This window comes from Vigna angularis, chromosome 7, assembly GCF_016808095.1.
Source record: "Vigna angularis cultivar LongXiaoDou No.4 chromosome 7, ASM1680809v1, whole genome shotgun sequence".
Classification (NCBI taxonomy): domain Eukaryota; kingdom Viridiplantae; phylum Streptophyta; class Magnoliopsida; order Fabales; family Fabaceae; genus Vigna; species Vigna angularis.
The window spans coordinates 32,834,305-32,906,393 of NC_068976.1; the positions used below are offsets into that span (position 1 = coordinate 32,834,305).

The 72,089-nt window shown below is 33.4% G+C and overlaps 6 protein-coding genes across 13 annotated transcripts in view; 3 read left to right on the forward strand and 3 right to left on the reverse strand.

Annotated features, from left to right (window-relative positions):
• Nucleotides 1–9,738: 9,738 nt before the first annotated feature.
• On the reverse strand, nt 9,739–13,254 carry LOC108336302 (hydroxyacylglutathione hydrolase cytoplasmic-like). The gene is made up of 7 exons (XM_017572710.2): nt 13,100–13,254; nt 12,900–13,022; nt 12,656–12,817; nt 11,736–11,814; nt 11,409–11,522; nt 10,293–10,469; nt 9,739–10,034 (listed from the first exon to the last, which is right to left on the reverse strand). Exons 1-7 carry the CDS (start codon nt 13,144–13,146, stop codon nt 9,960–9,962), a joined length of 777 nt encoding a protein of 258 aa, XP_017428199.1. The 5' UTR covers nt 13,147–13,254; the 3' UTR covers nt 9,739–9,959.
• A 14,685-nt stretch (nt 13,255–27,939) lies between these two features.
• On the forward strand, nt 27,940–29,740 carry LOC108336246 (60S ribosomal protein L10). The gene is made up of 4 exons (XM_017572629.2): nt 27,940–28,070; nt 28,625–29,126; nt 29,251–29,332; nt 29,503–29,740. The coding sequence occupies exons 1-4, from the start codon at nt 28,061–28,063 to the stop codon at nt 29,572–29,574; spliced, it is 666 nt and encodes a 221-aa protein (XP_017428118.1). The 5' UTR covers nt 27,940–28,060; the 3' UTR covers nt 29,575–29,740.
• Nucleotides 29,741–38,055: 8,315 nt separating this feature from the next.
• On the forward strand, nt 38,056–42,360 carry LOC108336335 (probable inactive receptor kinase At5g58300). 5 transcript variants are annotated; one of them, XM_052881021.1, is made up of 4 exons: nt 38,235–38,486; nt 39,074–39,183; nt 39,651–41,049; nt 41,516–42,360. In XM_052881021.1, the coding sequence occupies exons 3-4, from the start codon at nt 39,735–39,737 to the stop codon at nt 42,136–42,138; spliced, it is 1,938 nt and encodes a 645-aa protein (XP_052736981.1). In that variant the 5' UTR covers nt 38,235–38,486; nt 39,074–39,183; nt 39,651–39,734; the 3' UTR covers nt 42,139–42,360. The 5 variants fall into 5 exon arrangements, with proteins under 5 accessions (XP_017428240.1, XP_052736981.1, XP_017428239.1 ...); XM_017572751.2 differs by lacking the exons at nt 38,235–38,486; nt 39,074–39,183 and adding an exon at nt 38,056–38,189; XM_017572750.2 differs by lacking the exon at nt 39,074–39,183.
• Nucleotides 42,361–44,629: 2,269 nt separating this feature from the next.
• On the forward strand, nt 44,630–47,439 carry LOC108338435 (low affinity inorganic phosphate transporter 8). Its single transcript, XM_017575313.2, has one exon. The coding sequence runs from the start codon at nt 45,181–45,183 to the stop codon at nt 46,852–46,854; it is 1,674 nt and encodes a 557-aa protein (XP_017430802.1). The 5' UTR covers nt 44,630–45,180; the 3' UTR covers nt 46,855–47,439.
• Nucleotides 47,440–47,552: 113 nt separating this feature from the next.
• On the reverse strand, nt 47,553–51,346 carry LOC108338436 (serine/threonine-protein kinase AtPK2/AtPK19). 4 transcript variants are annotated; one of them, XM_017575316.2, is made up of 7 exons: nt 51,267–51,346; nt 49,759–50,716; nt 49,575–49,657; nt 49,380–49,500; nt 49,054–49,227; nt 48,218–48,325; nt 47,553–48,004 (listed from the first exon to the last, which is right to left on the reverse strand). In XM_017575316.2, exons 2-7 carry the CDS (start codon nt 50,434–50,436, stop codon nt 47,729–47,731), a joined length of 1,440 nt encoding a protein of 479 aa, XP_017430805.1. In that variant the 5' UTR covers nt 50,437–50,716; nt 51,267–51,346; the 3' UTR covers nt 47,553–47,728. The 4 variants fall into 4 exon arrangements, with proteins under 4 accessions (XP_017430805.1, XP_017430807.1, XP_017430806.1 ...); XM_017575318.2 differs by lacking the exon at nt 51,267–51,346 and adding an exon at nt 51,228–51,245; XM_017575317.2 differs by lacking the exon at nt 51,267–51,346 and adding an exon at nt 50,886–51,212.
• Nucleotides 51,347–70,303: 18,957 nt separating this feature from the next.
• LOC108336830 (methylesterase 17) overlaps nt 70,304–72,089 on the reverse strand; it is a 3,043-nt gene continuing 1,257 nt past the window's right edge. Inside the window, exons 3-4 of the mRNA XM_017573280.2 lie at nt 71,093–71,227; nt 70,304–70,692 (exon numbers count right to left, since the gene is read on the reverse strand). Coding sequence (XP_017428769.2) covers nt 70,393–70,692; nt 71,093–71,227 — 435 coding nt within the window. The 3' untranslated portion in view covers nt 70,304–70,392. The remainder of the gene's footprint in view (nt 70,693–71,092; nt 71,228–72,089) is intronic.

The window sequence follows — 72,089 nt, forward strand, 5'->3', positions numbered from 1 at the left end:
ATCAAGAGGAGGACCGCCACTTGCTTGAACAAGATAAGGTCTGCCCAAATTTGGGACTTTAGAGACAGAATTCTATCTCAAAGAAGATTGCAAAAGTGCAAATCAACTCAAATTCATTGAATCAAGGTAAGGTGTACAAAAAGGAGACCCCTAAGCCTTCTTATATAACCTTTGGAGTGAGCTAAGATGCAAGATCTAGGAGATGTGGGACTTTTGAGGGTGTAGTCCGTCCAGCAGCTGCTGCAGGTCTTCTAGGGACTTTTGAGTCCCACATTGCTCAATTCTCTCCACTCCAAAGGGTTTATAAGGCAACTAGTTCTCCTATAGTTCAAAATATGAAAACTAGCTATGCTACTAACTCCTACACGCCTAGAATGCTCACTTTCTCTTCTCTTCTTTTTAAGATCAAGCCATGGATAGTCCCACATTGCTTGCTCTTAAAGAGAAAGAAGAGTTTATAAGCAATTATTCACAAGAACTAAGAGAAAGAAATCAAAAGGCAAATACACGCCCAAAGGAAACCTATTCTACTCTTTCTTATGCTTTTTGTCACTTTGAAAGCTCTTCATTGTTGCCCCATGTATGATCATATCAAGGATGGTGGTTCCCGTCACACATAACAATGGCTGGACGATGGACAAGTACACTGCACGAGGGAGAATGTATGGTTGCGGTCACGGAAGGCGATGGTTGCATTCACGGTGGTTGCGGTCACGAAGAGGGATGGTTGCAGTGTAGGAAACGAGTAAGGGAAGAAAGAGGGTTCCAGAGGAGAAACTTAGGGCTCGACTGAGAGAGTGACGATGCTATGCTATGAGTCTTAGGCAAAGTAAGATATATGTTTATGTTAATTTTTTATTATTAATTAACTCTCAAACCGTATATAACATCTGTATCTAACTATTTTTTCCCATTACACACGAACCTACATACGGATATATCCCTCTAAAGCTTCTCGCCTAAACGCGCCAGAGTTACATACGGCTTTTACATGCGGACCGTCCGTATATAATTATTTTTCACAGTATATACGGAAATATCCGTATATAAAGCATTTTCCCTTATCCGCATCAAATTTCCGTATATAAAATCCCCTTTATATACGGATTAATATCCGTATATAATATTATGTATGTAAAATCCATTTTTCTTGTAGTGATAAATATAACAAAGTTAAATTTTGAAAAAGTTAAATCACGACGATATTCTTAGAAACTATCGTGGAAGTTTCAAAAATTATGACGGTTAGACATAGAACCGTCTCGGAACTAAAAAATAAAAATGGTTTGGTTACTTAACTATCATGATATAATTGATGAATGTTAAAAAAGTTTAATCTTTCACTTCCCCGTGCATGCACAATTCTTCTCTTAATTGGAACCCACTACACCACCACCTTGTATTGATTGCATATTGTTCTTGCTTTTTGTCATTTTGTTTCATCTCTCTCAATCTCTTCTTCATCCATCGTTCTTCCTCGTTATTTTGCCTTCATCACCTCATTTCGCCATTCATTTTGAACCAACAAAGTGGCAACCTCTCTCCCCATTCCTCTTCGAACCACCAAGGCATTGTCGATGTCTCCTCTATTCTCTTTGGTCCAACCTAGTGTCGTCCTAGTATCCTAGGGGCGTCATTCCCTTTTCTTTACTATCTTAGCTTTCCTCCTAGTGCTACTCTCCATTCTAAGTAAGTTGCCCTTTTTTATTTGATTAATATTTGTTATTTATAAATTATATATGATTTAGATTAGTTAAACATGTTGGTATTGAGTCTGGGGGTGTCCAACCCTGACAAATAAAATTTTATTTTCTTTATCTTGCATTGTTTCATCGGAAAATCCTAAGATATGGATTAATAGAAAACTAATTTTGATCACCTACCTACAAAACATAAATATAGATCAAAGTTGAATTAATTTACCATGTATAAGTGATGATTTCGAGATAGGGGTAGAAGAGTTTATACAATTCGCTCAATGTGATGTTGGTAGTGTAGAAAATAGAGTAAGGATGAGGTGTCATTGTGTGAATTGTTTGAATGAGAGAAGATTGGATATTGCTGAAATTAGAGAACATCTTTTGTGCGATGAGTTTTTGAAGAATTATACAACATGGACCTGACATGGTGAATTGTTAAACATTCCCAGTGTATTTGAAACACATGAATTTGTTGATTGGACAATGGATAATAGATTAGAGGACATGATCTGTGATGTTAGAGTATAGTCTTGGTGTATGAAAATATGTCTACTGATGTAGAGACACTATTATATGTTGGTTCAACTAACTTCACACGATTATCTTGGTTCAACATGCCGGACGTGTTTGTACTGTTGGATATGGTGTGAGGATTCGATCTTACTTTTAACCCTTATTGCAAAGCTAATATCATCCACTTATGCTCCTTTGGATGAATACAAGAAGAAAATAAAGTGTGACCTTGCTGAAGAGATACAAGAGGAAATGGGACAAGAAAGGGAGGAGTTGAGACCATAATAGAACGAATGAGACAAGAAAAATAAGAGATGATTGATGCATTTGACAAACGACTAGAAAACTTACTAGTTTCGCAAAGGCAGCTAGTTGTAGTACAGGGTGACATTTCTCCCATTCTTAAAGTTAGCACTAAAGGGGGTTGTTTTGCTACAACTGTAAAGGGAGTTGTTTAGCTACAACTGAAAAGGGAGGTGAGATTGGCTTCGATTGCTAATGTGAGTTGTACATAATAGTTGATTATGTATCTCCCTTCAATTGGTGGCCCACGGGAAGAGCTTTGAAAGTTCAATTGTATTACATGGTTAGTCTCTCCCCTCTCATTTGGTAAAGGTTATGGTGGAGACTATACATTATGGTGATGTTGTAATTCCTATATCGATATCAGAGGTTTGTATTGTATCGAAAGCCTTACAAACCTTCATCGTGTGACCCAAACATCTTGTGAGGATGACACCATGTTACACTTTGGTAAATATCTACACTAATATTGACCACATTGAGGGAGGTTGTTGCATCAATAGGTACAAACCAAGAGGAGATTCCTTGGGATGTCATTTTTTTGGCAAATAAAGCGAACTTCCATTATACATTTAATAATCTTATTTGTAGGAGATCTTAGTAAGAAATCAATAGTTAAACATATATGTTGTGAAATTATAGGGGATGTAAGTTTATTTCTAATAACTTTTATTTGTTTCCTTATACACATTATCAATGTGTAAAAGTTAGGTACTTGCATGATTTGTTCTTGAAAGCGAGGAAGGATGACAAATATGAGTTTACAAACCCTCAAGTCACTCAACCAATCATTAACTCACCTATAGAAAGACAAATGTACATCAACAAAGTCATACTGGATGGCAAGAAACAAATTTACATTGCTCTGTATATAGCTAAGTAAGTTCATCATTATTTAATAAGTTATATTTTTTAATATGTTTTAACTAATTTTCAATGCAACTATCAATTGACAGTTGTAAGTTATATCAATACCAAATCGTATCGCTTAATGGTTTTGCCTCTGTCATAAAAACAAAAATAATGCATTGAAAAATATATAATTTTATTTTAAGAAAAGCTCACTACTTCATTGACCTTGAACTTTCAATGTCATGTTTTCTAACATTAAATGCTATTATATTTAATGCTTTTAATGGTCAAAACATAATGAGTTGTAGATCAAGTGTTACAACTCAATAGGTCACGTGGAAGTTCCTCAAGGTATTTATAATACTATATCATTCATTTACTATGTTGTAGTGCAATAAATAAATTGGTAGCTTTGGGTGTGACTACTGTGTTATGCAATGGATGACAATTATTGTGGAAGTTGGCTATGAAAGCAGTTGTGATAAGGTAATATAATATATCACATTTATACATATGTCTTAGTTTATTTTCATATGTGATAGTTTTAACTTCAATTTACTTTTGCAAAATTTTGTTAACGAACAACCATAGGATTCCAAAGTACTATCCTATGTTCAGAAAACATGAGTAACATATTTTCTTTCTAGATATAAGAATTTATAAATTGATAGTTAAATTTAATTTAATATTTTAAATATTTAATAACTTTGTTCAAAGATTAAATAGTTATTATACCTGTTTGAATTGATTGCAATTTTTAAACTTTTGACAAATTTTGGGTAAAATAAAATAGTAAACAGAAAACAAAAATCTAACATCCATAATGGTAAAGGCAAAAACGTTGTCATTTATGCTACTTCCACAACGTTTATAATAAAGATTGTCGTGATATATACTCGTCAAACCAAAATTATTTGAATTTCAAATCGAAATATCGCGTCGATTAAGGAAAGGATAATAATAATAGTTGAATTCCAAATTTTAATTATTTTGGTATAATTTATCTCTATAACAATAGTAAATAACACTATCATAATTTATAACAATCACGACGGTAGCCTGTCTATCGTGATTTAAGTTAAATTATTCACGAGAGTATGATCAACAACAATGAAATTGCTATATTACATAAGTATTTTTTATCATTATGATACGTTAGTTTATATCTATAAAATGTGTTAACTATTCTTTTTCTATCAATCTAATAAAAATAAGATAATAATGTTTAAGTTAATTATATAATCTTGGATCCTATTAATAGTTAAGACTTTTAATAACGATTATAAAATATTTTAATAACATGTTTATTAGTCATTAATAAAAGTATTGTCATAAGTTATGTTGTTCAATGATGGTTACATTGGTCCAAATATTGGTGTAGCAAATGATGACCCTTAGAATAATAACTTCACTTCCAAATTCACAAGAGGCATTTGAGATTGAGACCAACATTAATTAATGAAGTTACAGTTACTAACTTCTCAACTAAACACAGAACAAAATTATCCACATACACATTACTGTACGAATTTTACTTTCTAATGTATCAAGGGATAAGTAACACCTCTATTGCTTTTAAAGAAAGCTAGTTAAGCTTTAATTTGATTCATTCCAAACATGCGCATGCCAATCTTTCGTCTTTGTTTAGGAAATAAAAAGTGAAGGAACAAAAAATAAAGAAAAATAGAGTAATGATTTCACTTGAATTAAGTGAAAAAAAAAGGAGAAACCCAATTTAAACGAAGAGACTCATATGACAAAACAATACATATCTTTATACTGATAAAATATTGTCTATTTTGAGTCAAACCTTCACGGATTTATTTTTGGTACCACTCCAAAAGACCTCTTATGAACAAAGGTATCTATGTGTATATAAACTCATGTTCAACTATTCTTTTATCTTATATGAAACTTTGTTTATACTCGAACATTTTTATTTTCAATTCCAGAATACACTATCATAAAACATTTCGTACAGTCCAAATAGAAAATAAAAAATATATTTTAAATTTTGAAAATACAAATTTTACATTGGTCCAATGGCAAGCGGTAGTGATACGATGCGGTGGAGGAAGGAACATTCATAAGCACGTTCTCATTCCTCTGTTTAACATTGCCTTAAAATGAAAATTCATAACTATGTTGCGAAAACAGGTTACTTGGATACCCCTTGTGGAGCTTTTGGTACAAGATAACTTTGGGCTAATTCAAAAACAAAACACTGACTGAAAAACAAAAACAAAAATATGAAGTATATTAATGTGTTCCAGATTGGCTAATCCCAAAATACATTCCCAAATTTAGAATTATATTTCAGATTAGTTAATCGAGAATGTATTTTAAATTACTCAATTTCGAATTAATTAATTTGAAATATATTTGCGAATATAAAAAGGCATTCTAGATGGAAATAATGTTTGAGTTTTGGATTGGTCAATTCAGAATAAATTTCTGAATCTGAATAACATTTCGAATTATTCAATCTAGAATTCAGGTAAACTTTTCTTGTTTTATTATTTATTTTACTATATATTTAAGAAGGGTAAAATGGAGATAATACATTTTATGGGAGTGCAGGAAGAAAATCTGGAAATGGAGAAAGAAATGGCCATCTAAGAAGTTATTTTCTTTATCTTCACAATTTTTCGAGAGATAAAACCAAATGTATCATGTAATCTAAGAGGTCTTTCAATTTTTTTTAAAAAGGATCAATTAGGTTTTTTTTTATTAAATTGATATTAACACAATGTCTATATATAATGTGTCTTCGTCTTAAATAATGAGAATCATTATTCAAACCAAGTATTGAAATTGCAATGTAGAGGAAGAAAAATAGAGAAACAAAAATAGTTTGTGTATTATCCCAAATCTGCATAATGCAGATACAGATATTTATACATTAAGATTATAACAAAATTAGTTATAATTCTATCTAATCTATCAGTTATATCAACAGAATAATACTAAACAGAAATAATAACAAACAAGATATTAAATCCTAACAAGATATTAAATCATAACAAATATTAAATCCTAACAAGATCATAACAAATATTAAATCCTAACAGCCCCCCTCAAGCTAGAGAATGAATGTCAATCATTACCATCTTGGAAACCAGAAATTTGAAAGTTGCGGGAGGAAGTCCTTTTGTGTAGATATCAGCTAACTAACATGCAGAAGGAATCGGCAATAGTTTAAGTAAGCCAGAAGAAAGCTTTTCCCTTACAATATGGCAATCTATTTCAACGTGCTTCATGCGTTCATGGAAAATCGGATTTACAGCAATATGAAGGGCATATTTGTTATTACAGAACAAGACTGCTGGTTGTTGAAAAGGTATGTGAAGATCCTGTAGAAGAAAAGTTAACCATTGAATTTCGCAAGTAGTTGTGGCAAGAGCTCTATATTATGCTTTTGAGGAACTTTTGGATACAGTGTCTTGTTTCTTCGATTTCCATGAAATAAGTGAGGAGCCAAGATAGATAGAGTAACCAGTGATACTTCGTCTAGTATCAATGCAGCCTGCCCAATCAGAATCGCTGAAGCCTTTCAACTGTATGATGTTATTGCTGGGAAAGAAAATCCCTTTTCCAGGAGCACCTTTAAGGTATCTAAGAATCCTGGAAGCTGCTTGTTGATGATCTGTGTTGGGATTTGAGAGAAATTGACTTAGTTGTTGTACTGCAAATGAAATATCTGGTCTAGTGTTGGTGAGATATAACAATCTACCAATCAATCGTCTATAAGAAGATGAAGCTGCATCATTTAGAGGTTGGCCAGAATTTGTGTTGAGCTTTGTATGATAGTCACAAGCAGTGGAAACAGGCTTAGAGTTTAAGTAACCTTCATCTTTGAGAATGTCCAGAGTATATTGTCTCTGAGAAATGGAAATACCTTCTTTGTTTCTAGCCACTTCAAGACCAAGAAAGAATTTAAGATTGCCAAGGTCTTTAATCTTAAATGTTGCGTCAAGAAGATGAGTAATATGAGTAATTTCTGTGAGATCATTTCTTGTGAGCACTATATCATCAACATAAACCACTAAAATAGTGACATTGGAATCAGAAAGTTTGGTGAACAAGGAATGATCAGATGCAGATTGGAGGAAGCCATTAGATAAGAGGAAATCAGATAAACGAGCATACCATTGTCTGCCTGCTTGTTTAAGACCATAAAGTGATTTTTGTAACTTGCATACTTGATTGGGTTTGATACAGTTGAGCCCTGGAGGAGGTATCATATAAACTTCTTCATTTAATGTACCATGAAGAAAAGCATTATTAACATCTAGTTGCTTAAGATGCCAATTTTGTGCTGCCGCAAGAGCTATAACCAGTCTAACCGTTGTGATTTTAACCACTGGAGAAAATGTATCTAGGTAGTCTTGACCTTCAATTTGAGTGTAACCCTTGGCTACCAATCTGGCTTTATATCTTTCAATGCTTCCATCAGCCTTGTGCTTGATTTTGAAAACCCATTTGCAGCCTACAGCAATTTTGTCAACAAGTAAATCTGTGATTTCCCAAGTGTTATTTTTGGCCAATGCATCAAGCTCATCATCCATGGCTCTAACCCAGTGAGGATATTTGGATGCCTCAGAATAAGATCTAGGCTCAATGTTAGCAGAGATATGCATAATAAATCGATAATAAGGTGCTGCAAGTTTCTTATATGAAATGACAAAAGCAAGAGGATGTTTGATACCTGCAAAATGAGAGGTAATAGTTGATGCATAAGAAGTTTCAAATTCAGATAGTCTTGAAGGTCTGTTTTTTTGTCGGGTGGATCTTCTAATGTTAGGAGCTGGTAGAGTGGAAGGTGAACTGGGTGAAGAAGGATGCGAAGGATCTGTATGAGGTGTAGGCATACATTGGTCAATATAAAGCAAAGGTGGGTGGGTGAGAAGGTGGGAATTAGAAGTGGTGTATGATTCATTGTGGTAAGGAAAACAACTTTCATGGAAGACAACATTTCTAGAAATCTCAATGGCCCTGGTTTTGAGGTTGAAGGTGATGAAGCTTTTTTTGTGTGGTTTATAGCCAAGAAAAATAGCGGGTAAGGCTCTTGGATCAAGTTTATGTCTACTGTTTGACAAGGTGTTGACAAAGCAAAGACAACCAAAAACTTTAAGGGTGGTGATATCAAAAGGAGAACTGTATAATTGTTGGTGTGGAGAATGATTATTTAGGAAAGGAGTGGGAAGGCAATTAATGAGGGTAAAGGCATGAATAAGAGCATAAGACCAAAAAATGTTTGGTAAGTGTGCTTGAAAAAGAAGAGCGGGTAACATTTAATAAGTGCTGGTGTTTTCTCTCAACTAAGCCATTTTGCTGGAGGGTTTCAACACAAGTTGTTTGGTGAACAATTCCAGTATTTTTATAAAATTCGGCCATAATAAACTCAGTTCCATTGTCAGATCCAATGGTTAGGACCTTGGTTTTAAATTGTCTTTCAGCATAGGTAATGAAAGATTGTAAATGTGACTGAGTTTCAGCTTTTGAGATTAAAGGAAACACCCATACATATCTAGAAAAATCATCAACAATGGTTAAAAAATATTTATGACCATGAATGGAAGTAGCCGCACAAGGACCCCAAATATCAACATGTAATAAGAAAAAAATAGAAGAAGCATGAGAAGTACTATGAGGAAAAGAAGATTTTCTTTATTTAACCATATGACAAGGAGTACATATAAAAGAGTGATCAAAATTAACCACAGGATATAACTGTTGCATTATATGTAACCTATCATGGGATGAATGGCCTAATCTGTAATGCCTAATATCAATGGCTTCCTTATTACAAATTGTGGTACCCTGTAACATGTTAATGTAATTGGCACAATAGTTATTTTTAATTTAATATCTTTATTTAAAATTGATTCAATTTAATTTCCTTCAATTTTAAAATATTTAAGACCAAATTAATAATTAAATTTAATTATTAATTTAATCTTAAATTAGAAAGGATAAAATTTAATTATTTTAAAAAATAAAAAATTAAATTGAATCAAAATTTTAAATTAAGAAATTAAAATGAAAATAACCACTATGATGTCCCAATAACACAATCACATGGCATGGTCACTTCCAGATTTCTGACCATGTCCTGATTCTCAACCGTTTATATTTTTTCAAATTTAGAAAATTTTAAAAAAATAAATTTCACCAATTGATATGTGATATATAAAGAGACAGTGTATAATCAACTTAACAAAAAACACCAAATTGAACTTTTCAAAAGATTGAAGACCTCTAAATTGAATCCAAAAATTATGAAAGAACCAAATAAACTAAACTAACAAATACTAAGTCACTAATTAAGCTTTATATAAAATAACAAGCCATTATTGCAAATAGAAAAGGAAAGGAGAAGAAAATTGAATTCAAGTTCACAAGTAACCAACATAATATGCATATAGGCGACATTGCTAATCAGAATCCGTGCCCCTAGCTTGACAAGCCTCTGACTCTCATTTCAGTTTCAGGTAAATCAAACGGTTACAGTATCTACATAAAGGCCTTATTCATATTATAAAACAGAACAGGAAATTGAAGTATGAACAAATGAGAATGCTAGTTTCATTAGCCTCTCCAGTTGTCTTTCCGCTTCCTTATCTCTCCTAATGCTTCAACAGGTGACTTACAGCCCACCCTCTCCTGAAAATTTTCAGTTTAAGAAAAGCTTCAGGTTCAACTTTTGTAAGTCACTATATTTTTTACCCAAGAAAAAAATAAATAAAAACTGCACAAATAACAGCTTCTTTTCTAACTATGTTAGAATTTCAGTTTGATTGTAGAAAGCACCAATAAACTCCTGAAACTTTTTCTGATTCTATATTTCATTCTACCCTCTAATCAACAGGAAATAATATATTTTGGTTCCCACTTTGAAAAGAGGGTGGAGAGGTGTCAAACCTGGATCTCAGGTAGATCAACCCTCATAAAGGGATTGGTCTCCAACTCATCCTCAATGGTTGAGGGAATTGTTGCTTGACCAGCTTGTCTCTGATTCTGAGCCCAGGTTAATTTCTGTTGTGTCCTCGAATTGTCTGGCTCAAGTGTCAGAGCAAATTGCAAGTTCTTCACTGAATACTGGAGATAAAAACTTCACACTCTTACTAGTGATTATAAGTGGAAACAGCATATAAGAAATAGGCCACTGAGAATTTAGGCTTTTATATGCCAAAAGTAAAGCAATCTAAAATTTCCCCCTCCTCACCTTATGCCTCAAAGTTGCATTTTTTATTTAATGCAAGTCATAGTTTTGCAAGATAAACAGTGCACGATCAATTCCAAACAAACGAGTTCTTATGAACAGTCACTACAGATTATCTAAAGCAATTCACTCATTCCAAATCATAACTTCACATCTGAGTAGCTGAATATATACATTTAAAAACCAATTATATTTTATTTTTTCAGAAAAGAACATAGAATTGTGTTCTAAAGAATGAAGGATGTATTGATTTACTTGCTCAAGGGTTACTGTGGCAGAATGCTAACTCCGAACCAAAATATGATTTATCAATCTAGACATTTCGATGGACTAACACAGACTCTAGCATAACAAAAGGTTAGGAAACAGTATTCATGAATACCTAAAGACCTAATTTTAGCACAAAATTTGTGACAATAATTGAGTATCAATTCGTTTGAACCTCGTACTCCATTATATTCATATCAGGTTGACTACTATATGCCGCAAAAATTGGTGTACATTTCCCATAATACAGTTTTTACATAATATTAACGTGTGTGAACTGGACCAAGAAGATTAGTCTGTATTATTTAATACTTTTAAATGTTTGCATCATCCCCCAACCCCCTTTCTCCATTAATCAAATTAGAAGTATTTAGCATTAAAAATCATGAGTGAACTGACTGTTTAAGAAGTCTTTTGGATCAATTCCATTCCTCATTTAAATTATAAGAAGATTGATCATTATTGACACTACCTATATAGATAAACAAAATTGACACTCCCCATAATAATTTTTTTTTAGTATAGATGGTGACTTCAGTATGATTTACCTCATGGCCACAGTATACTCGAGTTGTCTTTGGCAATGAACCTAGTGTTACATTGAGAGACTGATACATCTGTTCAGCAGTTCCCTCAAAAAATTTCCCACAACTAGCAATAAACTGTAAACCAGCAATAAGACAGCAAATGTAGAGATTTGAAAGAAGAGCCTCTTCAAAATTCATATCCATAAAAGTTTTAAAAGAGAGAACCAAATAAAAGTCACATACCTTGACTTCAAGCACTTGTGACGGCTTTAAGAACAAGTTTATTACATGTTTTCCAAAATAACTACATTTTTTTCTGATATGGAAAAGATTGATCAATCATCTTACCAATGTATCTCCAGTAAAAACAGCCGGATGCTCATCCTCTTTGCCAGTAACATAGTAACTTATGTGGCCTTTTGTGTGACTGAGCAAATTACAAATATAGCCTAGGTTAACAAGAGAGGTAAATATGAATAAAAAAAGAGAGAATCATCACTACAGCAAACATCAAGAAATACACCAAAAGAACTGATAACGCAGCAATAAAAAATTAACAATAAAATAAAAATAAGAAGGCCAATGAGGTATGGCAATGCCTTCATGGTATATTTTCTCCCAATTTGGCACATCATTTGTTTAATCATCAGATAAGCAGAATTATAGCCCTCTAACAGGGGATGGGAATAATTGGCAAAAGTTCAGCACGCATTACAAAACTGATTCTTTTATGCAGACTTTTCTGGCTAGAGAAATACATTACAAAAAGTTATAGCTGTGGGTGTCAAAGACTATAGTATTCATCCTGACCAGCTAACAATTCTTGGTATTCAAACACTATACTCGTACTAACAACTACTAAACAAATTTATGACTTGTTCAAACCTGTTTCGGTTCAAGTTAAAACGTTTTGGATACAAACTCTATGAGTGCTTTTGAGACCTTCTCCAAAAATAATCTTCAAATTTCCCGTATAAAAGTTCTCCAAAGCACTTCTAAGTTGTGTTCAACCATACTAATTTAATTTCACTTGAAAAGGTTAAAATTGGTATCTGGTTAAATGAAATAAGAGAATGCTTTCAAAAGTTAGATTATACATAAACTATTTTCAAGTTGTTAGAGAAGCTTAAATCATTTCACCTGTTTATTTTCATCCAAACATGACCCAACAGTTACAATTCCAACCCATACTCTATAGTGTAGTGCACAGATGGAAAAACTTGAAAAGTTGAGTTAGCAATAACATAACATAACACAGCATGGCATACCAAGGTGTATGAAGGGCCAATATAGTGACGTCAGCTCCAAGGGAGACCTTATCACCGTTTTCAACCTTGTCGGTGCAACCCTTCACGTTATCGATGGAACCACCATAGACCTTGATTCCAGGCACCAGTTGTTTTATCTTCTCGTTTCCACCAGCATGATCCCTGTCACACAATAATAAACGGTAAAACAAAACATCATAGGGAACATGTCAGAAAAAGATAAAAACAACTCAGTACATCATACCAGTGATGGTGGGTGGTGAGGACGAGTTTGAGAGTGACACCATACGAGTTGGCAGCTTCGAGAATCTTCTCCGGCTCGACTGGGTCCACCGCCGCGGCTTCCTTGGTGCTCTCATCGACGATCCTGCGCCACTCAGATTGGTTCAGCAAAATCAAAGAGAGAAGAGAAATGAATGGATGAATGTTAGATTAGATTCCCACAGATAAGAATAATTGTCTTCGAGACATGGTATGTGTTGGATTTTCATCTTTCCCTTTCCGATTCAAACACTCTTCCAAAATTCGACTCCTTTCGAGTATCTAGCGGCGACGGATTTATAAATGGACTAAAATTTTCATTTCCATAATGTTTATATATATACTTTATCATAAAATCAATGGAATTCAATTTTATTGATTAGGACTCTTGTTAGAACGATTGTGTTAAAGATATCACATGAACCTTATTGAATCCCTGGCTAAACGTATTTATTTATTTTCTTAAAATAAGATTTATGTTTAATATCAGTATCGATGAAAAATGTTTCCAAAAATGTTTTATAACAAAATTTAAAACTCTCAAAGGTTTAATACCTCTTTTGGTCCCTCGAAAGGGGGCCAAAATTCAATGTGGTCCTACCTTTTTTTAGAAGTTCAATGTGGTCCCACCTTTTGTAAAAAGTGTGCAATCAAGTTCTTTTTGGAAACGGCGTTGAGTTTTTAACGGAGCAGCTGACAGGGTGGACTGAAGTTAGCTACGTGGCTGTGTGTGGGTAATACGTGGTTGTGAGAGGTGGATACGTGGCTGTGAGAGGGTAAATGTGATAAATGTGATAATATTACTCCTTCTCTTTTCCTCTTCAGAATCCCACAAACCCTAAGGAGAGCTTCTGCAGGAGTGCGGTCGGCGGGTGGCGGCGTTGATGGTAAGGAAGAGAAGAGGTTTCACTCGACGGGAAGAGAGGAGGATAATGCAACTATGACCATTGGAAGTTGGGACTTGGAAGCGAGAAAATTTGAAAGTGTGTTATTCCAACCTCATTGCTTTCTTAAAATATCTCAGTGAAGTGCTGCACCTCTCGCTTCTTACTGCACCTCTCAAAAGATCTTTTTGTCCTTTGAATGAAAACGAAAAATAAAACACAAAAATATAAATAAAAAAAACATAATTAATAAATAATCCTTTCTTTTTTATCGTATTTATTTTATATTATTTCATTTAATTTATTTTGATTCGATAGATTTTATTTGGTTTGGTTTTTATTATATTTTTATTTTATTTTATTCCTTTTGAATTTATTTTGATTTGATTTGTTTTATGTGATTAGATTTTATTTTATGGATTTTATTTTTATTTTGTTTGAGTTGTTTTGATTTTATGTTATTCTAGGGTGTTTTATTTCATTTTATTTTATTTTGTATGATTTTATTTTATTTTGTTTGATTTTACTTATTATGTTTTATTTGATTTCATTATTTTGTTTTATTTGATTTTAGTTTTTTTACGGTTTCTTTCTGCATTTTGGGAAAGAAGTAATGATCTCTTACTGTTTATTCCACTGTTCTTCCACTTTTACTTGATACCATTTCCAGCCAAATTTTCTTTCGCAAGAAGGAATTGAAGCAATCAAAACAGAAAGAGCCTAAAAGAAATGAAAGGGCCTAGAAGAAAAACAAAAAGAGTCTGGAACAGAGGGGAGAATTAGAGAAGGCTTCAAAAGAGCAATCAACTTGGCAAAAGGAAAGAGTGATGGTACAAGATAGAACGCGAACCCTCTCGCCAGCCACCCAATCGCGACCTTATCTCCTTCTCAGAACTGCAGAGCCACCACGAAGGCTGTTTCGCGAGAACGTCGCACCTCCGTTCAACTCCACCATCGCGCCACCTTCGGCCATCTCCTCCACATCTGTCCCCTCCTCACTCCAATGTTCACTCACGTCGATTTCAGTCGCCGTAATTTCCGTCATAACCGTCGTCTCTGTCCATGCGGCGCCGCTCTTGCTTCGGTCACGAAGAATGAAGGAGAGGCTCTCCTTAGGGTTTGTGGGATTCTGAAGAGGAAAAGAGAAGGAGTAATATTATCACATTTATCACATTTATCCTCTCACAGGCACGTATCACTCTCTCACAGCCACGTATTACCCACACACAGCCACATAGCTAACTTCAGTCCACCCTGTCAGCTGCTCCGTTAAAAACTCAACGCCGTTTCCAAAAAGGACTTGATTGCACATTTTTTACAAAAGGTGGGACCACATTGAACTTCTAAAAAAAGGTAGGACCACATTGAACTTTGGCCCCCTTTCGAGGGACCAAAAGAGGTATTAAACCAACTCTCAAAATATACTAAAATAAAGTTTGAAAAATTAGTACCATTATCTATTTATTAGGGGAGACAAAATAGTATCATTTGTCCATAAAAAAAAAATATAAATCCAGCCAACTAGTTTGTTAAACAAAAACGTACCACCAATGATAATCAATTCCGCGTAGAATGGATTGTCGGGTCGGGATGGCCGGCATGTTACTTTCTTTATTTTAATATTTTAAATTAATTTTAATTTTATAAAAAATATTATTTTTTTAAAATATTTTATTTTTAAAATTTGTTTGTGTAACATCCTATGAGTAAAATAAAACTATCAAAATAAATTATTACATAATGATAACTTACCAGAAACTATAAACTACAATTGAAGATTTTATATTTGGAGAATAAAACTCTATCTATGTTGCTACTCTCTCAACCTCATGTTAAAATGACTGAAAAAAAGTTTTCTCTAAATTCACACCATTTTAAGGTGATGATTGCAAAAGAGAAAACACACATAAACAACAAAGACAAAAGTAAGGGTAAATTGGTGATACAAAACATTTTCATAATACATCAAAACATATTAAACATTTTAGGGTTAAATATGTTTTTAGTCCCTTAACTATCAAGCGATTATGTTTTTCGCCCCTCTTTCAAACTTTGGTACACTTTGATCCTTCTCCTTAAGGAAAACATAATTTTTCATCATCCACAACAAACGACGTTAAAAATCAAGTGAGGTGGCTAACGTGCAGTAAACTTAGAAACTCTCTCTCTTTGCAACGATTGCCACCTATGCTTCTTTTTATCCCACGTCAGACCAAGTTCTTTTCTCCCTCCCTTCACCATCAAACCTCCTCTCTCCTCCTCCCACCAGAAAAAATGTCGTCGACATCTCATAAAAAACAGATTTCCTTCGCCACCAAGATAGCTCTATTTCGTTCTTATAGCTTTTAGTTCTCTGTGAAATTCTCTATGCTAGAATCAGAGATTCACGATTTACCGCGTCGCAACAACAAGTAAGACTATCGCCCTTCTAACTTCACGATTTGTCGTGACCTTTGCTTTTTTCGATCAATTTGCGTTTCAATCAGGGTTTTGGGTGATTCAATTGAATACTCCACTCATGCACAACCTTTTATTCTTAAATTTGACTGACTTTACCATTTTTCTCTCGGATTGATTGGGATTAGGGATCTAGCATGATGCTGTAGAGTGACAGTACCAAGAACTCCCTTCAGGAAGATACCGTTAAAAGAAATCTCATTGTTTTTCCTTTAATTTTTTTTTTAAATGTTGGACAAAAGTTTGAGTCTTGAATGTTATCTACTTGCAGATTCGGTTTTATTGTCTACAAAACAGAGGAAGTGGCGCGTCACTCATGGCAAAGGCGGCTATGAATTCTCACACGTCGGTACTGTATTGTCTCGCGGTGATACAGTTCAATGGAAGCGGCAGGACGAAAAACGAGAAGGACCTTCGTGTCGGGGTGGCCTGTGCAACATTCAGTGAGTCGGACGGATGATCCGAACAGGTACAGGCAGAGGCGTCCGAACGGTTAGAAGCGGAAGCGGTGGGACAAGAGCCGATCAGTGAAACATTCTGACATGTGGAGGCAGAGGCGATCGAACGGTTAGCAGTGAGAGTGGTGGGCCATGAGCCAATCGGTGACACATATGAGTCGTTCGATGAAGCATTCTGACACTCTCACACCTCTGACTTTTCTAACTTTGTTCCATCGCTTGGTTTGGATTTGTTAAAATCTCTCAATCCTCACCGCCAGGTCACCAACACCACCTCCTCGTTAGAGCAGGAATTCGTGGCTCACTACCAGCACAGCTCAACCAGTTCCCCAGATCTCAGCGCTACTGGGATAGTAAAGTAGCCTCTCGCATCGGGGAGAAGTTAGGGTTCTGCCTCAGAGAAATTGGTGTTACCATTGTGCAAATCGTCCACCACACTACTGTGTCATGGTCTCTCCCTTGTTCCATTCCATAAAAAACGCTGGCATCCACGTTTCTGGCGCTCACTGATTAATTTACCCCAAATTGTGAGTTTCAATTTTGAGGGTTTTTCATTATTGAGCCAATTCTTCACAACACAACATAAAATTTTGACTCTAAGGCATTGTTTTGACTTTACATTCAAAAATATCAATGTAATATTATCCCTAATAATCATCCCTTTTGCGACGCTGGCATAGTGACACTTTTTCTGGTGGGAGGAAGAGAAAGGAGGTTTGGTGGCAGAGGGAGGCAGAAAAGAACTGATGGCGTCGTTGCTGACGGAGGATGAAAAGAAGCGGAGGTGGTGATGGTTGTGGAGAGAGGGAGAGTTTCAAAGATTACAGCGTGACACTCCACCGTTTGCTAGCTCACCTTCTATTTAACGTCGTTGGTTTTTTAGGACGAAAAGTTATGTTTTCCTAAAGGAGAAGGACCAAAAAGTACCTTACTTGAAAGAGGGACTAAAACCAAAATCGTGTGATAGTTTAGGGACTAAAAACATATTTAACCCAACATTTTACTTAAAGATACATATCTCACACCAAATCAACCAAACACTTTATGCATGACAACCCTTTTGACTTGACTATCCGGATTAGTATAAATATCGAGTTATGGCAGTTCGTGCACTTGTTGTGGTAAAATAGTTAGCATACGCCAAGGTACCATACAAGGTTAGTCAGTTATCACTCACCTTCGGCCAAGGTAAAGCCCCTATACTAGAATTTCCTATTATTCTCACGACATGCCTCCCATATTCATTTGAGAATGAGTGACCATTATAATTTCAGGATGAACTCCAAGATTGAGCTTCCCATATTCATACTTACAATACTTGAAACCACCATTGAGAAGTTCCTCCTTGGAACTCTTTTCCATACCTTTGAAACCATACTTATACCCATATACTTTCACATTGAATCACAACATATAACATTAATGATCATATAGTATCATAAATAACCATTCTGAAAATCAAAACATAACTTAAGGTTATTAGAAAACAAAGATAGAAAGAATAAAAACAGGATTTGGACTAGTCGCTCAGCGTACCAAGTTCGTTGTGCGAAGATAGAAAATAATGGGCTCTACTCCCTTACCTCTCGCCCAGCGAAAACTCTCGCTCAGCTAGAAGTGTTTTGCTCGCTTAGCTGACACATATTTGCTCAACAAGACTTCATAATTATGCAGCACCAAAACTGCAGAATTTGCACTCCTCAACTACTCATGACCTATTCTATATAAATTTCTCAACTTCTAACACTCCTAGATCATATTCTAGACTAAAAAAATACCTACACAAATGTATCTAAACCATCCTAAACACATTTTAAACTCATTAACCACAAGATTTATATCTAAAATTTATCAAAACCTCACTTTAGAGACCCAAATTGAATTCCACCAATTATGGCTTATTTTCAAACAACTCAATGACTCCAAAAAGTCCCAAATGACTTATTAACACCCTCCAAAATGAGCATTTAAACACAAAACCTAGAATTCAAATTCTCACTAGTCCAAACCCTAAAAAACTAATTCTAAATCAAGCTAAACTCTACCTATCAACCATCAAACACTCTTACATAAGATTTCCTACATTTCAATGCTTAAACAAGTCACAAAACATCTCATAACAGACCTCAAATGCCTCACACCAGTTTACAATCCTTCTCTCACAATTTCCCTACCTAAAACCTCATTTTTTCTTCAAAACACTTTCAAACTTCAACTATAAACTTCACTTTCACTATAGCTCAGATATCAACCCCAATATACACCCAACAAGTCTCAATCTACCTCATGACAATACCTAGACAATAGTTTACTCTCAATAGCCTCTATTTCTCAAACTCACTCTTGTAAACCTCTCCTTTTAAGACTTAAAACTAAAAAATGTAACCATTTCTCATCAAAACCACTTTGAACTCAGATTCTAATAACAACACAACTTCATCAAACACATGCATGATAGTATAACACATTAAGATCACATAATTACAGTTACTCTCAACATCATATCAACCAAGTTAACAATTAAACACACTTATAAAACACCTAGTCATAGTAACTTCTTCAAAATCAACAACAATTCCTAGAGATACCAAATTATTAATATAACCATAACTAAAACAAGAATCCTAGCTTCCCTTACCTCACAAGAAATAACCCCAACTCAAAGAACGCTTCGTCAATTACTTAAACCACAAGGAATACCTAGACGAACCTACAAAACACTAAATTGAAAACGGACAGAGTCCTTAGAACTCTAGATGAACTAAGAATGAGTAAGAGAGGTATGATTACACATGCAACAATACTAGATTCTTCTAAAATAGATTTGGAACATAAGGGAAAAGGAGTCAAAACTTACTTTCTCTATTGAAGAAACTTATCACGTAAAAACGTAGACCTCGTTGTCGTGATCGATTAGGTACCTCCTGATCGTCATGAAGATGACTTAGGAATTAGAACTCTTAGAGAGAAGGTAGAAAACTCTAGAAAAATGTTTTCTAGAGAGATGGTACATTTTAAAATAATGAAACTCGTTTATAACAAAACTATTTATAAATAAACCATTTAATATTAAAATAACCGAGTCTTACTATTTTTAGACTACCACCACTTCTAAAATATTATTTTCTTGGGTTTTATAGTTTATATAAATGAATATTAAAAACATATTTAATCATATAAATATTTTTTAAACTTTTAATTGATTAGTGAATTTTTTAATTAAATAAATTAAAATAATTATTACATTTATATATTATTGTATAACTAATAAGTGAAATTTAATTTGTAAATGTTAATGATTTAAATTACAATACTATTATATATTTAAACTTTAAAAAATATAATATAAAAAAATTATTTTTTTAAATTATTTTTTATTTTAATTTGTAAGTGTTAGATAAAGAGTTTTAAAGCTTGAAGATTTGATAAAGCTTGAAGATTGATAAAGATTGAAAACCAATGTGTAAATCTAACTTAGGATAGAAGTCTTATGCGTGTCTTGCAATTATTTAATTTGTTAAAGTGGTGTTTAATTGGTTAAATGACTTGTGTATATAGTTATGTGAATAACATTTAATTAGCTAAAATGACAATTAATCAACTATATAGTTATGTGAATAACATTTAATTAGCTAAAATAACAATTAATCAACTAGTTTCACTTGAGTAAGTGAAATCAATCAATCGATTATAATTACTTTCCATTGGTTCAATATGTCAATTTACATACTATATAGTCTTGTTTTAAATGAAAAGAGGTTTCCAAAAAACACAAAATCAATTCTGAAAATTGAAAAAAGTTATTCTCTTAAAGGAAGATTGTGTTGTTGTTGTTGTTCGTGATTAATCCTAGAGGTGTTGGAGTTATGATTGCTCCTAGTTGACAAGGTATATAAAGGTTCTTGATTAACTAGGGAGAGTTAACCTTGAGCTTTGATCCTTATAGTATATTTGCATGTGTTCATGTGTTGTTCTTGGTGTTAGTCCAAGTCTACTAAAAGGATTCTTATTGTGCATTTGTTATTTCATGTGTGATTCAAGGAACCTGTATTGTGTGTATTTTATTTTTCAAGAAATCAATTGTAAGGATATTGTAATTTCTTGAGTTATTGAAAGGTCAAGCTCAAGTTGTCTTGAATAACTAGATGTAGTTCTATTGAAGTGAACTAGTATAAAAATTTCATGTGCATTGACTTAGGTTTTTGCAATTTATTATTCTAAGTTGTTTTTATCAAGAAAACTAATTTGTTTTATCTTTACTAATAATCTTTGTATGATTGCATACTAGAATTATAAATCAGTGCATCTATTGCTATTGTGATTGATCTTAGTTATCAAATTAATCAAATTTTGAAATTTTTTTATTAAGTGGTATTTCTATAAAATCTAATTTTAGAATTTTACACTATTGATTTCACAATTTAATCCGTTGAAATGTTTGGTCCAGAAATGATACATTGTTAAATCTCACGGTCAATCTGATTTAAGAAAAATAATTTTACCAATTTCAAAATAAACATTTTTTTTAGAAATAGGGTCAATTCAAACCTCCCTATTTGCTTAAACCTTTTACTGTGATTACAACTTTTGTGTGCCTTCAAAATCCTTTTTAATTCAAAATTTATACGCAATGTTTCTTTGAGTAAGGGTATCATTTGTATCTGAGGTTTAGATAACACCATATAAAACGACCTGGAGGTGAAATTTCTAACAATATTCTTCCTATTAGGCTTTTCTTTAATGGTTAAATCATAAACCAATAGCTTATGCAACTAGTTCTATTGCTATGGGATTTGAATTGTCTGGTGCATTTTAAACAATTGATGAAATTAGGCTTTGGTCAGTGATTTACTTTGCTCACCATGTAGAATAATGAATTGATTATCAACTAAGAACTTTAAAGTCAACTTACTAAATTTGCAATGTATGGCCTTAGTGTTAATAATCAAGCAACCTCAAAACCAAGCCAACACCTGAGCTAAAAGCAAGTACACAAGTATTTTTGAATCTTTACTTTTAATTCTTTAACAAATCCTTCACCTCTTAAAGCATTTTCATTCCTAACCAACACTTGAAAATCATGAATGGGTTCCACTAGAAGCTTTCCGTTAGAAGTTTTCCACTTGAAAACTCACATTATCTAGCAACACTTGAATTTTCATGTCATTAACAGTCCCTTGCAATCTCGAAGTACTCAATCCAGATGAACCTTTTAATGCATTATAGGATAAATGATGTTCATGCAATGCAAATATTTTCATATTTTCAATTATATTTGGAGGATCAGATGTACAATTATCCATGTCATATTTTTCTATTTGTAAAAATAGATAATGCTTTATTGGGACATCTATGCATTAAAGAAAACTTTTCATCACACATAAAGAATAATATTTTTCTCTATGCAATTGCATTTTGACAAGGGATATTCTTTTAACATTTTGAATTCTATGGTACGTGGTTATATTGGAATTTATAGGATTTGAAAGTAATGGTAGTAAATTAAAAGATTTTAATGTATAGGTAAATGATAAGGTAGAGTTTGAGGTTTGTGATTTGGATTAGTAAAGTTCAACGAACGTTTAGGGATTAACCATATATTTCTCCTGACATAGAGTGAATAAAGGAATTTGGTGATCTAACAATAATGTCATGATTAATGTTCATTTTAAGCCTTTCCTCTGACCAATCTAATAGTGCTTCTATTGTTACCCATTTGCACTTCGTTAGCAAGTGTAATGAATTGAATGTAACACTATAGAAAAATAAAGTGGAAGTAACCAATGCTCTCTAGAAATTGTCACAATATTTCCAAATCTTAGGACACTATAGACTAAAATACTGGTTGTGCTTGAAATTTTATCGCACTTATATATCCTTGGCCATATTATGTTTGTAACTTGAAATGATCATTTATTTTTAATCACTTCAATTGAAAAAGGCTTCATATTATCTTTTTATTATGTTAGATCTTGATGTGAAACTAATTGTTTTGAATTAAATTCAATCTTGTCTTATTGAAAATTTTCTTATAACAAAATTATTGATATATGCATTTTTCCTTTTTTATATCTCATGGCTAAAATCTTGAATTTTGTAGGATATAATGACAAAGATGGAGACAAAGTTCAGACGTAGTCTCACTTTAGCCCTTAATTAGGTTGTATTTCCACATTGCAAAATGTTGTAAGTACATTGAATACAAGCTAAAGTTCTACTTAAAGCATGATGTAGTTGGAAGTGGTGTGTTATCTCCATCTCCAAATGATATAAAAGGATCAAGTGGAGAAAACATCATAGATTAAACATGTGTATTTTTTTTTTGGAAATTTAGATGTAAAATCAAAATTATCAAAACTTTGTACTTTTCTTGATATTTGCATTGTAATATACATAAACTTGGTGGTTTTACTTGTAAACAAAACCATTCATAATTGAGTAAAGGGTTCCAAAATTATAATTAACCAAAGGAATTGAGGAATTTCGATCTTACAACCAAACATTTGGTTGGAGAAATGCGTCAAGTCTATATAACCATGACTAATCAAAGTTTAGGGGTTGAACTCAATGATGAGGTTGAAGAAAGCCTCACGGAGTAGCCATTTATTATGACACTTGATGCATTCATATACTACTTACCCTTCACAATATATCCCATATAATGGTACCACTTCACAAAAGCAACAAAAAGGAAAACTCATATGATGAATGTTCTAGTGATCCAATTTGACAAACTTACATTACGCTTAGACAAAGTTGTAGATATAGTAAGTACTTGAAATATGTTGACAAAAATATTGTCGGGACTCAACTATGATGTGAAATGGCTAAAAGAGAGGTGTTGACAATTGAAAAACATAAATCATGAACAAATAAGTCTACATATTGATGGATAACTCAAATTCATAATATTGGAAATTTGACATATGTGACATGTTAGGATTGTGTTGACCTTATGTATGTTTATTTTCATTTTTTTTATTCATGTTAGTTTTTAAAATTAGGTTTAAACCCTCATTTGGTCATTGTATTTGTTTGAAAATCTTAATTCGGTCATCAGATTTTAAGTACTCTTAATTGAAACTTTTTCTTTTTAAATGTGTAACAAATAGACCCTTTCTGTTAATTTTATTGAAATGACATGAATACTTGATGAGCTATAATATTGAATGAATTACGTGTCATTTGGTTTCATAATTCAATGTAGTTAACATGTTTAATCAACCCCTTTTAAGGTATTGTATTTTTTCGCCTTAACATTTAAATGTGTAGGCTTTGTAAAACCCATTCACTACTGTTGTGAAAATGCAGTCTTGAGAATTGCTAGAACTCCTAAGAATAAGGAAAATCAATTCTGGGGTTGCTCTAAGTTCAAGGTAAGATCCATGGAACCAAAATTGACTATTTTTCGAAGTGAGTTTTTGTTGTTTTGTTGGACAAAGTGGGTGTGAAGAATTGATTGGCTGCATTTATTTCCAGTGGTGTAGTGAACAAGGAATTGAAGAAAGTCCTAAGAGTAAAGAAAAGGATAGAATTATGGTGAAGATGAAAGAAAGGGATGGTGAAGGAATGAAACTCGTGACACTGTAGTGAAAATTGAATATAACTACCAAGCTATTTGAGTTATTGACTTGTTCTCTAAATTCCTCCTTGGTCTTAATCTTTCAATCTAGAAAATCGAGCTTGTTTGCCACATGGTTTCTAAATTCTTTGCTCAACGAGCTTACCTCAAGCACTTCCCCTAACTATCCAAGCACTTCCTCGGATTGTCCAAACACTTCCCTAAGCTATGCAGACATTTCCCCACGCTATACATATTGGTCCATAAATTCAAATCTCATTGTCCTAAAAAATATGGAACTCCAACAATTGTACTTAATGATTACATCAAAATGAAGTTGCTAATACTTTCGATTTGCAAGCTTCTACTTTTAGTTTCTGAGCTTCTCGTACTAGGGTACTTACCAAAATAAATTTTTCCTTTCGAAATAACGAACCACACCCACCTCACACCAACATACCGAGCTCCTCGGGTTCCCCACCGAGCTATCAACATACTCTACCGAGCTATTTGAGTTGTTCATTTGCTCACTTAATTCCTCATTGACCTTCATATTCTAATATAGAAACCCGAGCATGTTTGCCACACCGTTTCCAAATTCTTTGCTCAACGAGCTTATCTCAGGTTTCACAAGCTCTTTACATTATTCTAAGAACTATCTACATGCTCTTTCAAGCTATGCAAGAAGTCTAAGCACCTCCTTGGCCTATCAAGTTATCAAGTTGACCTATCCATGTTGCTCATTTGTTCTACCGAGTTCACCGCATTAATTTGTTGTCTTGTCGAGTTCCCCATACTACTCAATTATTTTGACTTCACTCTACTTGGCTGTCTTGCCAAGTTCTTCATATGTTTCACCTCGTTGTCTGGTCTATTTGCATATCTTAGTAACCTTTCCAACCTATTCAGTTGTCTAGTTGATCTTTCTTTTCTACTTGACAAACTTGCTGAGTACTCCTTGCTACTCCATAATCTTGTCGAGTTTTCTTTTCTATTCGACAATCTTTCCAAGTTCTTGCTATTAGACGAACTTGCTAAGTTCTTACTATTCTACAAACTTTTTGACCTCCTCGGACTCCCTCTTGTCCTCGGCCATGTCAATTTTGTAGACCAGACTGTTATTTGTCTTCTTCCTGCTCACGACTTCTTCCATCAAGATCGCTTCCAATAACGAAAGTTAAATTTTACATCCTAAAAAAATCCACATCACCATGCCTACTTTGCATAGCATTAATAATTTGGACATATTTGTTACACATTTAAGCAAAACAGATCCAATTGGAATTTTTCAAAATCCGACGATTGAATTGAGATTTTCGAATAAATATAAACACTTGAAGGTTTAAACATTAAAATTAATGTGTACTATTTTTTTCATGTTAATTGCTCAACGCTTTAATGCACATTTTTAAAGACATTTTTATGTTACATATTTTATCATTACTGTGATTTGTATTTTTATTTTTCATCATTTATGTCTTTTTTTTTTCAAAAATAATAAGACACATAGATTTGAAAATGATAGAAAGGATATAATCTCACAATAATTGATGGAGTTCTGCCTCCTAAGCTACCACAATGTGAAGGAGGTTTTAGATAAAACTCAACAATTCAATAATCATGTTTAAATCACTAGTACAAAAATCGCGTACAATGTCGAATATTTTGGGTTGTTAACGGCGAATTCGCGAACGACGTCATATCAAGAGACGTTAAATTTAAGTCGAATTTTGTCAATTTACGACGTTAACTTAACGTCGAATTTAATATTTGACGTTAATCAAATTTTTTTGACCTGAAAAGCAAAAAAACAACAAATTTCAGTTTTTGGTATTTTATAAAGCATTACCTATGAACGCGTAGTGTAGTATTAACAGTAAACAATAATAACCAACAACAGACAAGTTCAATCAAACAACAACAACAAAGTTCAACCAAACAATAGCAACAACCAAGTTCAACAAAAAAAAAACAACAAACAAGTTTAACAAATAAGTTCTTCAAAATTAAAACGAAAACTAACCTTCAAAAGGTGGGTTCGTCGGAATAAAGTTTCATCACCAGCGATAGAGAAAGGAGAATGTGCCTATGAAGAACAAGAGCATGAAAATAATCGGTTAAAACAAACAAAAATCATACATAAAGTAGTTAATTAACATGCATTTGTATCAAATGAAAGAATGATTACATGTGATACTCGTCAAACTTCGTTCAAGAAAAGTTTGAGAAGAGAAGAGGGTATTGCGCGCTAAGATAAAATGAATGAATTTTCAATCTCCCGCTCAAATTTTTATTGAATTCACTAACCTTTTGATGTTGAATTTAAAAGGCATTCGACGTTTTATATCATTTTACGTCGAATTACAATTATAAACGACATTTAATAATTGCATTTATTTATAAAAATGTCACCGCTCATTTTTAACATTGACTATTCAGTGGTTGGATGTTGAACTCGTTATACGCTGTTTTTGTACTAGTGAATTATTATATATGTTTGAAAAAAAAATTCAATGCAATTTTTCCATTATTGAGTTTGCTAAACGATATCATTAGTATTTAGTAGCATATTATGGCTTGAACCACTTTATTTCTCAAAATTCTTTGTACTACGAAGATCTAATTAAGGTCTTTTACTTAAACTTGAAAGTATTTGTTACCGATCACTTGCATAGTGAGGTCAAAAAAGCAATTTTGAAATATGCCAGGTTTTGTTGTCACGACGAATATAATCTAGCAGTAGAAAAATTGGTTTAATGAAATACTATTTTGAAAACAATGTCATTAATGGTATATAACAACAAAGGAAGATTACCCATTATCATTAACAACATCTTAACAATGAAAATCTTTCAATTGGTTGGCCTAAGGGTTATGCTACTAATCTAACAACATAACAAATCAACCATGATCATCAACAACATTTTATAATGATTTTTGTTCATTTTAATTTTTGTTTAATTTCAACTTCAATTAAGGTTTTTAAAACTTAAAGTGTCGCATTACAAAATTACATTAAAGATATAAGATAATCTTCGAATACTTTACATGTGAATGTTTGACTTGTAACGAGAGAAACAATTTAACCCTATAAAGATAATGATACATACTAAAACATTTCTTAACATTGATTCTACTTACATTTTTAATATACTAACACTTTGATTTTTTTTTTAAATATATCAATATTAAATTTTCGTATCCTGTCGAATGAATTAAATCACGATAAACTTTTCATTATCTTTTCCTTAGTTCAACCAATTAAACTATTTTCATTTTATTTCTCTTCATTTCTTTTCTTATCCACTCCTTTATTTCCATTGCTTAATTCAAAAGTAAATTAAAAAAATAAAAAAAATACATGAATTTTCACTCTTTTAAAAGAAAAAAAAACACAATTATTACAAGTGATTCAAATTAACTAATCTCAACTTTTTGTTACTTAAGTTAAATTAAATCAATCTAAAAGAAACCAAAAAATTCCTAACCTCTTTAACACTCTTTTTTAGTTTTAGACTTCGTAAATCTGGAATGCTTCATCTTTTAAATTTAGTAAATAAAATAAAATGATTCATTAAAAAATAATGAAATGTTTTTGCGTTAAAAGAAAATAATTTATCAGTTTATAAACCCCGATAGTACAATTTGGGCCCAAAAGAAAGCCCAACTCATAAACAGGCAAAAGCCCTACGGAACTGCCTCTATATAAACAACTTTTTCTAGGGTTTGGGGTTGCGTAGATAGTCTCAGTTTTAACGCGTGTGGAGAAGAGAGAGACGCAGCCATGGGGAGAAGTAAGTTCTATCCTCCTTATCCTCTTCACTGAGTTTTGATTGCTTGGTTCAATTTCTTATCTTCTATGTTATAATTAACTATTGTTGTTAGATTCTTTTTTTTTGAATCTATGTGCTTCCGATTCTCGCGAACTATTTCCTCTTTCATTTAAATTTATATCGATTTCGGAAAATGAGTTTCTAGGTATGTTTTATTTTCGTGTTGATGTGATTACTGTTGATTTAAAGCTAGATGACTGTTTTAATGATTTTGCCTTATTCATTGTAAGAGTGTTTTTGTGTTGTGCTTGATGGTATACTCAAATTTATCTTTTTAGGTATTAATAGTCATCATGAATATATGTTGTTCTGTTAAAAATTACAATCTCATTATTGAATGAGCTCGTCCAAATTCTTCCATATTCTTGGTTGTCAGTTTTCTAGTATTAATATTGAATACGATTTATGCTTTACTGTTTGGAATTACAATTAAAATATATTATGTTTTGAAATGAACTGCTCCAGATTTTATGTGTGATTGAGGTGATTGTAATTACGAATGCTGTTTTATTTAGGACCTGCTAGGTGTTATAGGCAAATTAAAAACAAGCCATACCCCAAGTCCCGTTTTTGTCGTGGTGTTCCGGATCCCAAGATCAGAATTTATGATGTTGGCATGAAGAAGAAAGGTGTGGATGAGTTTCCTTTCTGTGTCCATCTGGTAAGTTGGGAGAAGGAAAATGTTTCGAGTGAAGCATTGGAAGCTGCCCGCATTGCTTGCAACAAGTACATGGCAAAGTTTGCTGGAAAGGATGCTTTCCACTTGAGGGTCCGAGTGCACCCATTCCATGTTCTTAGGATCAACAAGATGCTTTCATGTGCTGGAGCTGATAGGCTCCAAACTGGAATGAGAGGTGCTTTTGGAAAGCCACAGGGTACTTGTGCTAGAGTGGCTATCGGGCAGGTGCTCCTTTCTGTCCGCTGCAAGGACAGCAACAGCCACCATGCACAGGAGGCTCTTCGCCGTGCCAAGTTCAAATTCCCTGGTCGTCAAAAGATTATTGTTAGCAGGAAATGGTATATATTTGCACTTTTGGCAGATTAATAATTAATTTTCTGCATAAATTTTCTGTTTTATTACACAGCCATATTTTTCTTCCGTGTTTAATTTTGGTTATTATTGTTTGAAATGCGTGCTCAGGGGCTTCACCAAGTTTAGCCGTTCTGATTATATCAGGTTTAAGTCAGAGAACAGAATTGTGCCGGATGGTGTTAATGCAAAGGTAATGTGAACGAACTGGAATCTTGTTATATAGATTCTGTCATATACATGTGTACAACATCTAAGCGTGGGGTGCACAAAATCTCGTTTCTGAATGAAATATTTTCTCTGTGAAATACTTTAAATGTACTCATTTGGGCTCATATCAATTTCTCTTTTGTGGTCTTGTAGCTTCTTGGATGCCATGGACCATTGGCCAACCGCCAACCTGGAAGAGCTTTTCTGAACAGTGCTACTGCTTAAGTCTGTGTCTGTTACATTAAGTGTTAGAGATTGAATTATAGTAGTTTTGCAAGATTTAATCGGTTATTTTGTCAGTACACTCCCTTAAACTAAGTTGAGTTCATTTGTTTTTGCAGAACCTCTTGTATTGGTTATTTTAATTTTAATGCTATATTTTGTTATGATATTCTACGTCTCCTTTTTGTTTGTTAGTTTTCGATTTTTCGTCAGCTTCACCGATGGTACCTGGTATTATTTTATTAACGAGATTTTTTGATAGCACTGATAGTGTATCAAACTTTAACGTGAATGAGACCTACTTGGCCATAAATTTGATGGCTTTTTCTTGGGAGCTATGTGGTGTGTAAGCTGTGTATACATAACATACACGAAGTTTGAAGAACTGCGTAACCTTTCTGGTTTAGAAAATTAGAATCCACTGTTCCTTGCCATGAAAGTAACAGTGAAGTGCCGAAATATGTAGTGTTGATTCCTCTTTAAGCTACCTCTTGTTCATCAACTGATGAAAATTATCATCGTTTTATGGCAATTCCATGGATGGATCCTCTACTTCACTGATCATTGTCTGCCCATTCTGTGCTTTATGTAAACTATCATTGCCATCTGGGTGGATCATTAAGGTCAGTTTGATGTGAGGGAAGATTGGGCATTTGAAAACACAGAAAAGAGGGAGTTAAAAGCACGTGCCGTGTGAAAGGCAAAATGTGTTATCCAGGGAAAAGTGTAGAAGGAAACTTATAATATGATTATTGGTGGTTATTAAATATGTATCAAAGTATGTAATCATGTAATTAGTTAATCCTAACGGAATATGCATACAGAGATATTCTCAAAAACCAATTTTTATATCTTAAATCTTACAATTTTTTCACCTAATCCTTGAAATTACAAAGTATTTTTATCACCAATTTTTATTTTTTTTATCAATTAGAATTAGAGTCTCATGCATAAAAAACTTTATCAAGCGTGAATCCGCAGTCAATTGTGATGTCTTGGTTTTTGTTATCCATCTAAAGAAAAAACTCTAATTTCATTTACTGGATTTGCGTCAAGATTCTTTACTGGATTTTAGTCAAGATTTTTTATTGGATTTGAGTCAATATTTTCTACTGATTTTTTTTATTGTCTAATAATATATTTTAAGAACTCAGAAAAATACGATAAAAAACTCAGCAAACAATATAAGAACAAATTTGTTTTTCTCATTAACTACCGGTTTTTTTGTTTATTTCCAACTGAACACGTAATATTTTACCATTCATTCAATCTTTTTTTTACTTTTACTTAATTTTAATTCAACATCTTAACCTTTTACTCATTTCTCCTTATTTCTTCTTCCACCTCAGTTTCTTTCACTAAATGAGAGTTGTAGTCTATACTTACAATTCAACTAAAATAAAACATCATAACACTCCTACATAATTAGCTTTACCTACATTGAGTAGCATGAAATATAATGGACTAGAAAGTGCACCTTTTGTATTGCTTCCCATCCACTTTTATGCTTCTTCAATTCTTTTTATGACAACGTTTCTTGAATTTTACGGCTTAGAGTCACTAAGCCAAAACGTGAACGATTCAATAGTCATAGGTCTTGGTTAAATAATGGACACGAACCACTTTTCTTTATATCTCGAGAACAACAATTACCAACGACCCCTTTGTCATTTCTCTTGAAAATTGGTTCCACTATCTCATAGAACGTGCTGTAGTTTCTACAGCATTCACCAACACTCTTTAACTCATTTCGATTTTTCGCCAAACATAAAAAAAGTCATTTTATTGCCAATTCCTAACGTCTCATCCTCAATTAAATTTTCACAATCAACCATCATATTAAATAACCTAATAATAGCAACAATACAGCAAGCAATCATAACCAATGTCAATAAAATCGAAAGCAGAACGTTTCTTAGTCAGTTCCGTGTGGAAAAAAACACGCAGTGAGAATAAATGAGCAACATATGAGGTTTTAATGAACAAGGTCAAAATGGAAAAACACTGATGTCTGTTAGAATTTCATTAGTTGTTGCATTTAGGTCATACGAAAATTAAGAAGAAAAGGTAAAATGTACTATCATTCTTCCTTTCATGATCTTATTGTTCATATTGATGCATTATATAGCGCTTAGTAATATACTTTTTAGCTATTTTTTGCAATACTTTTTATCTATTGTTAATTAATGACTAATGGGTGTATCTGAATTAGATTAAAGAGTTAGAATAAGGAGTTCTTATGTTGAATATAAAGTTGAGTTAAAAAATAATTTCTTGACTGAGTTTTAATTTATATTGAATTATGTTAGTTCAAGACAAAATACTGAAAAAATACTAGTGCTCTGAGAAAAAAGATCAAGTCAATGAAACATAGTTTTCTTGTACGTAATTGGGCGATTTAGTTTGGAATTTATATTTTCTTATATATTTCCACGTGCAGAATTACTGAAATGGCGTTTAAGTATGCTTTTGTACTTAAAAGAATTTAGTAATATAAAAATTGTAAATAATTGTATTAGCTTTCAATTAAGAGGAGAATCAACTTGATATATTGTATCTCTATAAAAGTTGATAAATTTTATAATAGAATCTCTCTTTTGAATGCTCAAGCGAGATAAAAGCCATATCATTTTTCTCTCTCATTTAAGAATGTGGTTACTCGAATGCTAGTTTATATGTTGCAAGGGAGAGATTTATAGTTGATTTTCTCTCCATGAAAAGAAGATTGAAGTGAGGATGCTTTGCTCAAGTGATACATCTTTCGTTTCAAAAGCTTAAGTTTGGTTAAATACTTGTTTTTGTTTGGAAAATCTCACAATATACGCACTCTGATAGATATTTTCCTGAAATTGAGTCTTATTATTCATTATAACTGAAGGGCTTTAAATAACCATAACACTTACAATATTACGAACAATAAAAATAAAATATCAACTATCTTAAAAATAAAATCTCCTTAATCTATCATAAAATAATATTGTACCTAGATAAACTGAAAATCATACCTACTTATCCCTATTTTATCTCTATCAAATCAAACTAAATATTACTATACCCAAAAACTAATAAAATAATATTTAAACAAAATTATTAATAAAACCCTAAAATTTAAGTTTATCCCAACAAACTCCCCCATAAACTTAAATTCTTTCTTCCTTTGTTCGACTTTCCATGTGCATCATCCTACTCCGGGTTTGCTTCTTTCAATCAAATTTGAGTTCTTCTTTTTCCTTATTGCCCTCCTATCTTTTACCTTGGTTGACCTCTTTAATGCTTTGACTGACTTTGTTATGTTCGACTTCTTAATAACCTTAACCAACTCGTTCCTAACCTTAGGCGATTTCTCAACCATCTCTGTCGACTTCTTCATCGGGTTCTTCTCAACATCATCATCTTCCTCTTCCTTTTCAAGAGTCACCTTCTTCAGCTTCTCAAGCTCAACCCTATGTTTATTCATAATTTCATTAGCTTCCTCTAGAAGTCTCCCTATCCGCTGAATCTCTTCATCTTTTTGTTTGAGTTCTTTCTCAAGGTTTTCCTTCTCCACAATTGTTGCATCCTTTACTAACATCACTTCATCTATTGTTGGGATTGGGGGCTCTTCATTTCCATTGCATCCGAGCTCTTTGCCATCAACAGGATTCCACATTCTTCTTCAACATCTTCAGTAACGAGATTCGTCTCCCCCTTTATCTCGGTCTTGCAATACTTTGCAATATGACCAAACTTGCCACAGTTGTAGCACTTTGTTGACCTACACTTGTTTTCATAGTGGTCGTACTTGCCACACTTAAAACACTCCACTCTTGACTGATCTCCTCGACCTTTTTCTTGTCCTTGATCATGCCAATTCTGCTGACCGGTTTGATCTTCATTATCATTACCTTGGCCACATTCACCTCGTCCTTTGCCACCAGGACCTCGGCTCTGAGTAATCCGAGATTTATTCGAGTCAAATTGTACCTGTAGTAATTGATTGTTGGGTTCCCTCTTTTTCTTTTTCTTCCTCAATTCGTGGGCTTTTAATGACCCAGCTAACTCCTCCACAGTGAGAGTTGACAAATCATGTCTCTTCAATAGTGACCACGATACTTTCAAAATCATCCGTCAGATTTCTCAAGATCTTTTCCGCAACCCGATTAGGAGGAACCTCTTCTCCATTCATTCTGAGTTGGTTGACCATCTTCTGCACTCGAGCTATAAAATCAGCAACTCCCTCATTTTCATCCATCTCCATATGTTCAAACTCTCTTCTGAGAGCTTGTACTCGAACCTGCATCACGCGAGTATCTCCTTTGTATGCCACCTTCAGAATTTCCCATGCTTCTTTTGCTGACTTTGCATTAGCTATTTTCTCGAATCCAGATTCATCCACTGCATTATACAGAAAGTACAAAGCCTATCTGTTTTTCACTCGTGTCTTTTTCAATGCAGCAATCTGGTTCACTGTTTGATGCTCATCATCCGCGGGTTCAATGTACCCGTCCTCCACTATGTCCCATACGTCTTGGGATCCAAGAAGAACCTTCATCTACAAAGACCAATTGTCGTAATTGGTATTTTCTGACAATTGTGGCACACTCATCCCATTGAATACCTTTGTCATCTCTCTCACAAAAAAATCAAGCACTCACTTTTTCTCTCTTAATTTCTCTCTCTCGGTACTCAGAGCATAAAGCTCTGATACCACTGTTGGGAAAATCTCACAATATACGCACTCTGATATTTTCCTAAAATTGAGTCTTATTATTCATTATAATTGAAGGGCTTTAAATAACCACAACACTTACAATATTATGAGCAATAAAAATAAAATATCAACTATCTTAAAAATAAAATTTGCTTAATCTATCATAAAATAATATTGTACCTAGATAAACTGAAAAATCATAACTACTTATCCCTATTTTATCTCTATCAAATCAAACTAAATATTACTATACCCAAAAACTAATAAAATAATATTTAAACAAAATTATTAATAAAACCCTAAAATTTAAGTTTATCCCAACAGTTTTGAGGTAATACTGATATATTTATATTTATTTAAAATTTAGGATTTAGATTTTGTAGTATAAAATGTAAATATAATGATATGTGATGATTTACTTAGACTATAAATTGCGTTTATAATGATAGTTTTCTTTGGTTTGTGTTTTGCTAAGTTGGATATTAGAGTTCAAAAAATGAGATATTATGACTAAGTAGGAATGACAAAACATGTCAATTTGGTCTGTTTAAGTTCGACCCATTAGCTTGATCAAAATAATAGATTGGATCAGACTAACTCGCCAATTGAAAACGAGTTGAGATTTATAACTTGATCCGTCAAGCGACAGGATTTAGTGGATGAGTTGATTCAGACTCCCAGATTAAAAACGTTGTCCCAACCCACCTTTTTTGGTTGGACTGACAAGTTAGCCTATCAAACTTGATCTTTTTTGTCGTTCCTACTATTAAGATTTAAATAGTAAGAAATTGAAAGAGTTATTGCATTAAACTTTATTGAGGCATGAAATAAGTTACCTTAACTATATTAAATTACTAGATTGTTAGTGTGTGATTTGCATAGAGAATGAAATATTGTAGTAATTCAAATTTTTTGTTTGTTAGTTGTATGAAAAAAAATTGTTGAGTAATTCAATGTGTCTATTAGAATATTTGGTTAATTTTGGTGAAGTGATAATAAAATTTTTAGAAATTTCTTTTGGATATTGTCGTCTTGGATATTGTTGTGGGATTTCTTATTTACATAAATAAATAAATAAACAATTCAAATTTATTTCAATTGTAAGTTGAACTTACCAATGTACGTTGCATTAAGATTTGTTTAATTATTAGAAACATGATAAAAAAAAATACTTATATGTGAATTTGTTAATACGTGGATTAAATAATTAATATATTATTATTATTATTATTATTATTATTATTATTATTATTATTATTATTATGGCTGATAAGGTGCAAGTAGAGTTTGTGGGATGCAAGTAGAAAAAAATTGACATTTGAATTTGGTCCATTACGGGATAGTAAAATAATCCATATTAATAAAAATATGTGATGAATATTAAATAAATATTTTAAATGGATATTCGTGAATAATAGATATACTATTTAGTTACCTGCTTGCTAACGAGATAGGTATAATGATAATATCATCTGCATGTACTTTTTATCCGGTAATAATTATTAATAATTTTGTTTGAATATTTTTTTTTAAATTGAAGTGATCAAAATAATATTATTATTGAAATAAATATTAATTATGGAATAATTTTTTATATTTCTATTTTTGTATGAAACACATAAAAATAATAGAGAAAAAAAAGGTGATTTGAATAGTGTTTTAAAACTTTTCGTAAATAGTATTTAATATTATTTTATAGGGATTAGACGGTTTGGAATAGTAGTTAAACACTTAAGTATAAAAAAAAACATTGAATGAAAAATTTGTTTAAATACAAAGACAGAAAAGCACACTTTGATTTTATACTAGTTTATTTCAATTGAGCTACGTCCATTTCTTCTTTAAAATTATTTTAAAGGGTTCCACTAAAACGAGTTTAATTACTCTTAGTTTACAAATTAGCCAAAATGGTTAGACGAATTTCATCACACCTGCATCTGTCTAGAACGTTTAACTCTATTGAGTTAAACTTTACAAGTATTTGAATTCACTTTTGAATCTAAAACATTAAAGTGTTTTTGAAATCTTATAAGACAAAAGATTACTCTCGCAGAGAGGATATAAAACCAATACAAAGAACTTATGAAAACTTGTAAATGATCTTATTAAAGATGAGTCTTAAAAGAAATAACTTTGAGAGAATTAATGAGTGTTTGATAGTATTGATACCAAAAGTACTATTTCTTCTCTTCAGCAATCCTCTTTATATAGAATTTTTCGAGAAAGAACCGTTACTTAAAGCTTTTAACTTTCTTCTAGGTATATAGCCTTTATGATAGAGTCAAAAGTTATGTTGCGTCCTGATAGAGCAACTGTGCTTTGTACGAATGAGACAGACAAAAAGCATGTATGAAATATTCTTTGAATATCCTTATGTCTCTAAACGTTCTTCTAATTCTGAGTAGACTTTTGAATAAAATTGGTAATTTATACAAAAAAAGAGAGCACACCATAGCAGACAAAAGAGTACTTGAACATACTTGCATTAAAGCGTTAAACAATTTAAGATTTAGGCATGACACGAGTACTATCGTTTGTTTTGAGTAACTTTTTAAAGCATTTAAGATATCTAGTGTTTAGTGAGATTATATGATTCCTATACAACCTAACTCTTTATTAGATGCTTTCGCGATTAGATATTTTGTTATAAACTCTATAATGTTTAACACTTGTCAAACATACCTTAAACACTCTTCTTTCAATAGACGCTCTTGTATCCATTAAGCACATTAAAGTGCTTCTAAAAGATGTCCTAGATGATTAAATACTATTTTATGTTAGAGGTTATGTTAAACTTCAAAACAAAACAAGGTTTGCTTAAACTATATTGCCTTAATATTGCATTTAAAGATATAAAATTGAAATTATTTTATAAAGGATAATTTTTTAAAATTTATATTTTGATATAATTAGTTTAAGTTTACTTTTTAAAATAGCCAAATTTATTTACATTATTATTTTAATTAAGTAATTTGATTGTGAACATTATCCTTCTATCTGAATTTAAATTTTAAAGATTTGTTTTTAATTTTATTCAAAATTTATAAAAGTAAAATATAAAAATATCCACAATTAATCATAGGTATTGGTAAGTTTTTTTATATCCGTAGCTACTTTTTTCACATATACCTAACATGTAACGAGACAAATATATTTAGGAGGCATAACACAGAAAATACCCGCATTCCGTCCGACCGTTGTCATCCTACTTAATGAATTAGTTATAATAATTTAAATTAATATTCAATGTATTGTCAAAAAAAAAAAAACCCCACTGATAACAGAAACAACAATAAGACTAATATCATTTACTTTAAAAAATTACGAAAATTTGTTATTTATGTGACAGGCAGAAGGAAAGTTCCGGTAGTGTTTCTCTTCTGCTACAGCTAGTCATAGCTTTTATGCGTATTTCCTTCCCATCAATTTCCAATATGTGTACCCATTACCATTAATAATCTATTTCTAAATTTTTTAGAATACTACTCTATAATGATTCAAATTCTGTTTTATTTGTGTAGTAAATATTGAATAGTTTGAAATATTAAACACACACAGAGGTAGGATCTCTTGAAACAAACATTTTCAAAATTTGATTTGGCTTTTGATGCGGTTAGAAGTAAATTTGGTGTATGGGTTGAGTGGGTCCTGTGGTTTTAAGAACTGAAATTGCACTGTTCATATTGATGGTTTAAACAAGACGTATAGTTATTGTGTGAGTTGTTTAATTAGTGAATAATATAGGGTCCATTCCCAAAAGACATGCCAACTAATTTAATTTATGACTTGCTGCTTCATTTCAAACGTTAGAGTTGAAGTCATGCAAAGCCATGTTCTTTTTTCCTCTTACGTTGAGCTAATTTCAACTGCAAAAAGTGGACATTAATGTGATTGTTAGGGAGAAAAAGGAGTTTGTAATTTGGTGTAGGTTAGCTCCCTCATTATTGCTGCCAGAGTAGATTTGTAGTTAAGTAGGAAAATGATCACCAATTTCTAATTGCTTAGTTTCAATCTCTATTTATTTCATGCTTTCATGTCATATGTTGCGTGCACAAAAACTATACTTTTGCTCTGTTGGACGCCATTCATTAGATCTTCATTACAGATTTTGAATTTCATTGCTATTCTCCTCTTTTTGTTGAACTGGATTAAATATTTCCTTCTCATTTTTGTGAATTGGTAATGCTGCAATTCTTGGTATCTTCACACTTAATTTCATACACAGGTATTTTCCCTTGGTTCCTCTAAACTCCAAATGTGAACACTTGCTTGATTATGGATTGGAAAATAAGGCATTTCTGATGAACATGGTCCATTTGTCGGTGGTTGCCTCTGCTGCTCATCATAATTGTTTTTGGAACCTGATCCCTTGCTTTTAGCATCTTCTTCACAAATCTGCATAACATTTTTTTTTTTGTGTACAATGCTTGCAATGATCTATGTATCTCTGAAAATCTGGTCTTTAATTAAGTTGAATGGAGTCAAGTGATTCATGTATGTAGCCAATGAGAGTTATTCTAATATGATCTGCTGATTCTGTCACTTCCTTCTCTCCTAACTGTTTTGTTTGTTTAATATTTCTGGCATTGTCCGTAAGGTGAATGATGTTATGTTTGTATGACTTCACTGGAGGAATCAGCAAGTTGTATTAGTTAACATTTGGTGGTATTCTTGTTTTGAATGTGAAATTTTTTACCCATCTTCATCCCTTTTGAATGTCCTTTGTCACAGTAAATGTTTCAATCTAGCTCCAAAGGAAAAAAGTAGTTTTTCAGTATTTGAAGGTTAACTTTTCGAGTATGCAATCACCAGGTTTGGTGGCAAAAACTAGACATCAACACTCATGATTCACAACATCATTTTAAATTAGGAGATTTCAGCCTACTTTTAGCGACAATGCCTTTTCTTTATGAAGTACAAAAGTGAGTCAAACTTCAGCTTTTTCTTTTTTCAGTTCTTTTTTTCTTGGATTCTCAATCACAATCCTCCTTTTTCCCTCTTCCTTCTTGCTTGTTTTTTGGTAAAGGAATACTTTTTTTGGTAAAGGAATCTTCTTACTTGTTTTGAAAGGACTGATTTATTTGAAAAAATGTACCAACAGAAGACACTCACTTTAAAATTCAAGTTCTCTAAGAACGGAATTGCTGAACTTATTCGACTTGATTTCTGGTCAATTTCTAAATCCACTCTGTAAACTAATAGTCTAAACCACCATTTCATGTCTAAGTTCTGCATTACCTTCCAAGTGGCACATCATTGTTTTTAGACTAAACTCTTTCTTACTCAAGTAACTCAATGTCACAGAACAAAAAAGTAGTTCATTATGACTTTCAACATTTTTATCCTTCTCAGCCATATGATCAGCTAACACTTTACCATAATTTTCCAGAGCTGAACCAAGCAAGGATGAAGAACAGCTAAGATCAGGACTTGAAACTATCACTTGCCTCCACTCCACACCAAACAAGAAGCAATGAAGTTCCAATTCCGTGCTGTTTCATTTGTTCTGCTAAGCTTCATAGTGTCTCTCTTTGGCCTGATTGTAGCTGACTTGAACTCCGACAGACAAGCTCTGCTTGAGTTCTTCTCAAATGTTCCACACGCCCCAAGATTAAATTGGAGTGAGTCCACTCCAATTTGTACTTCTTGGGCTGGTGTGACTTGCAACCAAAATGAAACTAGTGTCATTAGCATCCGTCTTCCAGGGGCAGGTTTCCAGGGCTCCATTCCAGAGAATAGCCTGGGTAAACTAGATTCTCTTAAAATTCTGAGCCTTCATTCCAATGGCCTCAGAGGAAACCTTCCTTCTGACATTCTCTCTATTCCTTCACTCCAATATGTAAACCTGCAGCAAAATAACTTCTCAGGTCTAATCCCTTCTTCCCTCTCCCCTAAACTCATAGCATTAGACATTTCCTCTAATAATTTCTCGGGAAGTATCCCACCTATCTTTCAGAATCTCAGTAGACTAACCTGGTTGTATCTCCAAAACAATTCCCTCTCTGGGGCTATTCCTGACTTCAACTTTACAAGTCTCAAGTATTTGAATTTGAGCTATAACAACTTGAATGGCTCAATTCCAAAGTCCATCAACAAGTATCCGTACACTTCTTTTGCTGGGAACTCTCACTTGTGTGGACCACCTCTCAATAACTGCTCTGCAGTCTCCACTCCATCTTCATTTTCTTCCTCCATTTCTCCTTCACCTGTTCATCAACCACTCTCTCCAGAAGCAGCTCCCCAAAATAGAAGTGCTACCACTTCAAAGAGTTACTTTGGCCTAGCTTCTATACTTGCTCTGACAATTGGGGGCTGTGCTTTCCTCTCTCTCCTAGTTTTGGTGATGTTTGTATGCTGTTTAAAGAAGAACAAAAGTCAAAGCAGTGGCATACTTACAGGAAAGGCACCGTGTTCTGGAAAGATTGAGGTTTCAAAGAGTTTCGGGAGTGGGGTGCAAGAGGTTGAAAAAAACAGGCTGTTTTTCTTTGAAGGTTGCTCTTACAGCTTTGACCTTGAAGATTTGTTAAAGGCTTCAGCTGAAGTTCTTGGAAAGGGGAGCTATGGAACAACATATAGGGCTGTTTTGGAGGATGGAACAGCAGTGGTAGTTAAAAGGTTGAGGGAAGTTCTAGTTGGAAAGAAGGAGTTTGAGCAGCAGATGGAGGTTGTAGGAAGAATTGGTCGGCACCCTAATGTTTTGCCCCTTCGAGCCTTTTACTTCTCCAAAGATGAGAAACTTCTAGTATATGACTACATGCCTGGAGGCAGCTTGTTTTCCTTGTTGCATGGTACGTTTTATTTACATTGATTGTTGATTATTGATACATTGTCTCTTTCTGTTGCCAAGTCCATACACCAATCTCTTTTATTGATAATGGACAAAGTAAGTTTTTCTTTCTTCACCATTCTGCATCTGCATTATATTTATCAAGCTACTTGGTGTGAGTAACCAATAGGCAAAAGCTGAAGTCAATATTTATGCTGGTTATTAAAGGAGAATTTCAATTATCTAGATTGATGTCATGGAAAAAGTAGCATATTTTTCTATTTCTATCACCATTGAAGATTGTTTAGGAGTAGTTTTAGGGATTCGGCAAGATAATGGACCAAAAATGGTGTCTTTTGTTCACCATTCAACAGCTGCAGTATGTTACTTATGTAGCAATAAGCAATTCATCATGCAACTAGCTGACACATAGTGAACTATAACAAAGCTACATCTTTGCTTAATTCTTCTATCCTTCCTAACAACAGGGAACAGAGGAATGGGAAGAGCTCCATTAGACTGGGATTCAAGAATGAAGATTGTACTTGGAGTTGCAAAGGGGATTGCTTCCATTCACACTGAGCACATGGATTTAAAACTTACTCATGGCAACATCAAGTCCTCCAATGTGCTCATAACCCAAGAACATGATGGCTGCATCACTGATGTAGGACTCACTCCTATGATGACCACTCAATCAACCATGTCAAAAGCCAATGGCTACCGTGCTCCCGAAATAACCGAGTACAGGAGAATCACTCAGAAGTCTGATGTTTACAGCTTTGGAGTGCTCCTTCTTGAAATGCTCACTGGAAAGGCTCCAATAGGATATCCTGGATATGAGGACATGGTTGATCTTCCAAGATGGGTGAGGTCTGTGGTTAGAGAGGAATGGACTGCTGAAGTTTTTGATGAGGAGCTGCTTAGAGGGCAGTATTTTGAAGAGGAAATGGTGCAGATGCTTCAGATTGCACTGGCATGTGTGGCTAAGGTAGCAGATAATAGGCCAACAATGGATGAAACTGTTAGGAACATAGAGGAAATTAGGCTTCCTGAATTGAATAACCATAACACATCATCTGAGTCTGACTCTAATCTACAAACTCCATGATTATTTTGTATACGTATGTTTGCCCTGCCATGGATTTCTTATTTTCTATACCACACAAGGAATAACCTTGTTGTGTCTTTAGAGTATTCAAGTTATGATAACTGTATTGTATCATGGTATGTTCAGATGACGTAGTAGTTTCTTATTCCACAAATGCAGTGAGAAACGTTGTATCAAGTTAGTGACACTGAAGAAGTAAAAGTTTTCAAACCTTGCAGTTCAGTATCACTCATTTATGTATCTCGCACGATCTTTTATTGTCACATTATTCCACATAAGAAAGATTGGAAATCTAAGAATTCCCATATGCACACAGTTTGCACCTACAGTTGAATTCGGACAGAATGTTTTGGTCATAAAATTTCTTGTAAAATAGATCTAGGATAAACCCAAAGAAATGGGATCTTATTTCCACAGTTGAAAGACCAAGAATGGGTACTCAATTGATCAAGGAGCACACTCTTCAACATAATTTTTACTAAATTTTTCACTTCTTATTAAACACTCTTTTTTCCTGTTTTTTTGGTTTGTAGTAAATTTTAATCAATAAAAAAGGTTTAAGAAAGTGTTTTACGTTTTCTTGTTTCTGCTACTAGAAATGGAAATTTTCCCTTTGGCTATACAAAAAGATTTTATGAAAAAATATTCACTGCAACTTCGTGTACTTTTTTTAATGAAAGTTAAAATTGAAATTTTTCTTTATTCCATTCCAAATATGATAGAATTTGCTATCCAAACTTTTAAAATATATAGATATATTTTCTTAACTTATTTGTGTTAATTTTTTTTAACATATCAAAAGTGGATATATTTACACTTTTGATATATTTAATCTCAAATGTCAATTTAAAACTCCGTTTAACAAATCCAAAAAATTAGAAGAACTATATCAATTTATTTTTAAAAATTGAGATCAGAATTGAAAGAAAGGTGAATTCTATTTTGTGACCATATTTAAAAATTAAAAATATATTTATCTCTTATTATAATTAAAAAGAGTTTAGGAAGAAATTATTAACTTTATATAAGAGATTTTACAATTTCTATATAACTATATGTCAAATACCTGGGTTATGGATATGATGACCCCACAAAAACAAATCCAAATATATGAGCTTCAAGATTTATTCAAATTCCATGTCATGACTTATGTGGCACCATTAGAAGAGTCTTTATGTTGAAGTGAAAACCTCTTTTGTCTCTATCGTACAACCAAATGAGTTGCAAATAAGTGTAACATCTAAAAACCGAAAGATCTGGCTGTTTTGCATGATAATAATGGATGATGGTAAGTAATTAAGGAAGGTTGACAAAGGTCAGCTTGGATGATATGATTGTAGCCTTATTCAAATTCCACTCATTTAGCACAGGTATTCTTTTACTTTCTATCTTTACTGTAACAATTCTTTAATGAACAATATGAATTTATATAATCATTGTAATTTGTAAGGGTGAGTAAATATAAGAGATGATGTTTTCATTGAGCAATGCTTTATTACAGATATCAATAAATACTTTTTTCAGTACAATAATTATTAATGTATTTTATTTTAGTGTAACAAAAAAAGATTATAATTTTAATATAAAAATTTGATTTAATTATTTTTAATTGAACATTGATAATGATTAACATAATTGATCACGTGTTTTGATTTTGATTTTTTCCTTATTATCAAGTTTATTTATTAAAGAAAGAATTAATATTAATATCTCTCTAATTTTGAAAAAACATGTTTTTTACTCTCTAAATTCTTTTAAGATTCATTACATAATTAATATTAGTATGATGGCGCATTGTTTATCATTTTTTAATCCATTAAAAATCACTAAACAATGTTTATCACTTGTATAAATAATTTATATATAAGATTTAACATAGTCAGTGAATGAAAACTTACAATCCTTAAACATTAAAATTGCACTTTAAAACAAAGATTAACTACAAGATGTTCAACTCATCCATTATAAAATTCAAGTAGTTAGAAATACTTATTATTCCTTCTCAGAAATGAAAACTTAATTTTGTATTATTTAGAGATGGATGAAAGTTACAGCCCTATAATGTCTCATTAAACACATGCAGGTGAGGATTTTCTACTCTGCATAGTTTACAACGCAATTAAACAAACTCAAAATCATCAAAAGTTGGAGTGTGATATCCTCAATACCAATGTGCTCGGAACTCTGAAGTCATTAAACTAAACAAAATTGATGAATACAAACAATTCATGTTTCTTACTTCTTATTAAATAGACAGAAAACACAAAAACTTCAGAAGATTACAAGGGAAAAAGATAATTAGACTACTAAACCTTTCCAACATTATGCTTTTCCTAACACATCTTTTCTTGAAATGTGTTGAGAATATATGTTTAAATATCTGTAATTTAAATTAGTTTTTAAGGAAAGAAGTTACATCGATCTTCTCACATCTCTAAGGCATAATTCAAAGATGCAAATTTTTTGTGTAAACATTTGTAACCATTAAAAAATTGAAAGGTTTTTCCTTGAAGGTTACGCGGATTTGGCCCTGTAAACAATCACGTGTCAACTCAACAGAGGAAAAACATAATTGGAGATTACGTGCATGGATTTCATCAATTAATCTCCATGCATATCGCAGAATATCCAAAGGGAACCAAGGAATTAGAATCCCTTGCCAAGGAACAAAGAATGGTGAAAGAAGGCACTAAGATGAAAGACACAAGATAATAACAAAGCTATACTTTTATATATTATGTTGGAAACCAACTTAAGATAGAAACCAATAGCAACTTAGCCATTAAGAAGGAGGGCTTTTCAAGCTTCAACATAAACATTGTGTGTTCTCATATATCAATGCATTTTTCCTTGAACCAGACGATATTTGAGACTCGATGTTACCTATGTGTTATTCCAGCTTTAAGAAAGCAATGTCTGAATTGTCAAAATCCAAGAAGACAAGTTAAGTTCCTTCATTAATATGGTATATAAAACTGTAATGTTTCTACTCTCTTCTCCTGCTCACGTTTTACCATCAGACACTAACCTTTGTTAAGAGCCATGGCCACCAACCGTGGTGTCCTCTCGACACTTGACAAAGCCAAGACAAAAAGATATCACTATAAGGTAATTGGGATAGCGGGGATGGGGTTCTTCACTGATGCATATGATCTCTTTTGCATCACTGCACTTATCAAGCTCATAGGTCGCCTGTACTACTATGACCCCATGAGTCACAGTCCAGGTAAGCTTCCAAAGAATGTAAGCAATGCAATAGCAGGAGTTGCATTGTGTGGCATCCTTTCAGGGCAGCTCTTCTTTGGCTGGCTGGGTGACAAACTCGGCCGAAAAAAGGTTTATGGCATAACCCTTTCCACCATGGTGGGGTGTGCCTTGGCATCAGGGCTTTCTTTTGGCTCCACAGCCAAAAGTGTGGTTGCTAGTCTTTGCTTCTTCAGGTTTTGGCTAGGATTTGGCATAGGAGGAGACTATCCTCTCTCAGCTGTTATAATGTCTGAATATGCCAATCAGAAGACTAGGGGAGCTTTTGTTGCTGCTGTTTTTGCTATGCAAGGAGTGGGAATATTGTTTGCTGGAGGTGTATCCATGTTGGTCTCCAAACTGTTCCTATTAGCTTATCCAGCCAGCGTTTTTGCAGTTGATCCAGTGCAATCTACTCAGCCACAAGGAGACTTTGTTTGGAGAATAGTGCTAATGTTTGGTGCATTTCCTGCTGCCTTCACTTATTACTGGAGAATGAAACTGCCAGAAACTGCAAGGTACACTGCCTTAGTGGAAGGAAATCACAATAAAGCGGTTGAAGATATGGCTAAAGTTCTTGAAAATGATATACCTTTAGAAGAATCAAATACCAGGGTTGCTGCCACACCTAGCCTCTCTTATGGATTCTTCTCTTCAAAGTTTCTTGAGAAGCACGGCCTTCACCTTTTAGGAACAACCAGCACCTGGTTCTTCTTGGATATTGCCTTCTACAGTCTTCAGCTAGCACAAAAAGATATTTACCATGCAAGTGGATTTTTACCCGGTGCTTCCCAAATGAATGCCATAGAGGAGGTATTTCTACTCTCCAAAGCAATGTTTGCAGTGGCACTGTTTGCCACTGTCCCTGGATACTGGTGCACAGTGTACTTCATTGACAAGATTGGAAGGTACAAAATCCAACTTGGCGGATTTTTTGCTATGTCTGTTTGCATGTTGGTTTTGGGACTCAATTATCCAGAATATAGGGGAGATGAATGCAACCCAGATGAAACATATGATTATTGTGGTGGCAAACACACCCTCTTTGTCATTCTTTTTGAAGTCACCCTTTTCTTTGCAAACTTTGGACCCAATAGCACAACATTTATAGTGCCAGCAGAGCTGTTCCCTGCCAGGTTCCGTTCAACATGCCATGGAATATCAGCAGCAGCTGGTAAAGCAGGAGCTATCATTGGTGCTTTTGTTGTGCAAAGCTATACAAGTAATCCGCAAGACGAATCAGAAGGTATCAAGACCGCACTTATGGCACTTTCAGTTGTCAATATGCTAGGATTCCTCTGCACTTTCTTAGTGCCAGAAACACGAGGCCGGTCACTTGAAGAAATCTCTGGAGAAGATAAAGAACTCACTGGCAATATTGCTCAAGAATATGCAAACGATAAAACAACTGATACAGAAAAGGAAACCAAAAACTCTAACGCTGATATAAGTCCAGCAAACTCAGTGGTTTAGCTAATCTTAATACCCCAACTAGAAGCGTCAATAATAAGAGGAAGGTGCAAAAAGAATAATGTTTGTTTCAGTAAGTTATACTTACACGTTTCTGTGTTCTGCTTGTGTTTTAGTTTCCCCTTTATATTCTTGTCTAAGAGATTAAAGAATAGTAATCTTCGTGTGGTGTAGTTGCTAGAATAAGAGCTTCTTCGTTGACTGTGCGAATGTGTTTGCACCAGTAGAAGAATCAAAATGAATACTTATACTGTAATCTCTGTTCCTAGTGCTTCTGTTTTTAGCATATTAAGGTGTTGGACACTCAGTTAAAGTCTCAAATTTAAAAAACATATTTTTACGGCTCCAACATCCTCGGATATAATCCAACACAGTTCCTATAACGGGAGGACACAATGATCTTTATAAGACGTTGGAAAGTATGAAACTTATTATCTCCTTTAAACAAACACACGTTTCATATTTATATTTTGTATTTCTCTTTTTTATTTGAATTTGTCTTTAGATGAAATTTAACTTAGGTGGTATCTTTTTCAATGATGGTAATCAGCAAGGGATAAAATGCTCTAAATGAATTAGATCCGGTTTCACTTTTGAAATTAAGATGAATAGATTAAATTCGCTTCTGTATAGGAAAAAAAAGTGTTCAACTGGTTATATTTGGTTAAAATTTCTCAAGATGATTTTGAATATAATGTTCATTATCAGTTTAAATGATTCATAGAATGTTCAATGTATACACCTGTGGCTGTATCCTCTGTTTTATAAATTATAGGTGTGGTAGTATCACAGATATATAATTTTCTAAGCCATCACAAATTACGTGAATTGGCTTCTCTGATTGGACCTTTATTGTAGAAATCATGCATTTCTATCATTACTGAACTGGAGCACCAGTATACGAGAACTTGTTGAAGGTAGTGTCATCCTTTTTGGGAGTAGAAGCTGGTGAATCCACCAAAGGCATACTAGTCCACCGCTCCTCGAAGTTAGCAACACAGTACTTCCCAGCAACATCTGGCACAAAACTTGGCCTGACTTCACGGGCTTCCAGTTTCTTCCAGTTCACAGACTTAAACCACTTGTGGCTTTTAATCTCCTCACTGCTTCTTGATCCACTGCCAAGGCGTTTGCCGACATCTTTCTGCAACAGCTGAAGAAGAAAACTTCCATTTTATGAAGCCAATGTGTATAAAAAAAATGGTTCTATAAAACAATACTTCGTTATCATACAAGTAATGGATTTTTCAGAATCATACAAGCAGAAACAAAAAAAGCCTTTTCCCTCAAGAGTGACTGTTTTTCATAACCATATTACTCAAAAGGGGGAAAAAACTAATGATTAGATGTTGGAGAAAATCTGTACCCCTTTTAACAGCGAATGTGCCTCATTTGACAAAAATGCTGGGAGCTTGATTTTGTCTTTGATTATCTTCTGCTGAATCTTATGTCTATTTCCGCCACAGAAAGGAGGCTGCAATTATAAAAGTTGCAATAACTCACTCAAACATCAGCAAACTTAAGTATCAGCCTTAGATAAATACATCCAAGTGAATTGTAAATCTCCAGAAATATGTCACAAATAACGCCTAATCAAATGATCTAGATAACTTTCTCAATCTGTTGAGCAATATGATAATTACTGGCAGTTACTAAGAAACAGGATTTTCAAATACAATCATGTTTAAACAATCAAAGTTGACACAGCACCACAATTTAAGGAAATGTAAGATATAGTTTTCGGAGAGCTACAGGTCATTGACTGGCTAATAGAAATCATTCACCATAATCTTAGCAGAATTCAGTTGGAGATTGATATCATTAGCCATCATTCTAGGGTTAGTTAACATAGTATTGTGTTAACTTATGTTTCTTTCTCCAGAAGCAAAATAAATTTCGTGCAAATCAGACATACAAACTTATTTTGGCAATTCATTAGAAACAAAGCAATTTCAGTAAAAACCTGAGTAAAATGATGTAATCCAAGCATAATGAACAACGAATAACTTTCAGTTATTTTCATGAAAGTAGAAAACAGTCAATTGCAGTTCAGATAATCAAGTTTATCTATCAATTTCCATGAAATTGGAGCTCCATCTTCAGTAGTAAATGCTTGAGAGAGATATGTCAAGTTGGAAAAATAATAATATAGTGCAATCACTATTTTATACTACAAGACAAAAAAAATACTAAGATTCTAACCTTTCCGGTAAGCATTTCATATAGTAAAATTCCCACACTCCACCAATCAGCAGCCTTATCATGACCTTTTCCCATTACAATTTCAGGGGCCATGTACTCTACAGTTCCACACATAGAATTTGATCTTTCAGTGCCATTGAATTGCTTAGCCAGGCCAAAATCTGTTAACACAGCCTGATATAAAGCACATAAATATGCCATAATTCAACAAGATAGAAGTTAGAAACAAATCACAAATCACAAATCCCTTCAGAATAAATAAGCAAGCATGTGGCATGCCTAAAGCAGAGAGACAGAATCACAGACGTAAGTTTATGTTATCTTACATGACCATCTGCATCGAGAAGAATGTTTTCAGGCTTAAGATCCCTGTGCATGACATCATTTGCATGAAGATAAGAAACGGCACAAATAATCTCTGCGGCATAGAAGCGTGCCAAATCTTCCCTGACAAAAGTTGTGTGAGACAAACATGTATAAGCATAATATGGTCATAGCATGTGGCTTACAAATTACAATACCTGAATAGGCCTTGGTGATAGAGCTGAAAGAAAAGATGGCCACCATTGACAAAATCAAGCACAAGGTACAGCCTATATTTGGTCTGTAAGTCCAACAAACAAAGGTTGTCGTTATGCAAATATGATATCACTGTCCATTTTCCTATCCTGACACTGAAACATATGATACGATCAAAAGTCTTACTTGGAAAGCGTATCTGAGCTGCACAACAAATGGGTTGTCCACCTTTGTTAGTATATCCCTTTCAGACTTTACATATTCAGCATGGTTTCTCTCTATGATCTTATCCTTGCGCATGACCTTCATAGCATATATTTCAGAAGTACCTGCCCTCCTCACCTGGTACACCTTTCCAAAAGCACCTTGCCCAACAACCTTCAAAAGTTCAAAATCCTCAACTCCAATAATCTGATTATTCAGACAGTAATCATTGAAATGTAAATTATTTTTCTCTACTGCTGCATTGTTAACAGAATGTTCAATTTCTTTCTGTACTTCTGTTAAGACCTCCACAAGGTCCAATGCATCTTCTGTCTCATGTAAGTTGAGCTTGCTCAGCTGCAAGGACTGACCAATACAAGTTGTGGGAGCAAATAAAGATTGAGAGCGGATGTTGATGCAATCAGGATCATTGCAAATCTTTCCACCAGAACCTCGTGTAGGTGTGAAATCTCCATGTTTCTCGGAGCTTACTGTTATTGAGGCTTCAACAGGAGATGGACCAAACACATCAGAAAATTCAAAGTCCTCAGAATTCGAAGAAGGCAAAAGATCAGGTGGTCCATTTGGTAGAACCAACTGGTTCAGGAAAGACTTTGGTGAACTATTTCCATTTAAGACAGAGAACTGGGAAGAAACCATAGCTCTTTGATAAAACAAGGAGAGTGCAGAAAATGAGACCAAGAAACTTTAGAACTATAGGTGTGATTTGCCCAAAGATTACACCCCAAATTGAGGAAGATGGAAACCCAACAATGAGCTCTATCAATTGGGAATGAACATATACTTCAGGAGCTTCCAGAAAACTTGGTAGCAAGAAGCAAACCAAGATCCAGAAAAGGAATTTGTTGTTGCTTCCCGCTCTACAGGAAACGGTGGATGTATCAACACTTGTCAAATTCATGAAGAACGGTTGTCAATTCTGCAATTCAGGACAATAAAACAGTGAATTCAAGGTTTTTGCATTAAAGTGTAGAATGGAGGGAATTAAAAATACAAACACAACAGCATCACAGATTGCAACAAACATTAAAACTCAGAAAAAACAAAAGGAATGAAATTGCAGCAGGGCGAGTGGGAGGAGGAGGAACCCAATGAATATCGTCTCTTGGCAGTTTCAGATTAGGTTCCAAACAAACTCGATTGGGAGTTCATGGGATCAAACATGCACTCGCAGATCACAACAAACACTGATAGAAAACTACAATTCAGATAAGTTCAAATGAGGAGATAACATAAACTCCAAAAGACATTATTGTTTCGGTTATAATCAACTCCCAAATGATTAAGAAATCGAAAAGGGTATAAAGAACAAGGACAAAAGTATAATTTTAGAAGACATTCCAGAGGGAAACTTAATCATCATACATAAAACACAAGGCTGGAAAGATTTGTTTTTTTCACAAGACGAGTAACAAAACCCAAATACTAACATAGAACAAATTCTGGACACAGTTTGAAAGCTAACTTACATTGAGGAGAATGAAGGCTAGAGCCGTTAACAGAAGAAACTATAAAGGTTTTCTTTTTCTACCCTCTTTTCTGTTCATAATATTTTTTTAAAACATTAAATTAGTTTTGGCGGCGGTTATTCTTTTTCACGGCTTCGGTGTCGAATACAACAGATAAATATAAGTTGACTTTGAGGAAAAGAGGACAACGTTAAAGTATCAAAGACATATAAACACTGTTTTGAAAAATGAATTGTAATAGAAAAAAACACGTTTAAAATAAGATTTTACTTTTTTTAACAAGATAGAAATAGTGTTTTATAACAATTTTTTTAAGGATTATTTAAATTATGATTCAAAATTTTCCACAAAACATGTTACATTAATTTTCTAATTATTGCAACTACTACCACTAACTTTTATATTAACATTAATATATATAAAATTTGAAAATGGAATTAAAATTGAAACTTCTATATATGGCTTTGCGTTTGGGATCTGATTAAATGAACCTCAAGCAAAGCAACAGAATACATACAGCGAGGATGAACTTGTACGCAATTCTTTGTCATGTCTTTTCTTTGCGTATGCAAATCAAATTCCATGTTTTGGTTCTTCAAAATTTCATCTCTAAATTCATTATTATTTAATCCAAAAATCACTGTTGAAACTTTTTTTGTCATTGACGCGTGTGATGATCTAATCTTGTTCAATAATGGAATAAATTGACATCTAAACTATTATAGCATATGAACATGTCCTGCTTCTTTTGTTTGATTCTTTTTAGTAGTTTTCAAACGCAAGTTTTGCTAAACATTATTTTTTCTTATTTGCTTCTAAATGCATATTTCTCATTTCGCACATCTTTAATAAACAAACAATCATTTTCAGTAAGGTGATTTTGATCCCTAGAATATAATCTGATATCAATTTAAACTTATTTAGTCCTTTAATAATGTTTAAAAAGTGTGACGATTAAATATATGATCAATTTGAAACTAAATTTTATTTTTTTATAGACCCAGTTGACATTGAGTTATAAAGTTCAAAAATAAATTTGTATGTTTTCAATATTTAGAGATTAAATTGGATTTTCTCTCTCTCAAATACTAATTTCCCACCCATTTACTCATTCATGAATGAAACTGTTGCTAATAATAATGATTCCATAGAGCTCTTCAAGTCATAAGCTTTTCAAGATAGCAAGCAACTTTGTTCTCCAAAAGTTTGTGAACTCAAAACTTTAAAACCTGGGATTGAAGAAGACAAATCGATCATTTTTAATAAGGACGAACCTCGTATCAAAACTCTTTTGAAAATCCTAAAACCATTTACGCTATTTTTCGTTTGATCATAAATAGAGGTGGTAATACGGGCTAATCTGTTTCATTTTAGTTCGTATTTTTGGTCTATAAAAAAGATTGACTCACCATCCATAAGAAATGTGGGCTAATATCTCTGTCTGGTTCTGCAAGATTTTAATAACCTTGTTTTTATTTAATTAAATTAGTATAAATAATAAATTTTATAAGTCTATTTTTTAAAATAAATAATATTTATAATTTTATAATTTATAATTTATAATTTTTAAGTATAAGTCTATTGAAATAGAAATGACTTTGAATCAAACTTAACGTGAATGAGCGAATTGCTTTTGGATGGATTAGAGAAAAAATTCTAATGAGCAAGTTGCTTATAAGAAACACTCATTACTACAAAAATGAGTTTTGACGTCCGTTATATTTTATTTTTGACGTCGGTCCAAACTCTAATATCATAGTTGAAGATGTGAAATTGGCATCGTAAAAGAAAACCGACATCGAAGGACGTCGGCCTTCAGTAAAGTCGGCGTCTATTGACGACAGACAAAAAAGAAACTGACGTTTAGGGGATTTGATTCAAAATTTTTGTGAATGATTTGGCGCTGAGCGGAAGTGGAGCATTGTTGAGTATCATCTTTACATTGAAAATGGAGAGCAATTGACATCGGCTATGGTATAGACCAATATCAATGGACGTCTATTAGTATTAACAAACGTCAATTGTAGCATTCTTTAAAATAATTTATTTGTTTTTACAATTTTTCCAAATCTAAAAAGCATGACACAATTTTTTGTATTGAATGTTTCCAGCACAGTTTCAAGATTAAAAGTATGAACTAATCAAAACTAAAACTAAACCTAAAGCTATCAAAACTCAAAGTATTAAAACTAAACTAATGAATGTCTTGAAGAAAAATATAATTGTTGTTATTATGGGTCCTAGGTCTTAACTCCATCGTTCTTAAAGATACATTGTTCACTCTTATCGTATCTTCTTCATTGTGTCATCCGTTATAGGTAATAGATTCTTGAAGTACTGTAAAAATAACACAACTTCATTATGTTTGCATACTAATATTTAAAGTTTAATATGATTTGTAATAGTATTTCTTGTTGTTATTGTAGGCGTTCCATAAAGCATTGCTCCATAACAGTCATGCGTTGGTTTAGTCTTTCATTCATTTGGAACTCCATCTTCCTCAATGGCTCTCGATTCAAGGATTCACTACTTCTTTGTGAAGGGCCAAGGTAGTCTTGAAGACCAATTGCACCTCTAACGCCAAGCACACCACTTGGGTGCTATGACTTTCCAATGGTCGTTGTGAGTATATTGTCCTTACCTTGGCCAACAAAGAAACCTTGAGTCTGTTGCTCAACTAACTCATCTTGCACTACAAAATCAAGTTTGTTACATAGAACACTTCATGTGAACTATGGTTTTGGGGTTAGAGTTTATACATACAATTTTTTCTGATATCAATTCAGTTGATTTTGATGTCATGAGCCTATCAGACTTAGTTCGAGTAGCCTTCCACATCTCGTACCTAGCAGATGCAGGTACTAGATCAGGAGACTCAAGTTCTAAAGCCTCTGTACAACATTTTTTCATTCGTCTCTCCAATGATGCATAACCACCTTAAAAGAGTGTGTGTGGTGCATCATTTAGCCTTTATCTTTGTTGGGTTGTTATCCTTTTTTCTTGTCACACCATATAAATTTATAAGTGTAAATTACAAATGAATATCTTGTGTGACTAGAAAAAAAATTTATGAAACAAATTTGTCAGTCCCCAGACTCTCTAGATGCACGAAATTGCATTCGTTCCTCCTTAGTTATTTTGTACTTCCCATAAGGAATGCCATGTTGTTTGTCTCCGAACACATAGAGACGTGTCAGCCTTGTCTTAAAGTCCCTCCATCTAATGGTTGTGCGGGATAAGACTTTCTTCCTAATTTTCTCAGTGTTAAGAACATCAAAATTTTGTTGTTGAAAATAAAAAGAAATGTTAATGAATTAAGTAAAACATATTAAACACTATATATGTTTTAAGTAAACATACTAGAATATCCTGCCATAGGAGGTTCTTCTCCATTTCCGAGATGTCATCCCAAGATGCAATGACAATAGAGACATGTGTTTTGGCCAACATGCTCAAATAGCTTCAAAACTTTTCTGCATGTGGGCCTTTAGGTATACCCGATCGAGGATCAATCTCGACCACCAACCTCCACAACAATCCATCGAGATGTGACATTAGGGAAATGAGTCATAGATTTACCATGTTCGCTCTTTCCTGATTCAAAGTTCGTCATACTTGAAAGCACATTGTTAATACATCATATGTGAAAAATAAAACAAATTATCTCTATAAAGTTAGAACAAGATTTTTTTTTTGTAAAAGTGGAAAAAATAATAAAAAGATACCTATTAGGGTATTGTTTTCTCCTATATGCCTTCATTGTGATTACTTTGAATTGAATGGATGTCATTGGCTACGTTGTCATCCTTGTCTTGAATGGTTCTTGATGAGAAAGATGTTGTCTCAAGTATATCTAGGTCTTCATCATAATTTTCTTGCATGCTTCTTCCTTCTAATACGATTGACCATTTTTGATTAGTTAGATCAATGACATGGAATATTTGTCTTGCTTGATTAGTCATAAAAATGACATTAAAAAACATACTCAAACGTTAGAAAATACCTCTAGCAAAAGTAGGTAATATGGCTAAAATAGCTATTGGTAAAAGTTGTTGCATCAACATAGGACAAATCATGGAACTTTAAACCAATTAACTTTAAATCTTGCATAAAAATAAGGCTAGTAATATTTAAAGATTAACCTTGTGGAACCTTCACACTACTTAAACACTTACAAAAAAATTGCTTTTCTTTTTTAAAGAGAGTGTGACAGGTTGAGGGCAGATGTGCATCTTTCAATTGATTATGGATGTAACTCAGAACGAATGTCCATGTCAGCTAAATCTTTTCGTGTTTTTACCCCATCTTTTGTCTTTCTTTTGCATTTAGTAAAGTCTCGATGACACTATCACATACATACATTTTTTTTCAACTTGCATCTTGTCTATACAATGTTGTACGACAAGTTTACACCAATATGGAAGATTATAGCATATTGATCGTTTCTTCCAAATGTTTCTTAGTGGTATTCTTTTGATGTTTTCCAAACACAATGCAAATGTTTTTCACTTGGTTGTATACTTCTTCACTATTGCGGAGTGTCGACACAACTTCATCCTCAAAATTTGATAAAATTTTGGCAGTATTTATCGGTCTCCAAAATACACGAAATGAGAGTGATCATTAATGACCACAATCAAGTATGCATCCAGAGAACAATACAAAATGATCTCAACCGAAATTTTATCAAATTTATCTATAAACTTCAACGTACATGTTATAGCAAATTATGAAAAATATTTCTCCAAACTATCCGATTGGACAATTCGAGATTTAATACAAACGATTAAAATTTTAATCATTTATGCTAAATCTCAAATGGAAACTAAGTTTCACTCAGTGTTTAACTATAATTCCATACTACAAATATTTTAAAATTTTAACCAAAAATAAAATGCCAAAAAAAGCACTAAAAAATTGTCTAACATAAAATCAATAATGATGAAGACAAAGATAACCAATGCCACATATAAGAAACAAGACACAAAGTACAATGAAAACTAAAAATACAATTTAATCGAATTAAATTCCTAAAAAAATTTGAAAAGGAAAACACCAAAATGAAATTCAACAACGAATTTATAAACAAAGTGCAATGTACATTAAAAACCAAAAATCAAACTAATTGTATATATTTGAGGGTGGTGTCAACGCCAGAGTAAAAGAGTCACCAGCGGTGAGGGAGAAAAGAGAACTTACCGCTCCTCTAAATAATGTCCATGCATGAAAACAATCAATCAAAATGAAAGAACTTTTGTGATACTAGTATTGTGGGACATGCTTAAGTAGGCAACAAGCTAAAATACTCAGCTCACTTTGCACTTTTCTTGCGGGTTTGTGGGTTGACTTGCATGGCACATCTCGCATGCAAACCAAATTTTAGAAAAATATGGTTATTTTCATATTTCAGATTTGTTATAGGAAATACAATATATTAACTAAGAGTAGAAAAGTGTTTTTCTTTTATATACATATTTAAAAATTCTTTATAAAGAGCTTGAATGTTTGAGGTCAATTTTCACCACCATATATTGTGTTAAATGCACTTGCAATTTGGTGAAAATTTTTGCTAGATATAGAGATTTTGAACATGTGATGTCTTTCTTGAAAAGTTTTGGAGAGATCCACAACACTCTTAAGACATTAATTTTCCTCATGGAAGCTCTACCAAACATTAATTTAGTATTCTCGCTTGTTCTTCAATAATAGACAACTATTTTGCAATCCTCTTGTAGATGCAAGACTTTATTGAGTATTACACCAAGATACACTAATGTTAAATTTAAATAATAATTTTAATAACATAAAAATAAGTGTAGTGAAAATTATATGTTCTTTCAACTTTCAAAGATAAAAAAATAACTAACTATTTCAATTTCAATCTTTTTCTAAAATTAAGATTTATATTGCTAAATTTGAAATTCATAATATAAAATAATAAAGTTTGGTTTTGAAATTCAAAATCGCAAAAATCTTTAAAAGTATGTGTTGATGCTCTAATGTAATAAATTTTCCAACTAGTATACTGAGTAGTTTGTAATAAAACAAATGTCATATCCATGGCGATTTGGTAAAATACATAATATTTAAATTTGTTTGATTTGAATAGAACTTTATTTTTGTATTGTAAAAAGGAGGAGTATAGAATTATTGTGAAAAAGTGATGATGTAGTATAATAAAGACGTGTTGAAACAATATTAAATAGAAAGATTGATTTCAATATAACAAAAACATGTTGAGGCTAGATTTAACAAATTTATCCCCCTCTTGTACCAATCCAATTATTATTTATGAAGATGCAATTTTTCATGTCTTATGAGAATTTTTCATGTCTTATGAGTATTCTTAAATGTAACTTTACGTTCATTCCTGACACCTAAAGCCTAAGATCATCAAACTTCAGTATGACTCCTTAATGTTGACTACTTGTGTTGAGATTGTTGATAGGGGAGAAAAGGTTTAGCTTAACCTACAATCTCAGTAATATATGAGTTTTTGATGATGAAAACACATAATTAATAACACATGTATATTCTGTGTTACATGTTCCATATTTACATGTTATATGCTTTTAATCACTCTATTAAATATGTTCAAGCATATATGAGAGCATGTTTGTGTTGTTCATTGCATATCACTATGTTACACTTGTGTTTTTTATATGTGAATGCATGACATATGATGCTGAAAAGGAAAACCACAAGCATTTATGTTAAACTTTAAATGTGTGGCAAAACAACAATTTTAAGTCGACTTCATTATGGGGTGAATCGATTAAAACTCGTATCTTTACACAAACTATTTTCAAGTGTGCTGTGACAGTTTTCAAAGAGAAAGTTTTTCAAAACTATGCTTAAAACTGTTGCATAATCGATTGCATGCGTGTTGTATTCGATTAAGTTAGTTATTGTTTTGAAATACTGTTAATGCTTGACATAACTGTCTAACGATCATATTTTTTATTGTGTTGACCAAGCATTAAATGTTAGTCGACTGCATTAATTGTGCATTCAATTAATTGTCGTGATTGTTGCTAAATGTTCTAATAAAATTGTTGTATTCGAATGCATTAGTAGCTAAGTTGATTAAAATGCGTCTGAGACGAGTTATTCTATAAATTGATGCATATTTGATTTCTGTAAGAACTTTTGTGATTCTAAAATTTTCATATCTTTTGGAGAAAGTTGTGATCTTACAGGAATTAAAGAAAAGCTCCAAGAAACAAGAGTGACCGTGGTGATCAACTTTTGTGATTTCTTGAAGAACAAGATTGTTGTGTTTTTCAAAGGCTGGCCAACTTGCAAATTTGGGTGTCATTGAGAGATCAGAGGTTACGATCTTTTGAAGATTGGATTGAAGTTCCCTGTTGTGATTACAAGAAGAAGAGTGTGTGACGTTCTTGACTTTGAGAGTTTCTCAAAGGGTTTAGACAGTAGAAGAGGGGATTCTTGTTGTTGGTCTTGTTGTACACTGCCTATATTTTGATTAGAGGGCTAGAGAGGTGTTTTATATTTTTGACGTGAGGTTGCTATAAAAGCCTTGTTGTAAAAACCTTGATCATTATAGGGCATTGGCTTCCTGTGGTTGGAAGGACATTGGATGTAGGCTTGGCCGAACCAGTATAAAAACACAGTGTTTGAATTTTCTCATCCGTACTCTCTTTATTTAATCGATTACGTTCTGCATTCATTCGATTAAATTTCCACTGCATTGAAAATCTTTTACCTTGCGATTCATGAAAAATATTAAGGCATCAATTTTGTGAAAAAGATTTTCAAAGATTTTATTTTTACATTTCACCAATTCACCCCCCCTCTTGATGTGAGAAATTAAGTCATTCTATTTTAACAACTTGAATGAATAACTTGCATTAAGATCATAACTTTATAACCAGCTAGAGCCTTAGGTCTATTCATTACATCTAAAACAAGTGGAAAATCAGTTGAACCACACCTTGGAAACAATTCTCACTCAATCCCAAGCCAGTGAAATAAGACGAGTGATAAATTCATCCAACAACAAGCATAAACTAATTCATAAACATGTAAACAAAAACATACTTTAATCAATAAAACAATACCAGTACAAGAGAATTTCAAAGGGTTACATATATATTGACCTCAACACAAGAAGGTTTAACTCATCATAATAGATGCAAACATTAAAATGTGTTAGTAACCATATCCTTCTATTTTCCCTGATAAGTACAAAAGATTTATCTAAAACAAGGGTGTAAATATATTTTTATAAATTATCCTATACGTTTATAAATTGTCCAGAGTAGTGCTCAACATGTTGGGTCTAACAAGGAGGGTGTTCATTGGAGAGACACAAACACCAATGAGATATAAGTCCAACCATATAAGGGATTGACACCACTCTTTATCCAAAACCTTAAGGTAGGTGAGTCCTTTCCACATAGGTACACTCCCCCTTCAGCAAAAGCATTCCCAACCAACCAACACCACGAGTAGTCCTTTCCAACCATCGTTCATCTTAACGGGACTTGTACCACTGTTAGGTCTATCGAGGAGGAGGTTCAACGGAGTGACACAAACACTAATGAGATATGAGTCCAACCATATAAGGGATTGACCCAAAACTTTAAGGCAATGAGTAAATGAGTCTTTCATCTTTATATAGTGTTCTATTTTCTCATTTTTATTCAATGTGGGACTTAGACTCACACTTGGATTCCCAACACAATAGTGCACTCATGACTTAGCCTCACGTTTTGGTGCTTTGCTCCTTGGATAACTTCTTTGAAAAGGAGTCTTCATGGCTTAACACCAGTTTTGGTGTTTGAAGTTTTCTCTTTCAAAGGGTTTTCTCTTAGGGCTTAACCTTACATTTGCGGTTCAGTCGCGACAGTCATGCTTTACAAAAAAAATTTGTATACATTCCATCCATTTTTTTTATTTCCACTTTTACTCACTTTTGTTGCTAAAAACTATAAATCAAACTAAATTGGAGTAAATTTAATAGAAATTTATCACAAACAAAATAAGGTAAGTGTAAAATTCATCTAAAATTTAACTGAAATTAGGCATTTATGACTATAATAATAAAGTTTGAACTTGAAATTCAAAATCCAAAAAAAATTGCAATAATGACAACTTTTTAACGAAACCCTTTTAATGCCCTTAAATTTTTTTTTACTTATTTTTAGCCTATAAGAATAGTTCTTATTTAACATAGAAACGAAATTTTGAAGATGAAGAATTCAACAAATTTAATAGTTCTTAAAAATGAATAATTTATTATAACACTTAATAATATTTAATAATAATATAATAACATAATAATATTAATATAATAATAACACTAGTGCAGTTAAGGGAAATGACAGCGGTTCTTTTCGCCCATAGGCAGCGGTTGCCGAACCGAGGCATATCCAGGCGAGACAAAAATTGGTAGCCTTTTTCCCTTGGTTTTGAACTGAGGCATAAAAGTGAAGGAATTTGCCTTAGTTCAAAGTTAACCGAAGTAGTAGGCTTTGTTTTTTAAAAAAAAATTTCGCAGGACTTTATGCCTCGGTTCCCTTTGAATCGAGGCAATATGTCCAACTCTACTGCCTCGGTTTGCACCTGAACCGAGGCAATAGGGTCTTTTTTTATTTTTTTCTTCTTTCGCAAGCCTTTATGCCTCGGTTAGGGTCTGAACCAATGCCATAGGTGGGTTTTCTACCTCGATTATGGTCACAACCGAGGCATATTCCCTTGCTTGTTTTTAAGAACAGGTCTGTTTCTGCAACAGTCCCAACTGCAGAAACAGACCTACATATAATTTTACAGCCAGAACAGTCCAGAACAATATAGAAGCATATATTTTGAATAAAAATTATATTAAAACATAAATACATTCAATGTAATCATAAATCAACTTCTTAAAGCATAAATCAATCCAATGTAATCATAAATCAACTTTGAAGCATAAATCCATCCAATTTACAAAGTTAAACTAATAATAATGTACAAAAGCATAAAATAACTTAGAAGCATAAACTTAGAACTTACTATATTCTAATATCTACTACATACTATTATATAAGTGAATATTATATTTAGCTAGTGCTTTCCTCACGAGTTTAAGTGACTTCTCTGGAATTAGAGCAGTCAGATTGAATCTCTACATAAAAAACAACGATTTCAATTACTGTATATGAAATCTAAACTATAGAGAAAATAAAATTCAAACCTAAATATTACCATTTGCAATCCGTTGGTGTAATGTGCACGAATAGTGGTCATCATCCAAAACATGACGTAGTAACCACATTCATATGACCTTGTTTGTCTATTACACTACAATATATCATCATAATTAAAAAATGTTAAGTAACATCATTGGAATGGTACAAAATGTAACAAAGTATGCACTAAAATACCAAACCTTAAGGGAAACCCATGCAAGCTTTTTAGCTGTAGCAGTAGATCTCCCAGATAACATCATGTGTTGCAAGGGAACTATTAAAAAAAATGCTTTAGCATACATTTATATAACAAAGAAAGTTGAAACATTGAGGTTCTTACCAATCTACTACATGTCTAAGAGGGCTGGGAGGAGACTTGTGCAATGAACAAAACCAGACAGTAGTGTTCTTCGGTATGAAGATCACAAGTAGCTGCCAATGACGCCTGAAATTGGTAATAACTTAATTGTCATATACCAAAATTAATAAATGAAACTTTAAAGTTAACAAACTTCACTTACCCAAGTATATAAGGGAGAAAATATATCTCATTCCCCATGGCAAAGCAGGTGGTGATGTATGTTTGGATATCATCAAATTTATTTCTTTCATGAGTCATAGAGGGGTCAATGAACCCATATACATGATTGAACCCCTTCTTGTTACTGAGATCAAACATATACCTAAAATGAAGAAATAATCTGATATAAGTAACTTGATAAAAAAAATTATATAAAAAGTTCTCATAAACTTACACCATCCACAGCCGAATGAGTGTAATATTAATTTCTTCTCTCCCCGACGCAAGCTTCCTAACATCTTGCTGATGCAAGTACAATGGGATCTGAGCTTCTCTTCCAAATGTAGTAGAATCCCAGTGTACAATCATCGGCGCATCTGAAATGATGTTAGCAAGCTCGTCTAACGCACCAAGAGGGTCGTCCTTAGATAAATGAGTCTTCTTCGGTGTAGGACTTCCCTCTTGACCTGTCTACTGTTACATGAAAAAATGGTTATGTTATGACGTCAATAAGAAGTAAATATTAAAATTGAGAAGTATATAGTAGGAGTGTTTACCGGGGGATCAGATACATCACCAACCAAATGTCTACGCCAGGCGACGAAGGACTTAAATGCCTCTTGCACAGTGAAAAACTCATCTGTAGGCATAAGAAGAACGACATCTAGTACGACAACTTCATCCACTGTGACCTTGACCTCATCTTCTGCTAGCTATACACCATGCACTACAGTGGCTGTCTCATAGACTGTGCCACGAGCCACTAGCATGGTCCCGGTATTAGAGAGAATATATAACTGACTTGGACGAGTGTCGTCCATGTCGTCCCCTGGGGCACCGACAGTTGAGCAACTTCCTTTGCCGCTTCTACTAGTGAAATTAAATGTTAGGTTATACAAAAAGTAAATTAATAAACAAAAATGATTATTAAGTTTACCTGTAGGGGGAACAACATGTTCCGCTATAGGAGATGGCGGAGGACGATTGCCATAATCCTCATAACGCTGCTGGAACTGGCGCGCAACCATTTCAGCAATTTCATCATTCAACTCTGCCCGAACCTTCTTTGTGATCTCCTATGTCATCTCTTTTCTGATGTGCTCCTTCAGCTTTTCGTATGAACATGGACGTGAGGAAGACCTAAAGAACTGTCATATGCCTATGCCAGTCCCAATAGCACGCACCTGTCTTGGGTGCTCAGGTCGTCCAATAGTTGTGGCAAGAACATCCTCACGACTTTGTTGTGTGAATTGACCTTGGGAGCTCTACTCAACCAAGGAGTCCTGTAACATAATAGAACTTCATAATTATTTGAAAGATCTATGTAATATATATAACAAAAATGTTGTTTAAATATGAGAAATGACATCTTACAATTCTTTCAGATATCTCTCTACCAGTGTCGGAAGTGTAAGAGCTCGATGATCTTAAACGGGCTAACTTCCACTTCTCGTGCCGAGATGGTGGTGAAGGAGGAGGAGGGTCACCACCCTCAAAAAGTGAAAGTCTACTATCTGACTTCTGCTTCATTATTTTCTCCTCAAGCTTCCTGTATCCACCACGAGACAATAGGTGTGGATTTTTATTCTGAGCACTTATACCCTATGCTTTTGACCTTGTTTCCTGTGACAAAATGAAACAGTTGTTATGATATAAAATTATGAATGATGAATTGAATGATTTTACCTACACTTACCTACCACGTCTCGGATGTCCTAAACTGTACAAACTGACGCCATGTTTCTTCGTCAATTGCAGAATATTTAGAACATGAAGTTTCATTATTTTTGCTCCAAATATATATATGGATGTCAATTTTGTCTTAAACCCCCGAAATCTTTCTGCAATTGCAGATAAACACCTACTCCTTAGGCTATCGACATTTGGTATATCAAATGTCATCTGCAACAAAGAAAGTAATAACCTTATATCAATACAAATTTATCAATATAATGAATCTAGAATTTGGAGCAATATTGTTTAACTTACCAATAGATCTTGCCAGATAAGATTCCGATCAGCCTCAGATACATGGTCAAAGGATGAAGTAAGTATAGAGATACAATCACGTGCTAGTACTCCAAGGTAAGACCTAAATACATCTGCATTTGGGCCAGATGAAACTCCAGTGACCACGTCAATAATGACATGTGTCCTCTCACCTACATTTCTTCTAAGTATAAGTTATCGTAACCTCGTCGCTCCTCTCATCCGTCTAGAAGTGGTGGGGACTTCATCCCCTGACGAATGAAGTGACTCAGCCGTATATCTTTCACAATAAATAAGATGAAAGATTAATAAAACACTTATAAAATAACATATATTATTTAACAAAAGCCATAAATATTTACACAAACATGAAATTCATACATAATCATATGGATTTGTCATATGTATATTCCCTCATTGTGATCTTTCCGAATTGCTTGTATATCATTAATTAGAGGGTCGTCATCCAAATTTATTGTCGTTTTAAATGGATGGTTGTCAGCAATATGAAGATTACTTAGATTCTCTTCTTTATCTTCAATTTGTCTTTTTCCTTGAAGAACGACATACCAATGGTCAGACGCAGAATCTTTGACATAAAAAACTGACTTGCTTGATATGCCATGACAAACGGTTCATCTCGATAACCAACCTTTCGAAAATCAACTAGTGTCATACCAGATTCATCTATTTTGACACCACTCTTATTGTCGACCCACTTACATTTGAAGAGTGCAACAAAAAACTTAGTGTAATCAACCTGCCATATCTCTTCTATTCTACCATAATATCTCATTGATCCAATTACAGAATTTTTATCTATGGATGTGGAAAATTGTAGCGACTCAACTTCCAGACTGACGCCACTATTTTGTACTGTGCTTTTATCATCCAAAGTCTTTGTATAGAATGTGCAATTATTAATTTCATAGCCTGTACAACATACAACATCAAACTTCAAATCATTTGCTAGCCACAACAAAGTCTTAGAAGACCGTGATTCTTTCAAAACTTTAGATTTGAACCAGGACAAGAATGTTCTGTTATGCTCCATCAACTGCCATTTCTCTGATTGTCTTTCATACTTGTCCTTTACAACGGCTTTGTGTGCTTCAAAAAATGGGATCACTTCATCTGTGTTGTTTAATATGTACATATGTGCTTGCATTAATTCTTCACGACTTTTCGTCACTACATTCAAACCTCGGATGCTTTTACTTGTAGAACATCTATTCAACCATGATGTCCGAGGGACACCTATCGGTTTTGCTTTAGTAATATAATCAGAGCAAAACTCAATACTTTCTTCAGCAATATATCTTTCAATCATTGAACCTTCTGAACGATATTGATTTTTGACGTACCCTTTCAAAATCTTCATATAACGCTCAATAGGATACATCCATCTTAAGTATACTAGTCCACACAACTTTATTTCTCTGACCAAATGAACAAGTAAATGCACCATGATGTCAAAAAAGGATGGAGGGAAAAACATTTCTAGCTGACACAAGATGATGATAATGTCGCTTTGAAGTTCATCTAACTTTGTAGGATCAATGACTTTACTACAAATTGACGAGAAAAATGAGCACAATTGAGTTATGGTCTGCCTAACTTTTTCAGGAAAAATTCCACGAATTGCCACCGATAACAATTGTTGCATTAAGACGTGGAAATTGTGAGACTTGAGTCCAACAAGCTTTAAGTCCTGCATTGACACTAAGTTCTTGATATTTGAAGAGTATCCTTGTGGTACCTTGATACTCTTTAAACAAAGACAAAAACTCTTATCAGTCCATCCATTGCTCGTCTTTAAATTCATTAGCCTTAACACCGTTGACAACCGTGTGAACTTAGTTGAACTAACATACAAAGGAGTCTCCGCATCCGTGGACATCGTTTCATACACATGTGATTGGACAAAAGCTTCTACGCCAACATCGCGGATCATGTCCTCTAAGTTGTCTTCTTCCAATCGATCTTCCATATCCATGGTGGAGTCATATACATTTTCAGTTGGAGAGACAGTTGGAAAGTCTGTTGCCTCGCTATGCCATATCCATGTTGTATAATTTCGTATAAAACCATCACAGATAAGATGTTCCCTAATATCGGTTGTGTTCAACTTCCTCCCATTCAAACAGTTCACACAAGGACATCTAAACTTGACTTCATCATCACTTGTACTCGCATTACATTGTGCAAATTCTATAAATTCTTCTACCCCTCTCTCGTACTCAGTGCTGATGCGTGGTAGATTAATCCACCCTTGATCCGTACGTATATTTACTGAAATTGTTTACACAATTTCAATAATCTTGAATCATCACTTTGATCATTTTGTATTCAAGGTGTGACCCTATCCCATTCAAGAAGATTCACTTTTTTTAGTTTATTAAACATATAAATTTTAAACAACATATCTAAAATTTCATGAAATTTCGCCAGCATTTCACATTGGTCTTCAGGTTACACGAAATGAAAGTGATTATAAATCACAATAAAATATGCACTCGAAGATCAATACAAAACACAACTGCAAAATTTCATGAAATTGAAGACATGTATACTAAAATTGATATGTATTAATAAACTATGAAAAAGTTATTACTCTTCTTAAACTGTCCAACCGAACAATTCAAGATTCAATACTTCTAAATTATTATTACCATCTCCTCTCTATTCATTTTTAAAAAGTACATTTGTTCAAAAAACTGGAGATAGTAAATAATTTTTGTATTGAATCTCAAACGGGAAACTAAGGCTAATTCAGGACAAGAATATATATAACCACAAATAATTACATATGCAACATACAATATTTTCAAGCAAACAATATATTGAAGCAAATAATATATTCACTCAAACAAATAATAACATGTACATATTAAATGGAAAAAATTAAGAATAGGAACCTGGGAGCGTGAAAGCCGGTCAACAATGAAGAATGTCCCTCACCACAAAAATATAATATCTAGACAAAAACAAGCAACACATTAATTTGTCTCATGATTCCTAACCTCCTTAAACTTTATTTTATCACCATATCAACCAATGTAATACAAACAATTCAAAATCTTATTCTCTAATTTGCATATATTTAATTAAAAAATATAAACCAAAAATATATTTCCCTAATTCTATATCCCTAACTCAAAAATATCCTTATTTTCTATTTCTCTAATTTCTATATCCCTAATTTATATATCCCTATCTTCAAAATTCTATTCACCTAATTTTAATATCCTTAATTCATAGGGCTAAACCCTCTATTTCCCATTGCATGATTATCATCAATGAACACTACCATTGCTATTTCCATCAATCTGAAAATGAAAAACAAAAAAAATGTCCAAGCAAAGAGAACTTACCACGTGAAGAGAGGAGAATTGTGGCTGCCACCTGAAGAGAAGAGGCACGACGACAGAGGCGGAGGCGTTGCGAGGGAGCGCGATGGGAATGACGTCGAGGCAGCACGCTGGCGACGGTGGGGAAGGAGCGCGACAGTGAGGCAGCGAAGCGGTTGTGCGAGAAGCAGGCGGCGAGGCAGCGACGTTGTTGCGGGAGAAGACCGACGACAAGGCAGTGCGATGCAATACGAGGCTTCTTCTTGCGTGAGAACACCGGAGGCGTGGTGGCGACTGAACGACGGAGTGGTGGAGACGGAGACAGCGTTGTTTCGAGGGGGTTGGAGAACAATGGGAGAGTTTGCGCGAGAAGAGAAATGGAACAGTTCTGAAGGGTTAGTGTTGATAACAACATATACTGCCTCGGTTATGAGGCTTAACCGATGCCTAAGGTATCATAAAATAATTAAAAATTAGGGTTAAATATGTTTTTCGTCCCTTAAGTATCACTGATTTTTGGTTTTAGTCCCTACTCAAAACATTGATGGCATTTAGTCCTCCTAGTATTAAAACATGTAAAAATAGTCCTTAAAAATGGACGACGTCAACTTTTGGTTGATCTGGCAAACGGGAATGCCACATCATCTGCCAGCTTTACTGTTCTCTATCTGCCAAATCAAGTCACCAACACATGACGTCGTTCGAACCCAATTGGAGGTGCTGCCGGAGATACGGGTCGCCATCGCATGGACGTTGCCACTCGAATAGCCACCACGCCGCTATCCACGGTGTTGCCGGTACTTGCGCCGAAAAAGCCACTATCCTTCACGGTGGACCACCACCACTTTGCCCCTTCTCCTTCGTGCGAGAGGAAGACGCATTCACCCTCTGCAGCGCATCCAAGCCATTCACGCCGCACCCAGTCGCCGCCTTTCGGACCATGAGTCAAGGTCGCACCGGTGATGCGACTTGCTGCCGGAGCCGTCGCCACCCGATCCAAGGCGTCGCCGACGAAACCCATCATCAACAAGACCCGCCTGCGCGTGAGAGGGGAGAACCGTTGCTTCTCTGTGACGAGTCTCCACCACCACGAATGAAACCAACCACCGTCGACAAAGCTGGCTGCCGCTGTTCTCGCCGGAATCGCTCCCTCACCGGCGCCATGAGCGTTGCTCTCCTCCCTCTCAATGCGAGGGTTTTTTTTCTCAAACGCCAAACGTCCCCAGCAACGCTCACTGCTAGTGTCGAAGACGAAAGCACATTCTTTGTTTTTTTTTTATCATGCCCTTTATTGGTTAATTCTTTTATCTCATTGTTCACTGGGATTGGAAACGTTGGAGTGTGTTTATGGTTTTCGTTCTATATCTATTGCTTAGAGGGTTAACCCCTTTGTTGGTGGCTTGAGGTGAACAGAGGCAAAGATTGGGTTAGGCATTTCTCTCGCAGGAAGATGACCACAGGGGTTTTCACGATATAGCAGATAGAGAACAGTGAAGCTGGCAAAAGAAGTAGCATTGCCGTTTGCCAGATCAACTAAAAGTTGACGCCGTCCACTTTTAAGGACTATTTTTACATGTTTTAATACTACGAGGACTAAATGCCATCAATGTTTTGAGTAGGGACTAAAACCAAAAATCAGTGATACTTAAGGGACGAAAAACATATTTAACCCTAAAAATTAAAATATAATGACAATTTTGAAACTATATTGAACCTATATGCCTCGGTTGGTGCCTAACCGATGCGGTAGTGTGAACTTTCTGCCTCAGTTTTGCAGATAACCAAGGCAGTATCCCTGTCAATCACAGAAGTTTCTCATTGCACCTGATTTGTAGAGGAGAAAAGGGTACATGGAAAAGTTTACGCCTCGGTTCTGAATGTAACCGAGGCAGTATGTGATTTTCAAAAAGTTTGTCAACATATATAAGAGATAGCAAGGTGAGTTGACAGTACCTTATGTCTCGGTTGCTAACTTAACCGAGGCAATACACCTCTTGTGCTTCAGTTCCTTTTGAACTGAGGCAGATAACTTTCCTAAAACTACGAAATTGCCACCGCGCTTTTATACGCTTCGGTTTCAGTAAAACCGAGGTGTATATAGTGCGTTAAAAAAATTTTTTTACTAGTTAAAAATTAAGTATTGATATAAAACAATTATTAAATAATTGAATAATGACATTGTTAATAAACTAAATAATAAATCATTAGAAATAATACCTCATTTAAAATTGCAATGCAATTATGTCAAATCTAAATAATAATTTAAAAATAATTTCAATAACTTAGACATAAGTGTATTATTAAAATGTGAAAATTATAAATTGTTTAAAATTTTGAAAAAAAATTACTAACTATTTCAATTTTTCCTAAAATTAAGATTAAGATTTAAATACTGTAAAAATGTGATAAAAAATTTGGCATTTCAAATTCAAAATAAAAAAAAAATTACATGACAAATTCAAAATAATAAAAAAAAATGAAAATTGAAACCTTTTTTATAGATCCTTTTAATGTCTCTCAAGAGCTTTCACATATTCCTAACTTTAAAAGAGTTCACATTTAAAAAATTGTGGGTTCTTAACAATATAATAATATATATAATATATAATAATATTTAATAATAATATAATAACATAATATTACTAATATAATAGTGATAAAATTTAAAATATTATATAAAACAATAAAATAATTAAATATTCACAGCATTAATAAGCAAAAAATAAACAAAATAATAAAATATTAAAAATAATACTTGACATAAAATTATCATTGTCAAAGTTAATATCTTTTAAACATTTCTAAATTAATCTCTTTATTTAATGAATTTATCATAATTATTTAAAGATAATATATATTTTTAACTTATTGATTTACTTTAATTATTATGCACAAAGCTAACATAGTATAGTATATTTGCTGTCTAACACAGTTTTGTAACACTTTTCATTAATATTGTTATTACTTTCTTATTATTAATCAGTGTTTTATTAAAGTCCATCTTTCCATCTTTCCATATTTAGCAAATACTCTCAAATTGTGATCTTTCACAAGCCATGGTTTGAAGAGAAAACTTATGAAGGAGGGTTAGTAAAGCTGCATCCAAAGTGAAGAGTTGCAGCTTTTACAAGTAACCCAAAGAGGAGAAACGGGGTAGAGAAGAAAGGACTATGATCACTGTCTAGTTCATACACACTCAATGGTGGCCACCTCTTTATCATGGCTTCTTGTTGCTCTGCCTTCATCACATGGTCTTGACTTGTCTTTATGTACATCCTTGGCACCTTCTCCACTTCACCATCCTCCACAAACCTAGCACTTGTCAATGCTTTAATAGGTCCTGGCCTCAACAGCATACAAGCTAAGGTTGAATCCTATCATCAACAACATATTAATCATGTTCACTCACATTATACCATTCAAACATTTCTAATCATAACTTTGGTCTCTCTCTTAAATAACAATACTGAGAGCTAAAACTGATCAGAATAAGTAAAAACCACCCCTTTATGGTTACAATGTTCTCTTAGAATGTTTTAATTTGGATAAATCTTGTGTGGTTTTATCTGTTTCCAAGAAGTTGCCATAAAAGGTCCTACAAGTGGAAAAAAGCAGATGATAATGAAATTGATGATAGTAAAAAGTACATGGCATGTGGGGTAGCCTGGAGACAGACAAAGGGTATGTCTGACCAAGTGAACATGGGTTAAATAAACAGTTTGTGTAGATAAAGCATAGCATGTATGACCCTTTTTCTCCCTTTTGAATGCATACCTCATGTGGACTTAAATGATAGATGATTTTGCGTTGAAATTCTTTTTTCACCAGAGCACTGGTTGGAGGGTTATCCTCTCCCAATCCATATCCTAGCTGGTATACATCTCCAAACTCAGATAGGTCAGGTACACCCTGTTTCACACATATCAAAATCACCATTGTGTTTATTATTTACATGAAGCACAAGAAGCAATTAGCTACTCTATTGTCATGCAAAAATGGTTATTAGGATCACTGATTGTTTTGTTTCCTTTAAATAGTTAGAGATACTTTTGAACACAATGAAAATTTTCTGTCATTCACACACATATATCCTCATGAACACAAACATTAACCGTGTAACAGGCTGTCGGACAAGTCATAACAACCATTCTAGTAAGAAAGAAAGAAAACTCCAGCAGACTTAGATAATTTCATGTCTCCAAACAAGAAAACATGGCTAAGAAAGGTGATTATAAATGTTAGATATAATAGAAACATCTTGGTGAGGGTTTAAATTGCACAAGATTGTTGACCATAACAAGACACATTGTCTTTCATGGAAATACTGTTAAAACATATTAGCATACTGCTAATTTTTTTTTTTAGAATTTTTAGTTTGGGACTTGTCTGTGTTTCCTTTTTGTTCTTTCAAAAATAATAAACTAATTAATCTGTTAATGAAAAAATAAGATAGAAAATAGAAAAAATGGGTACAAAGATTGAAGTAAAAAGAGAGAGAAAAATAAGAAAAGTATGTGACAGAAATAAGAAATGCATGTGGTGTAAAAGATTATAAATAAATACTTTCATCTAATTAAAAAAAGATAATATGATGGAAATCATTGCAAAATAAAAAAATTGATTATTTGGTTTTGTAAATCTAGTTCTTAAAAAAATGTTTATTCTTCCAATAAAAGAATAAAATTATATAGACAAATTAATATGTAAATGTTATAGACAAATTTAATAAAAGAATGTAATGGAGGAATCTAATTAATATTTTTTGTCTTCT

Bases quoted from the DNA above. Each gene is read 5' to 3' on its own strand.
- LOC108336302 (XM_017572710.2), bottom strand. From the start codon at position 13,146: ATGAAAATCCAACACATACCATGTCTCGAAGACAATTATTCTTATCT. The intron at 13,023-13,099 runs GTGGGAATCTAA...TGAGTGGCGCAG, and splicing joins GAAGACAATTATTCTTATCT to GATCGTCGATGAGAGCACCA. The intron at 10,035-10,292 runs GTTTGACACCTC...GAAAATTTTCAG, and splicing joins TTGATCTACCTGAGATCCAG to GAGAGGGTGGGCTGTAAGTC.
- LOC108336246 (XM_017572629.2), top strand. The intron at 29,127-29,250 runs GTATATATTTGC...ATGCGTGCTCAG, and splicing joins ATTATTGTTAGCAGGAAATG to GGGCTTCACCAAGTTTAGCC. The intron at 29,333-29,502 runs GTAATGTGAACG...GTGGTCTTGTAG, and splicing joins CGGATGGTGTTAATGCAAAG to CTTCTTGGATGCCATGGACC.
- LOC108338436 (XM_017575316.2), bottom strand. From the start codon at position 50,436: ATGGTTTCTTCCCAGTTCTCTGTCTTAAATGGAAATAGTTCACCAAAG. The intron at 49,228-49,379 runs GTAAGATAACAT...GCTTTATATCAG, and splicing joins TTCTCGATGCAGATGGTCAT to GCTGTGTTAACAGATTTTGG. The intron at 48,326-49,053 runs GTTAGAATCTTA...TTATAATTGCAG, and splicing joins ATGAAATGCTTACCGGAAAG to CCTCCTTTCTGTGGCGGAAA.
- LOC108336335 (XM_017572751.2), top strand. From the start codon at position 39,735: ATGAAGTTCCAATTCCGTGCTGTTTCATTTGTTCTGCTAAGCTTCATA. The intron at 41,050-41,515 runs GTACGTTTTATT...TCCTAACAACAG, and splicing joins CTTGTTTTCCTTGTTGCATG to GGAACAGAGGAATGGGAAGA.
- LOC108338435 (XM_017575313.2), top strand. From the start codon at position 45,181: ATGGCCACCAACCGTGGTGTCCTCTCGACACTTGACAAAGCCAAGACA.